The sequence below is a fragment of the Elaeis guineensis genome, chromosome 9 (assembly GCF_000442705.2).
Source record: "Elaeis guineensis isolate ETL-2024a chromosome 9, EG11, whole genome shotgun sequence".
NCBI classification, from domain to species: Eukaryota; Viridiplantae; Streptophyta; class Magnoliopsida; order Arecales; family Arecaceae; genus Elaeis; species Elaeis guineensis.
In genome coordinates this window covers 88,575,461-88,640,019 of record NC_026001.2, presented here as the reverse complement: position 1 = coordinate 88,640,019, position 64,559 = coordinate 88,575,461, and the positions used below count along the sequence as shown (strand labels likewise).

General features: G+C 39.3%; 1 pseudogene; it reads left to right on the top strand.

Moving 5' to 3' along the window:
• The first annotated feature begins 9,438 nt into the window (after positions 1-9,438).
• LOC105051173 (uncharacterized) lies at positions 9,439-27,495 on the top strand (annotated as a pseudogene).
• The last annotated feature ends 37,064 nt before the right edge of the window (positions 27,496-64,559 follow it).

Below are 64,559 nucleotides of genomic sequence, written 5' to 3'. Positions count from 1 at the left end.
AATTTTCCTCCCATTTCTTAAGCTGATGGCTTTTAGCCTTAGCTATCAATTTATACATTAATTACTTGGCATATACTCTTGGTGTATCAGTATGTATTATTGGTATGTCCACTTGTACTTTTGCTATTTGGTGTTTCACCTTGCATGATTGATGTACCAGCTTTTTGGCGGATGATAATGATCTATTTGAATAATGTGATGCAAATGATTATATCCTATGCTATCAACTCTTATTTTATTTAATATTATATAAATCATTGATATTTATTTTTGTATACTTTTTTATTTGTTTGTTTTGTATATAAGTAAAAAAGAATTTTATAGCTTTACGGTCCCAACCCCTTCCATCTAACTTTACGTATCTCACTCCATCTCGAGAGAAGTATGGGTTGGATATGGTTATATGGTTTCTAGCTATATCCAGCTAGGGTTGATGACCTATCATATCTATACAAACCTAATTATCATTATTATCATATTAAAAAAAGAAATAAATGCTGTATATGGCTACTTGCAAATATTTTATAATATTTATTTGTTTTTCAGCATTGTGGATCCGCATGACTTTGCCGCTGCTTATTGTCATTCTACCAATGTTTGCATATAAAGCATAGATATATCAAAAGATATGGGCAGGGCAACAGGATGATTTGGGTATCATATCATCAATCCCACTTGTAAGGTAATGCCTGATGTTCCTTTATCTCGCATCTTTTTATTATTAATATCATCAGGACCATAACCTGATGAAAAGATTGACTACTTTACCATCAAAATTATAATAAAGAATCCATCCACCATAAAGAAATAATGAGACCTACTTCCCCTCTCCCCCCAAAAAAAACGCCCATGATTTAATCTAACAAGTTTCTAAAGAAAGAATTGCTTTAATAAAGGCATGCCCACCCTTGATCCAAGCGCTCTAGATAATCTTGTCTACAACTTCAAACGATTTATACAGTGTAAAAGTTAAGCAGGAGCTCTAGCTTTTGTAAAGCATTCCTTAATCACAATATATACCATATCTCTCTCTCCGAGACTCTCCTACTTGATCAGACCACGACCACAATTTATGTGCTCTATGATCACATTTTACGTCAATTATTTTCTCATTATAGATATTAAAATGGAGAGAAAGTTTCTCTTCTATCAGATTAATTATTTGTTAAAATAGAAGATTGTAATATAAGATTCAAATGGTGCATGTACCTACCAGTAGGAGTCTCAAATAGTGCTAAGTCTATAGAATCGACCTCCTTTCAGTGGAAGCTGAGTCATTAAGCTAACTTTCTCCTTAACAATCGATCTAGAAACTATGGTGGACTGTTGATATTATGTGGAAAGCTATGGAGCTACGATGACTGGCGATGCGGAAGTGGGTCTCTACCACTCATGGTAAACGTGGCTTCCAACAATGCAACCTTGGCACGAACTTATTAATTCCAATGACTATATGTTGGTAATTTATTAGTTTCACTAACAATTGCCATATTATCTCTCCGGCAAGATGGATATCCATACCATTTAGCTGTTTTAATAATTGAAAAAGTGGTGATAGATGTGGTTGCCTTCGCTAAATAAATGATGTGCATGCGATCTGCCAGCCATTTGGTTCTCCTTCTTGCATGATCTATTGCTAATCGAACTATGGAATTTTAATTATTTCATGCCATATTGAGACGCTTTACCTTCTTTTCTCTCTGCTTAAACACAGGACATGGTAAAAAAAATTCGATGAAATGGCACGGTCCATTAGATAAATGGCCTTGTCCAGAACTATCTTGAAGGTTACTTTGTGGGCCGTTCGATTCTTTGCGGTAATATCAAACTTGAAAACATGTTCTACTGGAACCAAAAGAAAACATGTGCTATCCTAATTGCCCTGGATTTGGGCCATTGGTTGGAAGCTGCTATATCTCCTTTTTCTTTTTTTTTTCCCTTCTTCTTCTTCTTCTTCTCCTCCTTCCTTTCCTTTTTTTCCTAACACAAATTGATTTTACATTAACTAGAAGTATATAAATGCGATTCAATAATTTAATCCTGGCATAGATCGAATTCTTCAGGAGGTTGTCATTCATAATCAAAGCCATTGAATTAAGCTCAACTCGGTATGCGCCTTTCTTTTTTTTTTGTCTATTTATATATTATATATATCATTACATGCTCTTTTTTTTTTTTTTTTTGCTTCCGGTTTCTAATTTCTCCTCTCCCTTCTTTTTATTTATTTTTGAGGTCGTGAATTTTGATGGATTTAGATTTCATCCCCCACTCAAAAGAAAATAGAAAGGAAAGGAAAAGCGAACTCCCATCCACCCAAAAAGGAAAAAAAGGACTACAGAATTTCCAATTCCCTTGTTCTGAGAGCTTGAACCCCTATATTCCGTATCGAGGCCCTGCAACGTAGTGTACACTGGGCCGGGCCCGAACCAGGGCCGATTGGACCCCAGCAGCGCCAAAATCCATGTTGCCCTGGGGGTTGTACCTAAGAGCACCACCGGCATACGACACCCTAATTCACTAATTCACGGGGCCATAGCGGTATATAAACCAAAAAGATGTCGTGTGTTAGAGGGTGTAGACTGGAGTGTTTGTTGAAGGGGTTGCAAGCACTTCTTTGAATATTCCACGCTTGTAGAAGTCCGGTGGCTGCGTTTCATGAACCGAGAATATTCCAATTAACCTGTTAGGATATACCGACCGATCCTTATACACCGACTTATTCTCGGACCTGTCTGATCGATGTCCGATTCTACCGATCGACAACTCCGACGATGACCGCCGACAATGGCTGCCGACAATATCCAACCGAAGGTATGTCGGTCGAACAAACCCATACTGTTTCCGACCGACCAAGCGGCCGAGCCCAAATCACCGACTCACTGTCGGGGGTGGCAGCCGACGTCCGACTTTCGCAAGGTACCAGACCAGTCGACGGTGACTCCGGATCATCACCTGACGTCCCGATAGCTAAATACCGATATATAGTCAGCCAGCCCATCCAAACGCCGTACGATCGCTATGGACAGTTGTCCTGTCAAGGACATGCGGCATGGCCGTCTTGGGGTATTGTCCTGCCAAGGACATAGATTGATCCCAGTGACTTGACAGCCCACGACGATTTGACAGCCCCCGGCGATTTGACAACTCAGTTGTCTGCACCATTAATGATGGGACCATACCGCATTCCACTATAAAATGGGGTAAGGCAACAGTATTGAGAAGTTCTAAGTTCCAGGCAAGTTTTCTCAAGCTCTCAGAAGCGCCTCTAAACTCTTGAGCTCTCTTTCTCTCTCTCCCGCTGAGCCCCTGATTTTTCACTGTTGCCTAGTCTCCTCTCTGACTTGACCGTCGGAGGGTCCCCGCCGGATGCATCTCCGGTCTGTGAGGACTTTTCTTGCAGGTGCGCGACACCGACGATCGAACGACGGGGGATTGGCTGTGTTGGGATATACCAACCGACTCCTGTACGCCGACTTACCCTCGGATCTATCCGACCGATGTCCGACTCTACCGACCGACGACTCTACCGATCGATGACTCCGACGATGACCGCCAATAATGGCTGCCGACAATGTCCGACCGAAGGTACATCAGCTGAACAGATCCATACTGTTCCCGACCGGCCAAGCGGCTGAGCCCAAATCACCGACTCACTGTTGGGGGTAGCAGCCGACGTCAGACTTTCGCAAGGCACCAAACCAGCCGACGGTGTCTCCGGGTCATCACCCGACGTCCCGACAGCTGAATACCGACATATAGTCGGCCAACCCACCCAAACGCCATACGACCGCTATGGGCAGTTGTCCTGTCAAGGACATACTGCATGGCCGTCCTGGGCATTGTCCTGCCAAGGACATAGATTGATCCCAGTGACTTGACAGCCCACGACGATTTGACAGCCCCGCGATTTGACAACTCTTCAGTTGTCTGCACCATTAATGATGGGACCATACCGCATTCCACTATAAAATGGGTAAGGCAACAGTATTGGTAAGTTCTAAGTTCCGGGCAAGCTTTCTCAAGCTCTCAGAAGCATCTCTAAGCTCTTGAGCTCTCTTTCTCTCTCTCCCGCTGAGCCTCTGATTTTTCACTGTTGCCTAATCTCCTCTCTGACTTGACCATCGGAGGGTCTCCGTCGGAGGTATCTCCGATCTGTGAGGACTTTTCTTGCAGGTGTGCGACACCGGCGATCGGGAGACGGAGGGATTGGCCACAACAGATTTGGTGCGCCAGGTAGGGGTACTCGATAGAGGTAAGCCAGTGAGCTCCACAGGGCTTGAAAAATCTCTCGAAATGATGAAAATCAGAGCTCAGCGATCGAGAGCTACCGGATCGACGAGGCACTCTTCCTGCCAGGAAGAGGCCCCTCCTTCACCTTCATGACGGAGCCCAGCTCTCCGCATCCGATGGTAACTACGGAGGCGCAAATCACGACGATCGTGCGGCAAATGACCGTTCTGACGGACGCAGTCAAAAACCTCCAACAGCAACCGACTCAGTTGCCGCAACTATCGGCGGAACAACCGACGGCGCACCCTTTACCATCCAGAAGCAGCCACCGACGTCCGCATCAGCTTCCGTCTCCTCCTCAAGAGCAACCGTCTCAACACTCCAATCGAGAAGGAGTGAGGCGGCCATGGCGTGACACCCACCGATCTCGATATTCTTCTCCTTTTCAGTGGAGCGGATGAGGAAGGAGAAGCGGCCGCGACATCGTCCGCCTCACTCTCAAGTTCGTCGGGAGGTTCGACCCCTGGGGTCTCACAATACCGACGGTTGGACGACTACGAACGTAAGTTCGAAGAAATCGACCATCGACTTGCCCAACTCCAGGCGATGGTCAGAAGTCTTCAAACGACATCGACTTCCGGACCACCCAACCTTTCTTCCGATTTGTCCTCGATGAGCCGATCCCTAGTCGGTTCAAGCTGCCTCATGTGGAGCCTTAGGAATGATTGTGCCGACGAGCTATGTTCGGTGATTGACCGACACTCGGCCTAACGAACACGCCCGACCAAGGTTCGAAAGCGGATACTCAACCTACAATCGGTGCGCACCCATCGGATCCTACGCTATCTGTATGACGGTCGGGATGCCGGCCTGCGATCGAGGCTTGCGCTGTTCTTGGCACGGCGCACGCTACTGACTACTTCGATCGACTACGCTAGACCCTACCGAACGTCCTAACGAGGTGTGTCGGAGCTACAACCTATACACTCGGGGATGGCTCGACAAATCAGATACTTTGGACCACATGCAAGAAAAGTGGTGAAATGACTCACAAAATTAGGCCGAAGCCCGGTTAAAAATTGGAACGAAGCCCGATTACAAATATCAAAGATAAAACAGAAAAAAAAAATACAAAGATAACGGAGCAGACACTCCGACTATTCATCGGAGTCGACTTCTTGCATCAGGTACAGTCGGGAGCAACCCGCGTGCCCGCTCGGGTCGGGGAGGGATCGGGGGTTGGAGCCGCCTCACCTTCGGCAACTCATCCCATCGGCAGTGGGTCGGCCTCCTCCTCTGCGGCTTGGTCCTCCAACCTTGGAGGGATGATGCTGCTCAGGTTGAGTTCCGGGTGCAAACTCTAAATCGCATCCCGGGCATCCTCGTACCCCACCCGATAGGAGTAGAAGCCGCTCTCAGGAGCTCCTCCCGGTACTCGTCTGAGCTACGAAAGTCCTCCACCGCCCGGCTCAGCGCCTCCTTGGCCGACTCCGCCTTCGCTATGTCGGCGTCGGCTTGGGCGGAGGACAAGTTCTCCTCGGCCTTAGCCAGGTTCTCCAGGCTAACGCGAAGCTGTTCGCGCTCGGCCTCGAGCTCCCTGACACAGCCGTCCCGCTCGCGCCGCAGTCGGTGAACGGAGCGGGTCTTGCGCCAGACCTGCTCGCGAGCCGACTGAAGTTCGGCCTCCGAGGTGGCTAGGCCGTTGGTGAGTCGGGAGATCTCCTCCTCGAGCCTAGCCTCACGATCGACCGACAACTTCAGTTGATCGACCAACGTCGCCTTCTCAGCTTCGGCGGTCTCGGCCCTATTCTTCCAGGCCGCTTGGACATCACCGAACTTTCGATACCCGACCTCCAGCTCGGATATATTGTAGATCAGCTGCAAGTAACAGGCCGGTCGTCAGCAAAATGAAATGAAAAAAAAAACAATAATGATGAGGAAAGAAGGAGGGGAGCTCACCTGGATCATAGTCGGGTAAAAGAAAGAAAGCATGTCGGTCACCCCCGACTCTTCATGATCTCCCGATCAGCCGAGAGGATGGTCGCCTGACACAACATCCTGGCCAAATTGTGGTTGGCCAGGGTCGACGCTCCTTCGGGTAGCTGAACGTTGGATGATGCAGTGGGCCCGCCGACCTTTTGTCGTCGGCCGGTGCCATCGGAGCCTTCCCTCGTTTGATGGCCCAGGCCCGAAAGTCGGAGAGGGATAGGAAGCTAGAACTCGACTGAGTCCCTCCCGAGGGTGCGATGGGAGCCACCGCAGGTCATTCGGGCTCACGTGCTTCGGTCCGAACCTCTTCCGTGGGTGGGGGGGCCGATACTCCTTCGGCTGCCCCCTCAGCGCCCCTTCCTCGAACGGCGCTTCGGTGGCACTGCCGGTGCTGACAGTGCGATGACCGACTCATAGCCCGATGCACGTTCGGTGTCGGGCTGTGCTGCCACCGTTGCAATGTCGGTCGGCGATGATATCTGAGGCCTCTTGGGAGGCCGCGAGGGTCCGACCCCAGGCGCCGGTCTCTTGTCGCGCATGTTGCCGAATGTCGGTATCTGTCAGCCTCACTCTCGACGGCATGCCTGCAATTTCAACAAAGGATCAGCACAAATCCAAAAATAAATAAAAAGATAAAAAAACGACCGACAGACCGAACTGTACCTAGATGGAGAATCGAACTCAGACCGACTCGTACAGAGCTTGCTCGGTGACGAGCTCCCTCTGCTTCGGCACCGACACATCCTTCAGTCGGTGAAAATCCTCTCGATCTCCAGTCTCCACCCGACTGTTTTCTTTCGGCTGAGTCCGAGGGTCACCCCAGCGGAAGGAAACCCCCAGGTAGCGAAGAGGAAGCAAAGAAAAATTGGTTCTTCCACCCATGGATCGACGATGGAAGATCGGTGATGAATGAAAGACCCTTCCGGAGATTGAAGAACCACCACCCTCGGGCTTTCGGATAGGATCGGAGGATGAAGAACGTCCGAAAGAGAGAAATACGAGGAAAGGTCGGCAAAAGCGACACAACAGAGCAAAACTGATTATCAACCGAACTGAGTTCGGCACCAGTTGCGCCGAACAAAGCCCGTAGTAATCCAAGACGTTCCGGACGAACTCCGAAATCGAAAAATGAAGACCTGCCCGAAGGTCCTCGACATAGAAGGCCACCTGGCCCAGAGGCGGGTTGTTAACCCGACCCTCAGCCCTAGGGGCGAAGAGCTCGAACTGCTCCGAGATACTGTACTGCTCCCTGAGCCGTTCGACGTTTGCCCCTGAAAGTGAAGAAACCTCCACCTCCGGAGTCGACCGGGAATCATCAGTCGGGTTCCCCAATTGACTTCCTCGAGGAGAGGTTCTAGCCATAACGCTAGCCCCAGAAAAGAGAACAAAAAGAAAATGGCAGAGGAGAAAGGGTACAAAAAGACAAGAACGGGCAAAACTTCGAGAAGAGTTTTCAAAGGGAGAGCACGGAGACAACTACCTAGAATTGGGCAACAATTCGACAAGGCCTCAGCGCCAGGAATAGATTTGCAGCAAAAAGTGAAGTTTTGGATGTAAGTGACCACATATATATAAGGCCCTTCAACGGTCGAGATGAAAGCACGCCGAATGAGGGCTCCCGGATGCCGACACGTGGCAGTGCTTGGGCCCTTCCTCAGTCTGACGGTTCGACGCACCTGCCCTCAGATCGAGCCATGTCGCCTCCATCCATGTGAACAGTTCCGACCCAATAGTCCCCTGATACGTGACGGAAAAGCCGCGTCTCGGGATTCATTAACCGACGGCGGTTCATGTTTCCAAGGAGATGACGGTTCATGTTCCTGAGGAGACGGCGGTTCATGTTCTCAAGGAGACGGCAGTTCACGTTCCCAATGGGACGTCTGACACGAGATCATTCGTTGGTACGGTCGCCAGAGTCGGAGCATGATGTGATGGATAACCACTCCTTTCGTCCGAAGCCGTCGCCCACGTGGAAACGTTGGCCAACACGACATCCAACTCAGGAGTGAGGGGGCAACTGTTGGGATATACCGACCGACCCCTGTATGCCGACTTACCCTCGGACCTATTCGACCGACGCCTGACTCTACCAACCGATGACTCTACCGATCGACAACTCCGACGATGACCGCCGACAATACTGCCGACAATGTCCGACCGAAGGTATGTCGGTCGAACAGACCCATATTGTTTCCGACCGACCAAGCGGCCAAGCCCAAATCACCGACTCACTGTCGGGGGTGGCAGCCGACGTCCGACTTTCGCAAGGCACCAGACCAGCCGACGGTATCTCCGGGTCATCACCCGACGTCCTAGCAGCTGAATACCGACATATAGTTGGCCAGCCCACCCAAACGCCGTACGATCGCTATAGGCAGTTATCCTGTCAAGGACATGCGGCATGGCCGCCCTGGGACATTGTCCTGCCAAGAACATAGATTAATCCCAGTGACTTGACAGCTCACGACGATTTGACAGCCCCCGATAATTTGACAACTCCTCAGTTGTCTGCACCATTAATGATGGGACCATACTGCATTCCACTATAAAATGGGATAAGGCAACAGTATTGGGAAGTTTTAAGTTTCGAGCAAGCTTTTTCAAGCTCTCAGAAGCGCCTCTAAGCTTTTGAGCTCTTTTCTCTCTCTCGCTGAGCCTTTGATTTTCCACTGTTGCCTAGTCTCCTCTCTGACTTGATCGTCGGAGGATTTCCGTCGGAGACATCTTCGGTCCGTGAGGACTTTTCTTGCAGGTGCATGACACCGACGATCGAACGACAGAGGATTGGCCGCAACACAACCAAATATGCGACGTTTGTTTTAATTTTATTCACGTGGTACGTATGGTCAACACCGACGAGCTTAGAAAGGCCTGTAGAAAAAGGCTAGAGGTTACCAGTAAAAGTGTAATCTTGAGTTTGAATTGAAGTAGACAAATGGTGTGCCGATATTATATATATATATATATATATATTCTATCCAAAAAATTTTTTTTGAAAAAATTGATGTCCGACGAGGGTTACATACAAAAATGTGTCGTCGAGTTAACGCAATGTCGGCAACCTATCTGCCGACATAACGGATTTATGTATATTATTATTCTATAATAAACTTTTATGAGACTTCCCGGGGAAGTTAAAAAACGCGAAACTCACAGTTTTACGTATCACTCCCTGTACGATCTTAATATTGCAAATTAGTGTTCTTTCGTAGCACTCCCCCCTTGCCGCGACGTGATATTAGTATAAAAGTAAAAAGTTTGTTCGTAATTATACAGTAGGTAAGGGGGGTCATCTAAATAAAAAGAAAAATTCTGAAGGTTCGCTGGCGCAAAAGAACCCCCTTTTTCCTCATCGTTCACGTCCTTGATCTAGGGTTCTCTCTCTCCCTTTTGATTACCGTGTTCCTCCCAGCTTCGAAGGCGACAGCTCCCACCGATTTCCGAAGGTAACAACACCTTCCGAATTTTCTGGCATGAATTTTGTCCTTTTGCATCGCAATTCTCTTGTTCTTGAAGGTGATGATTTCTTGTTTTATATATGAATATCAGGAAGAAGTCTTCTTTTCCTCATGCTAATCCATGAAATTTTCCCTTTTTTATCCTGAAATTGTGCCATTTTACGGTGGTTTGATCCTATCCGCTGTTTGCTCTGGGGCAGAAAAGCTGAACTCTCGTGAAAATCTCTGGATTTTTCTTCCAAGATTCGCTTGTTTTGTGAATTCAGATCTCGATTGTTATATCATTATGTTATCGTTTTATGGTGGTGGGAGCTGAGTTAGGGCTTTTGTGGTTGTGGAAAGCGGCTCATCTGGTTGATGGGTATTCGTTACTTTATGTTTAGGGTCATTCTATTGTGTTACAAATCTGTCGTGAAAGAAACATAGCGCTGTGTAATGAAATGCCTCTAATTTTGGTTTCGTATCATGGGTATTCGTTACTTTGCTTCTTGCATAAGTATTTGTAGTTCTATAAGCCATACCCATTTGTTAATAAACGGTTTTCATAGTTTTGTTGACATTATGCAATATGGGGATTTATTTTCTTGCTGACTCGCTATCAGCTCCTCCACATGTTGCAGTGCTGATGCTTGTTTGGTGCAAAAGAATTCCTGGACTCTCATTGGCATAATTACTATTCATGACTTCCTGAGCTACCATTTGGATGACTGTGTATCAATGTGTTGCTTCATATCATACTTAACAAACTCAATAAGCTGGTTATACAAGCTGAGCATGTGTGTGGAGCGGTTGGTGAAGACTGTAGTGATTTTTCATGAATTGTTGAACCTGTTAGATATTTAACTATGAGTTTTATTTAAATTTCACATTATTAAAATTTTGTTCTATATTCAGAGATCCTTGATTTTCTAGATATCTAAACTGCAGGACATGCCAGCAAACAAACAAGTCTAATTCATAGGGGTAATTGGAGATTCAAAATTATTGGTTATTTAATGAGAATTTTCTATAATCCAAATACTGAATGTTGCATGCATTGTGTATAATGAAGCAAAATTTCTGTTCATGTTTGAAGTAAATGTTTGTTGATACACATGCATACAAGTGTATAATTTTGTTGGGGAGCTTTGTGCAAGTGCTAAATCATCCACTTGGCAATTGTGGCTGATGGCATAGATATAACTTCACTGGCATTTGTGTTATGTATGGATGTATTAGTCCCCATGTGCCATTTGGTGTAATACACTTGCAGCTATATGCATTCTTAAGAGATGAGTGACTTTTACATGCATCCATGTAAAAAATTTGTTTGGTATTGTTTGTTCCTAGGAAATGACAAACGATGATGGTTGGCCTTGAGTATTCATCTATTTGTGAGATGTGTTGACTTTTTCATGTTATTTCAACTGTACTAATTCTTTATGGATTGGTGGATTTTACATGTGTCATGTAAAAAATTGTCTACTGCTTTTTACTTATAAGAAAGGAAACTGTAGGGGATGGTCATAAATGTTTATCTGTTTATCAGATTATGTTTGTAAAAATGACATGTATTTGCTTTTTGTACATGTATGATGGTTAATAACACTTTTTAATCTACTTTTTATCATTTTATGGTTAATTATTTTCTCCCTTCATCTTATTTTAAGTTTCTCACAATCTTGCAAAATGCATTGTCTGTTACTTGTGGCTATAGTGGTGGGAATTACATATCTTGAGATTCTTGACCATGGTGACTGTGCTTGACTTCCTGCGAAAAGTCTCAATAAGTTTATTTTGGCAAAATTGAGTGCTTGACGCAGCTGAGTTAGAAGATCAAAGCTTATTAGCAAGAAAGTGAAGATCTTGGTGAAAGAGGATAAATTCTCAAGTGTATGTGCTGTAATTTTAGTCTAATTTGCTGTGTTTGCAATTTGATAAGGGTTTAGGTTTAATTTTATTTTATTTTTAATCTTGGTTATTTGGTTGATCAAGATTGAGATTAGACATTGTCTTGGTCCTTAGAGTCTTTATGATTCCATGTGTCAAGTTATATTTGCCAAGTCTATCAAAGGGCAGCCAACCATCATATGAAGAGAATGAGTGGGTTGCCACATAACTGTAGAATATTTTTGCATGATGGACAAAGAGAATCTCACCCTCCCCCTTGGGGTATATTTGTGCTAGATTTCCAACTTACATGAGAAAGTGGGCAATTCATAGGTTATTATTGGATTTCTTCCTGCATCCCCCTTCATATCCAGTGTTGTAACCTTTTTTGCGTGTGCATTACCTAAAATGCCCTTAAGGGCAAAAGGGCATTTAAAATCTTTTTTCGTATCCTTGAAACGCCCTTTGTTCTCCTTCCATTAAAATGGTTGGGGTTGTTTGGTTAATTGATGATGTAATTAGAAAATCTTTAAATTGCCAATAATGCATTTGTTGCTGCGGATCCCCGACTTGGGCCAAATTGGCTAGAGTGAGGTGGCGCACGGCTGAGATGACGGTGATCGGACCTGCAAAACAAGTTTCTAACTGGAATTGACTTCGGCAGAGACCTTCTGACACTCAAGTCAAGAATAGATAGTATATATGGAAAAGAGCACACAAGAGAGAAGAATTGCATACCTTGGGAGTCTCTTAGTGATCTCTATTTATAGAGGTGAGAGCTGTGGGAGAGAAGAGTTGGAGGTCGTTCCAACTCCTTTGGATGCACTATCCCGAAATCTTCGATCTGATTTCTTGGGATTGAGCGGTTGTAGCTACCTTATCTGGCTTGTAGCCAATTGCTTCTGGCGGTGGTGTGATTTAAAGGGATTGTATGGGGATTTTTTTGTCAATTTTTTCGAATATGACGATCAAAGCAAGAGTCAAAGGAGCGTGGCTTGGTGGCTTGCCACGTGTGCTGTTGGTGATAAGGATCAGCGGTAGATGCATGGGTCGGAGCCAATATGGGTGTCAGAATCTGAAATCTAGATTGGTGTCCGATGTCTGGAGATCGTTTTGATGATGAAAGCAATGGTCAATATGTATATCGGCAATCTAATATGTATGGAGATAGGATCGGCCGTGTCGATGCTGGGTCAGTGGCCTAAGCGCAGATTGAAATCTGACACGGAGACCGCAAACAACTGAGGTCGACAGTCGGGGTGCTAGTCAGTGGCCAATGTATGTGTTAGTGGCTGATCCATGGGTCAGTCACGACCAGAGCCTATCTGTGTCTTCGATTTGGGCACCAAAGTTCTACCATAAAAACACCCATTTGAGTTTGAAGCTTTTCTCTAAGAAGAAGAGTGCATGCCTTCTTTCCATTGCCTAGCCCTCTACCTCACCATTGCCTTCAACAATGTTGAGACTGTTGGTATGTTTTTTAACATTGAATGTTGTCGTCCATATTTGCTTTGCCCTTAACCAACCCTTCAACAAGGCCACTGCCAATCTAGATGTCGTCCAGCATTGCACTCCTTTGGGGCAGCAATCCTATTTGGATTGGGACTTGAAAATGAAGTTTGCTTCAGCACACTGTCGCTAGAGGGTTCTTTGAGTTTGTCAAAGAGCTTGTGTACTAAGGAGGGCATAAGACCCTGTTTGACTTGGCCATGAATGGTGGCCACACCTACTTTTATGATGCCCTCCAACTGGGCAATGTCTTGCACCAAGTAGCGTGTGGTGGCAAGGTGTCTTAGGCTACATGTCCTAACGGGCAGAGGTAAATCATAGAGACCAAACCAAGGGGATCGTGGTGTACTAGGTGCATTTTGTGGTTGGATCAAGGTAGTGAAGGCTCTGATTGCTGGCAATTCTCAGCTTCACTCTTGCCCTAACTTATCTCCCCAATTGCAGTCACCATCAATTCCGGTGGTAGACAAGGTAGGCACAGAGGTGACAATTAGGGCAACAAGTGGTGAAGGGTAGGATGGTTGTTGGAGATGGATTATGGTGGAGCTGAGATTTGGTAGAGGTATGATTGCAGTGGAGGATTAGGACAAAAGATACGCGGTGATCGGGGAAGTAGGACAGTAGGCCCCAGGGAAAGGGGTGGACTTCAAGAGGTGGTGGGGTTGTGGTGGAGAAGTACTAAGTATATATAATAAAGTATCCAGAACACTCTAAGGACGTATCAAAAACTTATATTGTAGTACTAAAATTCATCTTCCATGTGTCAATGGTGTGTGTCATTTTCTATTATGCAGTACTAAATTCTGATATCAATTCCTCCTGTGCAGTACCAGGGGCATGCAAGGATATAGAAAGAACATCGAATCTAGTATGAAAGACATCTAATGTAGTATAGAATGGTGAGTACCTACTTCCTAAAGTTATCCACAAGATATCGTAGGCAATAAGTATGGTGACATTCCGAAAATCAGTCCTCCACCGCTTTGATACATCCAGGTTGACGGTCAGAGTAAAAAGTGTATTGCTTGATCAATGAGCTATTCGGGTAGGAGAGGATACGTCGTAGCTTTCCACAAAACCACCATCAGCTCTCATCATTTTCTTGTTGGACGATGGCGAAGCCGATGATGAAAATACCATTATTCGCATCTTTTGCGATGGCACTCAGGAGGCATCCTTGGTACTTATGTTCGATGTGAGTGCCATCCATAAAGATCATAGGCCTGCATCCAGCATGAAATCCTATGATGCACGCTTCAAGATTGATGAAAATATGGAAGAATCTTCTTGTATCTTCAAAAATCTCATTGTCTGCGATGGTTTTCGAGTTCGCTAACTTGAGGGCTTTACAATAAGGCTCAAGTTTATCATACGATAGATGATCGGGACCATGAATATCACGCATGGTCGTTTCCTTTCCGTGCCACGGAGCAACATGTCATATTTTTCATAGATATCAGCCACAATTTCGATAAGCCGGTAGTGAGGCATAGATTGTAGCTTCTTCTTGACTTTCTCAGCAACCCAAGAAGATGTGACTTTAGGATGACTCCTAGTGCCGAGACCATTGTCACATGTGTGTATGAGGTTACACTTCCTAATGGAAAATGTCCCCTCTCTTTTCGATTTAGCAACATAGACATGCCAAGGGCAAGGTTCCATCAAACACTTAGCTATAATCTTCATAGAATCATTCTTCTTGAAGATATAGTCATGATTATGTGCAATGCAATAATCTTTAATAGCTGTCCTAAAGTGTTCAGTATTGCGAAAGTGTTGACCCTCTCTCCTTTAATCAACCCCCTTCGTGTAATTGTTGTCTCGACACCAGTGGCACTGTCATCGAGATCATCCATATTGTCATAATTCTCATTTTCAATTGGTGCCAACCTATAGAGAAAATGACGGAATAATGTTCGTGAGTATCACTTATGCTCATTCTTAGCATTCTAAAATAATTTGCTCTTTTTTGATCAAGAGGATTATAAAAGGTTCATGATAGATTTATAGTGTAGAAAGAGTCATCGTGGTATCAAAAGTAACTAACATAGTATAAAAAAGATAAATTGCAGTATCAAAAGCAAGTAATGTAGTATCACAAAGGGACATCGCAGTGTCAAAAGTGAATAATGTATAATTAACAGGGGCAATGCAGTATAGTTACTTAACTAAGAAAGTATATAAAGACGCCTGTGTAGTGTTAGAATCTTATAATATAGTACAATAAACGAGTAATCCAGTATAGAATTCTATTTCAGACGTAGTATGGATATTGACTTTATTAGTAGTAGTATGGAGATTGACTTTCTTAGTATTAGAAAAGGCTAAATCAATATGAAATACACACATCACGGTATAATTTTGTATTCTAAATCTTGTAAATAAAAGAGCTTTCTTAGTATCAAATGAATCAATTAAATACACTTCACATTTCTTATCTGGTATATATATATGTGATAGTGAAGTGTGGTGTCATATTACTGCAGTATAAATTATAATTTATAGTGTAGTACCATATGATGTAACATGAAACCATGGCATAGAAGGGCAGGTGGGAGTATCTTGATGTGCCTATCCCTGGATCCTCTCTAGCATCCTCTCTTGATCGGATTCTGTTCTCTAAAACCATATCGATGACCTCCTTCATTGCATAGTGGGTATGACATATGCTAGCCACGTTGCTATCCTCAATTAAGCTCACTTGCATCCTTGTGAAGGGCGTAAGGTACTTCACAATGATATTTTCGGGTGTTATATGGCTCCATCTGTGCGAGAGGATGTTGTAGATGTCCAAGAGCTTCATCAATTTGTTTACACCAAAGATATGACAAGTGGTGTTGTATTCGCAAATGGCGGAGAGTTCAGCATCCATACTTGCCTTAATGGCAGAAGATGAAGCTATTGGAGTTCGAGGCGTGGGCGTTGAGGGTCGATCAAGGAGCTTTGGGATTTAATGTGGGAGATTGGGATTGTCGTGGTGTAGACATTGGGGGCTGTGGAGAGAGTCACCATAGAAGTGATAGGAGGAGATCTTGAGAATGGAGCTTTGGTTGAAGCTGTGATAGAAGATGGGGATGAAAAGAGAGGGAGGGCAGGAGCATGGCCGCCGGCTGTCGACCTATAGAATAGAAAGGGGAGGGAAGGAGCACAGCCGCCAGCCTATGGAGTAGAAAGGAGGGAGGGTAAAAGCACAGCCGGCCTGTGGAGTAGAGAAGGGAGGGGGGTAAGAGTACAGTCCCTTCTTTTGGCGGGAAGAAGACAGTTGGGTAAAGGGAGGGAATTAGGGCTTGTGGTAGTTACCCATTAATAAGGGTATAAAAGTAATTTCTTTCTTGTGGATAGCTACGTTTATGTTATGTTTAAGATGGGGAGTTACTTTTCCATTAAACTCAAATGGAAAGTTTCTTTTAAGTTTAAACTCAACGAGGTATTTCTTGCTAAGTTTTTCAAAAAGAAAAACTGCATATCTATTTTTGGATTGCCACCACATGTAATCACCTCACGTATCACGTGTGCCACACATGAGTAGAGTCCTCTCCACACTCCTCTCACCTCCCTTTAAACCCTCTTCCGCTCCTTTTTGCCGATCGCTTCGAGCCCTTCTCTGTCGCCACCTCACTTCTGGACCGCCTCGCTATCGGTCTCTGCTGCCACTTCGGTTCTGCCCTTTTCGCCATCGTTTTGTCTTCTATTTTTTGGTTCGATTCCTCCTGCCACTTCTCTCTGGGGTTTTAGAATTGTCCTGAAAATTTGTCTGAGGATAAAATTGAAAATGTTAGAAGAGATGATTATTTTTATTTTCTTTTTAATATAAATTTCATCAAAAAATTAATCTTTTTTTTTAATCTTCTTTACCAATTTTTATCATGGAGATGTTAAACAATGTAATTCCTTGCTATCTTCAAACATGAATCGTTTATGGGTAATGCAGAAATTTTAATATATATCTATGTAAATCTACGGTTTCATTTCTTTTACTCATTGATTTATCTCTTATTTTCTTATAGGTATATTTTTGCGATAAAGATGATTTTGGCTGTCTGTTGGGTCCCGAAAGGGGCTTCGAAGACGGTTCCGGAGGTTGCCGAGCCACCTTCTCAAGAGGAGATTGACCAAATAATAGCCACAGGGGCCCTAGAAAGAAGGTAAATGTTCTCCCCATTTTTGTTGTGTGTTGTTTGAGTTTTAATGATATAGCTGTTGGCATTGAATTACTTTGTTGCACGGTGATGCTGTTCACATTAAATAATGATGTTAACCCTATTGTGCAGAGGAGACAGTGAGGGAGAGGAAGGTGAGGACATGGATATAGAAGTGGATGAAGTAGCCAGCAAGAGCTGCAGCAAGAGCTCTTGGCCAGGATCATATAAGCTCTGCCACTTTTCAAGACATAACTGATGGCCTTCAAGAACTTGACATGGATAATTATGATGAAGAGGATGATGGTACACTTTCCTCTCCTGTTTGTTTGGACTCTGGTAAAATTTGAACTATCAGCTTCTAGAATTCATGGTTCTTTCTCAGGCATCGAGTTATTTAGTACTGGCCTGGGTGATGTTTTCTATCCGAGTAATGACATGGACCCTTACCTGAAAAATAAGGATGTGAGTCTTCTTTCTCATATTATCATACTTATGTCATGTTGTATCATCTTTGCCTCATGTTTAAACAATTTTCTAAGTAGGATGATGATAATGATGATGAAGAAAGTGAAGACAACACCATAAAACCAACAGATGCGGTCATAATCTGTGCATGGAACGATGACGAAATGAGTCATCTTGAGGTATTCATTTTTTATGAGCACATGACTTTTTGTTTTTGCAATTGCAATGGTTGTTTAGTAGGTCTTATGAGATCCATAACGTGATAGTGGTTCATCTATTCAATTCTTGTTCCTTTTTTCGTTTATATTTTTATATTATCATCGATAGTTCCCTTTATATTTTTATATTATAGTTGCTTGAACTATTTCATCGATCTTTTATGTGCCAAACATCAATTTTCCTCTTTTGTAGTCGTGTAGCAAGTCTGTGAAATACCTTCTTAGTTTGCATGGTTTGATCAGGACATGGTGGTTCTTTTGGTTTGATGGGGGTCTAACAGAGGTTTCCCTTAACTTACGAAGTGCAATACATTCTCACCTATCAGACTTAACAAATGTGGGATCTTGATCTCCCATATGATAATGGAGAGAGAGTTTTGAGCAATCTCCTAAGTCAATTTGTTACATTTGTTAGCTAGTTTTTGTTTACATGCAAAAATAATAATGGAAATTGAATTTTAAGATTTTGTTTCAGAAAAGACAAATTAGGGTCTTTAAAAGTCCAATTCTACAGAATAGATTCCATAAGTTCCTGTAAATCTTGAATATTGTACATTTTAACATCTCTAATGTTAATAAGTGGAACTGAGATTATGTGGTCTGATCACAACAAGGACATCTAGAAAAACCAACAGGAGCATAAGGAGGTTGGCTGAAGTTGCTCACAACCCATTTGTGAGACCCAGACAAACTTGGATTTTGCCCTATTGAAAGTTATGAGTCCCAGCTAAGGTTATCAGTTCCAGTATCGGTGGCTATTCCGGTCGGCCGGCGGCACGGTCCAGTACGGTTCTGTACCGGATCGGATCGGGACGAACCGACAAAGGGAGGAAGAGTGTTCCGAGGAAGAGAAAAAGAGAGGAAGAGAAAGAGAGAGAGGGGTCCGTCGGAGAGGCCGCTGGAGGGCCTTCGGTTGGCTGCTGTGGCCGTCGGACAACGTTTACGCTGCCTGTGGCTCCAGGGATTGCCTCTATTTCACAGGAGTGAAGCTGGCAATGGGTTTGTCGGCCCATTGTTGGCTTCACTATTTCTAATTTTTTTTAAAAAATTGAAATAGTGAAGCCGGCAATTCGATTGTCGGCTTCACTGTTGCAGGCTTCACTGTTTTTTAATTTAAAAAAAAAAAATTTAAAAAGTAAAGCCGGCAAACTAAGTGCCGGCTTCATTGTTCTTCTTCTCCTTTTAAAAAAGGGCCGACGCTTGCCGCTTCCGCGACTCTGCTCGCGCCGCTTCCGCCGCTCGATGGCCATGGCGGCAACCTAAAGACCTCCGGCGGCCTCTCCCTCTCCTCTCTCGCTCTTTGCCATTGTTTCCCTCTCTTTCTTCTCTGGCACCGGCGTGTGCCATTTTCTCCACCGGAACTGTCCCGGTTCTCTGCCGGTCTAGTTTGGCACGTCTCGAACCGCTCAGTTCAGGACGATTCTGAGAACCATGGTCCCAGTCATAGCCTAGACACTCAAGAATGTTGAGTATGGTTCTTGCAAAATCAGACCTGCCACAGTCTTACTCTTATCGGCACAATTCTTACCTGAAAAACTATCATTGAAGATGTTTATGCAAGATGTCAAATCTCAATTCATATGTGGACCTAAATCAATATAACCTATTGAGTGAATGGGTGATACTTAATTTTTAACCCCAATTATCTGGATATGGTTGTACCCTGAAGGACACAAGTCTCCCAGAATGGAAGTCTAGTCACCTGATTTATCTGGATTCCTTTTCCCTAATCCTCTGTAGTGTCTCACCAACAATGCCTCTGTCTCTATACTAAGTCACAATTTGCAAAACATAATTCCAAGATCATGTCTTAATTCAGGGAGCCACTATTAGTTTTTTATATTTGCGACACTTGCAAATACAAAAGTATAACATTTCGCTTGAATCTGTAAAAAATATAATCTTCAGTAGACAAAATTATTCTGTCGGCTACATGGATGGCAACAGAATTGCTTGAGATTTTCTCTTTCATCTTTATCTAATCCTTCTTTAGTCTAGATAAGAAGTCCTGTGTTTTTAGATTCCTCATTTAAGCTAACTCTACATTGGTATGACAGGTTTATATTTTTGAGGAATTGGAGGATGGAGATTCAAATATGTATGTTCATCATGATATCATCCTTCCAGCTTTTCCTCTTTGCACAGCTTGGCTTGATTGTAACCTTAAAAGTGGTGATAAAGTTGCCTGGTCTTTCACCTGCTTTTTTAAATGTGATCACTCTCATAGTGGACTCAGCATGGAACTCTAATTAGATAATATCTGATCATATCCTTGGAACCTGATAATAGTTCTGTCCTTGGTCTTGACATTGGCGGGGAATTTTATAGCTGTAGGCTCAATGGAACCTGCTATTGAGATATGGGATGTTGACCTTGTATGTCTATTATAATCAGAATCTTGTTTCTGATGTCATTTTTTATAATACTTGGTATTTGTCAAGGTTTGTTGAACCGGTACCGCCGACCATATCGGCCGATCGGTGGTATGGTTTCATACTGTGCCGAACCGAGCGAATCAATGAAGGAAACGGGAGCTGAATCGGGAGAAGAAAAGAGAGAGAGAGAGGGAGAAAGAAAAGAAGGGAGGGGACGGGCCACGAATGGCGTTCGACTGGCCGCCGTGGCCGTCCGAAGGCGTAGTCCACACTGACGAGCCGCGGGCGTGAAATAAGGGCATAGGCTCCTGTTTCACAGGTTTTTTTAAAAAATCTGTGAACAGGTGAAGTTGGTAACCACTTGCCGACTTCGTTAATTTTTTTTAAAAAAAAATCATGAAGTGAGCAACTGGGTTGCTGACTTCACGTCTTTAAATCAAAAAAAAAACCCCATGGGCCCAGTTTTGTTTCGAAGGAGGCAGACTGGGGAGCCGTGGAGGCCCTCCTCTTGCTCGACTGCCCTCAGGCCTGTCGGCGTAGGCTCGCCAGCCACCAAGGGCCTCGTGATGGAGGCGGCGTCCGTTCGATAGGTCGCCCCTCTTTTGAGCGCTCTATCTCTCGCTCTCTTGAAAACTCTATCAGGCGATATGGGGCTCGAAAGCCCTCTGGCGGCCGCAGCGGGCCACCGCCGGCCTCCGGCGGCCGCAGCGGGCCACCGCCGGCCTCCGGCGGCTCCCGCCTCCCTCCCTCTCCTCCCCTCTCTCTCTTTCTCACTCTCCCTCTCTTTTCCTCCCGGTACTGTCGGTGTATCGAATTTACCGGCCGAATTATGTCAGTTCCCTGCCGGTCCGGTATGATACGGAATGTACCGGCCGGTTCGGCACGGTATGGAAAATCCTAACTATTTGTAAATAAATATTTTTGTTTTTGATCTTTGAAGATGAGGCAACATATATAACTTATAAATCGATACTGTACTTTATGTTTCGCGGATTGATGAGATGAAACCATTTATGGAATTGGGAGGTCTTTCAAAGAGAAAAAAAGAGGGAAGAAAGGTATGCCATAAGTTACTAATGAAAAGGAATATTTTCATCGCATCGTAATTTGATTAATAGTATTCATCTACTTCTAAATGTGCTTTCCTGCTATGTATTATTAATGTATAATGATAATCATTCTCCTCCAGCATCTTTTTTTGAGGATTACATATAATCTCGTGGTTTATCTGTATATTGATTGGCATCAACATGTTCACCAATGACGTTTTTTAGTAAGAAAAGGATAGCCATGTGGCTTCCTAGATTTTACTGGAACTATCCTTTGATACACTGTTTAAGTACACAGATATTTGGCGTGAACTTAACTTTTATGATTTTATCATTGACATCGAAACATTGGAAAATTGTATGTGAGCATGAAATATGAATGCGGATTTGTTGACGATGCACATAATGTGTAAAATTTTAGTAGTTTGGATGTCATTCTTTTTAAATTTTAGTAGTTTGGATGTCATTCTTTTTGCCTGTAACTGATTTTTTGTGGATTTTTACTGGCAATGAACTTGCATGGAGGCCCATTGGCATTATAGTTATTAACTGATTATTTGGATTTGCACCTGTAGACATCAACAAAGTACAGGAAGGGCAGTCATAGAGACTCTGTACTTGGTCTGGCATGGAACAAGGGGGTGAGGTAAGCACATATATTGTTGACAATGCAGATTCTTTGTTATTTGATGTATTATTCTTTACTATATTAATATTCATGCCTGTCTTGTGTTTTAGCCTTTTAGGAATGTCCTAGCTAATGCAAGTGCTGATAAGTGTGTCAAGGTCTGGGATGTTGTTACTGGGAAATGTGCTGTCACAGTTGAGTATCATACAGACAAGGCAACTTTTTTAAACCTTCCGTAATATAAAGAACAGTGAAATTTGGTGCATTTATTAAACTGTCAATATTTTGAATACTTTTAGCGATTTCCATTTCCTTGTGCTTTCCATCTTCTTGTGACCCTTTTTTTTCTGACAAATTTATTTTTTTTAATTTTTTTATGTTCACCTGTTCTGTAGAAAAAAATTCTGTCTAGAATCTTTTTTTTTTTTTTTTAAAGTTCACTTTAACCCTTAAGATCTTCCACCAATTTTATATATGCACATGATATGTTTTAACATGAGTTTAACGCTATTAAACCGATATAGGAAAATTTCTAATAGTTAGGTAGTTGAGATGTTCTCACAGATTCTTGAGATCCTTTAGGTTCTTTTCTACTTATCTATTAATCCTTTTGAAAATATGTCTGGGATTTTGAAACCAGGCTCTTTGAGTTTTAAAATATGGCCTAGCATCTTAGCCAGGCTCTTGAAACATGTAGGTGACAATAGTTACCCTGTGCGGCAGTTTGACTCATTGCAAATGTAAAATTATACATTTTATATGAAGGCTTATTTGATGCATACCTAAATGAGTTAAATTTCTCAATCCAAGTACTTAAAACATGTCTCATAAAATGTTTCTATATTATCTATTTGTATATCTAAATGGTTCCAACCGTTTATCATCAAACTTCCCTATATATTGATATGAAATTGATATTAAATTGTGGGGTATATGAATTTAATATAATTAAAATTTCTTACCCTAGTCCAAGTGGATCCAATTAACTATTAAGTGGCCTTGCATGATAGGCATCTCCAGCATTCTAGGACTGTGAATGTATTTGGTCAGATTTGAACTAAGAATGATCTCCATATTGCTCATGTTGACCTTAGTTGCAAGAACAAGGAGTGGGAGCTGGTGCAGGTCAAGGAAGCTGATATTTTTAAAACACTTTGAAGTCGCAAAGTATTTGAGAAATGAGGGTCATCTCATGTTTTGGGGAAGTTTCCAAAGTTGCTATGATACCTGATTGAAGTCTCTGGCTACTAAGATGTGGACAAGTATAGGCCAATCTTGATTTAAACAGGAACTTATTTATAAGGTTTTTCATTAAATACTGTTCAAAGTCTGATGAACAGTGGCTGAGAGGTCAGCAATTTTTCTAATAATTGGATCCAGAACTAGGCTCATTCAGCTGGTTATGAATCAAGTAGGTGCAGTTAAGTCCTTCAGTTTGGGACTTGATCAGCTGGGTCAATTTTGTTCTTGGACTTAGTTATCTTTCAACTGCTATATTATTATATCTATTATATTACTTGGTATTTCCTTATTGGTTTTGGTTACTGGTAGAATATATGCAAGATCCCAGCCTTGGCTGTTACTGACCAAAATATCTTTCTTGGTGTTGGCCATCCACAGATTGGTTGTTCTTCATGCTAGTTGGATTAATTGGACCATAAACCTTTTTTTTTTTCCTTGGAAAGATCTTTCTACATCTTCCTACCTTTCACTATATGGGACTAGTTTACCAATGTAATAAGTAGTTGTCAATCAGACTTTTTTCCATCGGCATACTCAAACTTATGATATTTATGAAACTTTTCAGAAGTACAACCTGATCAACTCTCTTGACACCTCTTGTAGGTTCAAGCAGTTACATGGAGCTGGCATTCACCAGAAGTACTTCTCAGTGGATCTTTTGATAAATCAGTTATTATGGTAATGGATCACTGTTTTTTTAGTACTTCATGCCAGACCATCATATGCATGGCCATATATATATATATATATATATATATATATATATATATCTTATATCGCAATGCACCTTGGTAGCAGCATAAACCACATGTGCTTGTGTTTCACCTAGTCTTAGCTGTCATTCCTCCAAAATTTTAGGCCATTGATGAGTTTTGCTGTCAACCCCTAAGGGCACTGTGATGATCTACCATATCCAAATGGTTCATGTGTTCCTACTAAAATTTGACCAAGACTGCTATATGTTGATCTTTGCTGAGATTGGTGTAGTTGTTTTTTTGCTTGGATACCACAGAAAGCCATGACATATTTGCAAGTACATTTTGTAGAGAAACCATATGTTTTTGTTTCCATTTTATGTTTTGGTGACATACTTGTTTTACCAATTTGCCCATTCATTGCATAGAACTTCACTTTCATAGTGCAAAAGTAAAATTCTGAAAATAATACAGATTGATTTTGTTGCATGTATGAGGCATCAGAGATGTTATGCATAAATGCTGTCTCAATATGTTTTCCATGGTAACAATAGTTCTCTGGATGAATCATTCTCATTAATGGTGAATTTGGATTAGAAAATAAAAACCATCTCTTGATATGATATTTGTCTACAAGACTTCAGAAATCATGTGTGCAATATGCTTTTTCAGCGCCTTTCAGGCTATCTTTTGGTTCTCTAAATGAGTCATCTTCCTAGACATCAATCTGGGTTGGAAAATGGGAGGCAATCCGTATATATGATGGTGATATAAAATTTTGTTATGCTTTTGTTAAGAATTGGTCATGTTAAATATGTGTAAATGACAGCTCCCTGCAAATTAACATGCTGACATTCTACCTGAGAAATTACTTGAGAAAAATTATAAAAATATTGTGTTATTGTTAACAAGTGGTCTAAACTATCCTACCAAAAAGTAAATGATCGAAACTGTCTCTCTCAATGCTGTACGATATTGCTTTAAACTAATCTTTTGTAATTTTCCACAGTGCAGATGGATATGAGGTCTAGTGAGCATGCTAGGAACAAGTGGTCTGTAACAGCTGATGTTGAGAGCTTGGCATGGGACCCACATAATGAACACTCATTTTGGTGAGTTTCTGTGGATGGTTTATCATATTATTGCTTTAGCTGTTTAGCCTATGGAAGTTTACCATAGGAAGGGTACATGTTTTGTTATAACTTGGTAAGGGAGATGTGGGGCACTCTGAAACAACAGTCCCACCTATTGGTCTAGGTTCTTATATGAAAAAAAAAATGAGTGGCATTAGGAAATCTCATCAGCACCACCGTCTGCTACTCTGTTTTGCTGTGTCTCAGTGATCCATGTGTGATAAAAACATTTTGTAGTTTGTGTTCAAGTTGCATCAATGGAAGATAACTGGTGAGAAACTCCTTGCAATGATCATGTCCGGTGAATATAGTAGCGAGGCCTTCAGAAGTAGAGAGCCTTAGATAGTGTTGAGGTGTGAGATAGAAGGGCAGACCCCAAAAGCCTGCATGGAAGTTGCGAAAAGGATTTGAATAATAATGGTCTGGAAACAAATATTGTCCATTTGTTCTTAATTAAAATGAAGGACAATGGAGGATTCCTTGTCCCAACATTAAATATTTGAGGTAGTGCCTATTGGCATTTTCCATATGATTATGGTCATGGAGATATTTTTGCTTATGTCTAAATCATTTGCTTGTTTTCTTCTTCATCTGGAGTCTAACATGGTTAATGTGGTTCAGGTCAGTCTCAAGAATGGTGCAGTCCAAGGTTTTGATATCCAGGCGACTGCATCTGATTCAAGTTCTGGCCCCAAGCCATGTTTCACCCTTCATGCACATGATAAAGCTGTTTCTTCAATCTCTTATATCCATCAGCTCCTAATGTATGTTCTTATATTCATCCTTCTCTATGGTTGGTAGAGAGCAAAAAGAACCAAGGCTTGATAGTGGAATACTTATTACTCGTTTTCTGTGCAGCTTCTGGCTACTGCTTCTACAGATAAAATGGTAGGAAGGGAAATCCTTATGCTTCCCCAGCTGATTGTGTGATATATTGCCAATTCTCACCTCTGCAAATATTGCAGGTGAAACTCTGGGACATATCAGATAACCAACCTTCTTGTGGTGCATCTACAAATCCAAAAGCTATAAGTCTTGCACAAAGTTTTATTTGTTTAGTACAACCAGTCAACTGCCTTCTATTCATATAGAATAAAGGAACTGAATTTATGCTTCTGAGGCTTTAAGGTCTGTATTTATATTAGCATGTACACATGCATTCCAATGGTGCTTGGATTTGTAAAATACGGCTATGTTTTCAGCTGATCCAGAGAAAATCCAACAGCAAAAGCTGAAACAAGCCTGACATGCCTTTATGTTATATCATAGATTTGCTTATGCGTGTACCCATTTACGTGGTTGATTGGAACTTTTAAGGATTAATATTTTGTGTACAAATGTGTTATTTATTGACATGAAACTAACATTTGGCTCACTTGCATTGCAACTTGACTGATTTATGGATGGCTCTGATTGCATCACTTGCAGTATATCTAATTGATAGGGGCATTTGATGTAGAAACGTGGTTGCCTGTTTTATCATCATTCTTTTATTTATGTAGATAGCAAGGGTCATGATCTGTGCAAAATACCTGATAGGGTAAATTGTTGAAATTTGAGGGACCGAATATTGCACTTGCATTGAGAGAGTCTTGCCCAAGAGAGGTTAAAGAAAAGATGGTTGCATTTTTAGGCTCTAGCATTAGAAAGAAAAAAATGGGAGGAGAAGACTGATGGAGAAGAACACTGATAGAGTGCTGTTATCTTTGTATGTTGGTGTAGCTAAATGAGTGTCAAGGAGTATTGTGCAGTTTTCATGATACATAAAATGTATCCATGTGCGTTTTGCATGTTGGTGCATGTGTGTGCAAGCAGATGCATTTTTGGGTGTGCACGTGTCTACTCATGCACTTGCACATGCGTGCCTGCATGCATCTGCACTCGCTTCCCTCGTTTAAAGCAACATTTTACTAACTGATTATCATCTCAATACACTGGTTTTTAACCTCAGTATAATCTTAAACACTTCATTAACAATGCACAGTTGTTTGTGTCTGACATTTGAGCATTCGGTGCAATATGTCCTTGATTCTCTTAATCCTAATCCACAAAAGGAAATTGCAGCACAAGGACATCAGGGTGCAAATAAAATTTCTCCTCTGATTGTTGTTGAGGTTCATTCTAATGTTCATGGCTTAGTTTGTAGTATGACACTTGTTGTACTTCGATGTTATCAGGGAGCTATTTTCTCTATATCCTTTTCAGAGGACAGCCCGATCTTGTTAGCCATTGGAGGTTCCAAGGGAAGATTGCAGGCAAGCATGAACCTCCCCAATCCATTTTAATGTTATCCCCATCCCTTATTTTTTACCCGAACTACTGTATTGTAAGTTTGGCAGGTATGGGACACCTTAAATGATCCAGGCGTTGTTCGTAGATCCGGCAGGTCTAGCAACCAAAAAACAGATCCGGCGCCAGCAGCTGAGCGTTAATCCTTCTGCTTTGCACTGTTGCATCTATGTTGTGGGTTGTGGACTTTGGGTTTGGAAATATGCAATTTTGACTGATGTTCTTGAAAATGGGTTTTGCAAATTTATTCCTATACGTATCTCAGTGATTTATTTGTTTCTTCTCTTTTGCTTCTTATCTAATCTTTTCTCCAATATTTTATTGATATATGGATTTTAATTCAGTGCAACCTGTGCCGGCTGTATGTAACTGCTGCTACTCTCTCTTTGTTCCATGAAAATACACAAATCTGAAGACAACAGAGCTAGAGCTGTAGTATTTTTGTCTCTTAATTTCTTCATGCAAGATCGATTAGGTTAACCAGAGACTTTCGCGTATTTGGCATATTTCTTCTTGTTAAGTGCGTGGTGTTCTTGGGTGGCCCATTTTCTTGTTAAGTAGGTTGGTTTATGGCTTGTTGCCATGCCACCGGTGCTTGAATGGTTGGCGGGCTTTTCAGCAACACGCTATGTTGATGGTTTCGTCATTGCAGAAGCCTATTCTATTTCAAGCTACAAGGTTTTCTCATGAATAATGTGTTCATTTCTCCATCCTTTTCCGCCCGGTTCGTCCAACTTCTCCAGCAGTTGATCCGCTAGGTCTATTTTTTGGCTTGACTTAAAATTAATTTTAAGCCTAGGTATTGAGTTCAAGCTCGGTTCATAGCTTCAAATAAGGCTTAAACCGAGCTTGTCTGCAACCGAGCCCGAGTCAAGCTCGAGCTATTAAGATTCTTTGCCACACCTAAATTGTAATCAAATTAATTTCCACATTTTGATATTGTGGAAAGATCTTGATACTGTGCACCAATGGCTCTAAGATCCAGCAACATCTCGATCTTGTGGAAAGATCTTCATATTGTGGACCCATGGATCTAAGATCCAGAAACTACGTATATATGTGTCCATGTATTTTCAAGTCTAATCGAGCCAAGCTTGATCTAACCGGGTTTATTTTTGGCTTGACATGAAGTTAATTTGGAGCCTAGATGGGTGGTCCGAGTTTTAGATTAAGATGAAGCTTAAACCAACAGCTATTTAGATTGTTTAGCATCCCTGGTGGCTGGTACACCACCAAAACAAACAAAAACCCGGACAATATGAGAGAAGAAAAGTACTGATATCAACATACCAAGAAGCTTGCAGTGGTACTTTAGATGTCATCAGAAGACCCAAAGACTCAACCCTGTCAATAAGTTGACATCCCACGAGGATTGCTCATCTTCTAGAGGAAGATAAACAAGGACCCAATTATGTTCCCCCATATCAACAGAGTTGGTGTTAATTCAGCATCAACTTGTGAATAGAGAGACTGGATTATTCTCTGCAAAGGGATTTTGAGGACTTGAAAAGCCAAATGCAAGAATGGAAGATTTCAATTGCCAAGTAGCATTTTGTAAACTATTTATATCATCAGATGGCAGCAAGTGAATGGTTTTGAAGTTTACAATTCTGTCAAACTCGAATATTTGCTACCTCTCCAACATTGATAAATACATTCCTCGCAAAGAGGAACAAGATGGTGGGAGTTCATCTACAGCCGACTTCAGGTACTTGGTCAGTTCTTCTATTTGATGTCTCATCATATACAATTCTTCAGCATGATTTCTGGTTGACCAATCCTCAATTTGCCTGCTTGTAGATGTAGAAGAAAGGACAATATCAGAAACATGAGAACATATGGAAGGACCAGGAAATATGATACGTAGACAATTTTCATCCTTTTCTGGCAAACAAAACTATGTACAAGTCTTTCTGCAAATTTTTTCTCTACCTTATCTCAAGAGGCACATCAAATTTCTGTTTATGGAAACTACAGTGCAAATAAAAACATATAAATTACCCTTAATAAGTTAGAACCACAGGAAACTACACTGGCACCTTTCACTGCAAATTCAACAGCCTGGATCTATCAAACAACCAAAGTAACAGAGAAAAGGTAATGCTTTAGATATGGAATAACTCCCAGCCTCCCACACCTCCCTCCCACGCACCCACAGTGATACATGAGGAAACAATAGAATTGGTCCAATTAGCAAAGTAATGCAGGAAGACAATCCACATTCTGAAAGAAGATCAATCATTCTTTCGTGTTAAAGATACGACATGAATCCATATGCATAATAACGTAGTCTCTCCACCAAACAAATGAAAGAAATACAATAGGCTGCAAGGGAAAAAGTCATTTGTTTGCAAATGGCATATATTAAACACCTACTGATCTTTCCAGTGAAACTTTTCGCATGCTTTGGTTTCATGTTAGGAATTATTCTGTCATTATTGATGAGTAATTAAGAAATCTCACCCAAAAAGGATAAAGATTCCCCGGTTGTAGTGCATTCATGGGAGTAGGTCACCTGGCATGCGATTGAATTAGGTTAAAAAAAGCATTTGATGAATGGCATTGATGCCGTTAATCAGTGAACAGACCTAGCTGCAACGAAAATTGGCTAATTATAATCCTGGGAAATACAAATAATAAGATGATAGGATAGTGCTCAATGAGTCGACTCAAGAATCTGCAGCTGAGGATTTTTTTTTTTGATATGAAAAGGAGACTATTGTGCTTTAAATGACAACTAATCTACCACATTAAACGTCTAGCTCAATAAAACATGGAAAGGCACTAAGAAACTAAGGTTGTGTTTGATAGCTGGCACTGCAAACATGGGTTATTAACGAAGATCGTTCGCCATCACTAATAATCAAAATCTTGTCGCTGATACTATTAGCGATAGCATCCCGTCGCTAAAAATTTATCGAAAATAAGCTCATCGCTAATTATCATTATTAGCGACGACAATAATTCGTTGCTAATATAGATAATTAGCGATGGTATTAGCGACAACTAAGCCATCGCTAATATTTTTTATTTTAATTTTTTTAATTAAAAATTATTAGTGATGGCAATCACGTTTCTAATATCGTTGCTAATAGTTTTTTATTTTAATTTTTTTTAATTAAAAACTATTAGCCATCGCTAATGCTGTGGCAATTCCATCTCAAATATTGTCGCTAACAGTTTTTTATTTTAATTTTTTTCTTAATTAAAAACTATTAGCGACGGCTTTGCACGTCGCTAATGCCATCGCTAATGATCTTTTATTTTTTTTAAAAAAATTTATAATTAAATTTTTTTAAATATATTTTAATCACAGTAACAATCAATTATATTTTCTAAAATATATTATAAATAAAATAATAATTATTTACCACAATCATAAATATAAAATTAATTATATTATATTAAAAATATAAATTATATAATTTTAAAAATTTATATTGTTTTACAAATATCAAAATTACATACATATTAAAAAAAATCATGTGAGATCCTCCTCATCGTCTTCCTCCTCCTCCTCCTGTACGTCCTCTCTAGCAGTTGGTGAATGAGAGCCAGATGTCCCAGCATCCTATAACAAAAAAAAAAATATTATTAAAAAATTTTGATACAAAAATGTATATATCGATATGGAGGTGTATATTTTGATATATTACTTCGATTCTCGAACAGATTATTTTTACACATTTCATTCGATGATACAGAGCTATAGACACTCCTAGCCTATTGATTGGATGGTTAGATCGAATTTTTATCTCTAAATCTCATTTTCTGACTTAAGCCTAAACATGCGAAGCTTCTAAATATAAAAATTTAAAATAAGTAAAAAAAAATTATTAATAGACTTACCTGCTATGATGGCATGGTAATGAGCCCAACTGATCATACAGATGTAGTCTCGATGAATCTCAACGACCATATCACGGACAGCATATGGAAGCTCTGAGATCGTTGGCTCCAAAGTCTCTGCACGACCTCCTCCACATGTACATCACCCCATATCTAGATCATTGAGGCCTGAAAGGAGGACGTCGAAGAGTATCGAGCTACTGGAGGGTTGAATCTATAGCCAAATCCTATAACTCGGCTCCTACTCACCCCTCTAGTGGCCCTCAGCTATCCCTCAAGATCAAAAAAGGACTCAAAGGATGGGTCCTCACCATGCCGCGATACGAGATACTCCACATAATTCGTCTATATAGTTTAGAAATTCATTAGTCCATATATGTCAATATATATAAAAACTTAATAAATAATATTTTAAATTATTGCTGTGATTTGTCGCGATCTAGGATCTAAGTAATCACCAATCCTCCTAGATTGGTGTGTGGCCTCTTATATCTGTAGCTACCCTGGTGCACGATCTAGCTGCCATATTTACAATAAATAAATAATAAAATTAAATTAATTAAAATATATATTTGATCAATTTAATATAAAATTAATTTAAGTGTAGAATTTTTATCAATCTATTGGCCACAATATATATGCCAATGAAGCCGTCGGTATGCTTGATCGAATTTTGCTGGGCGATTCAATTCTGTCGTGCCCTCTGCCATCCATCGGAGTACTCCTCAATGCTCCATCGATCACAGAGGACCTCCCATATGTCCATCTGCATCCAGTGATCTGTGTAAGACTTTCAGTCCAATGATGACTCAAAACTGAAATACTCTATGTTGGACTACCTAAGCCTGTACAGCATATCTCGGAGCTTACGTGTGGCCACCCCTCAAAGGTTTGACAGCCAGCCTCCTCATTCTGAGGAGTCTCGAATCGATAGTACTCCTGCAAGTAGAAATAAGTATGTATTAATAAATAGAATACAAACCTACTATAAATTTAAAAATTAAACACCTTTGACTTACCAGACATATCTCCTAGATTGCATCACGAGCCCCGACGGTCAACTGGAGAACTCATTCATCGATCCTAGTATCAATTATTAGATGGTCCCAATAACCACACGAGACACCCCAGGCTCTCTAAATATGCTATAAAATTAATTTTGAATAATAAATGTTAGACTCTAAAATGGCTAAATTTAAAAATATTCAGTAAAGATATAGTACTTACGAGCGATTCTAAATATGGACAAGCTCTCTATGCTCCGATCGAGTCAGAGGTACCATGATCTGGATGGATCCTCTACCATACCGCTGACTCTAAGAGTTGGACGCTGCTCTGTATGACTGTGGGGTCACTGATGACCTCACATCATCCGAATCTGAGAGTATCAAGATATTATAAAGAATGTTATATTAGATAATAAAGAATAAAATAATCTTAAAGAGAATATTTAAACTATTAGAGTTTGCCACGTAGTATGTGTGGCATAGAACTATGCGAGCTGGCTGTATGAGAGTTCTCTCCTTTAGAGCTCTCTCCTCAGCTGTAATGGCTCCAACCTCTAGAAGACATGATCTATAATCTTTGAAAATAAAGATAAATAGATTCATATTTTAATTATATAAATTATAATATGGTAATGCAAGATTTAAAATTATACAAGACAAGTATTTAAAATGATTCAAGGTAATGCAAGAAATAAAATAATACCAGTGTTAGATGTATGCCCTAGAAGTCAGATTAGCTGACACATGTATATATTCTGAGGCATATTTTATAATTAAAATTTTAAAATAAATAAATTTAGGATATTTTTTCATTTATATTATGTGTAGTTTTGTGTCTATGAATCATTCAAGGAGTTGATCAGACAATGATATGTATTCTCAAGATTGAGAATTTGAGGCATGTATCATTTGGGTCAATTTCTAAATGCTTTTGATCGATGGATCATCATAGAGATGGTGAATGATCCAGATAGATTGATGCACGGATTGCTTTCCTTCTTGGATAGATGAGTCTCAAGTCTAGAATATGGAGATACTGGAGTGAGAATGCAAGTGCTTGATAGAGATCAAGGGTACTGAGCGTAACCAGTATGAGAAGTCATTTGGATCGCTATCCACTTGTCAATGACTTACTCGATGTTGTAGTTGTGTAGATAGTTCTCTGACCTACGGTGTCTCAACTTTTCACAATGGAGTTGCTGTGGTTTGACTGCACAATCACTTGATTACTTAGCCATTCAAAATTGTAAGATATATGTTGGCTATAGTAGGTTCATTGTACGAATAGAATGTGCACCAAGATGAAATCTATCGACCCTGGTAGATAGGAAGAGGTTCTATATAGTTCATGAGACTGAATCTATAAATTCATGGTAAATTCATGACCATGATAGGTGAATGATGAAAAAAAATTTTATAAGGTTTTACATGGACTCGATCGATTAAATCTGACATATGATGGAGGAATAGGTTTGACGAGTTATTCTTGACCTGTGTCTTGTCAGGACTCACGACAGAAAAATCAAACTACACGATAACTGCACCTGGAGGTTTATTTTCAGTTCTATTGGATTACCGCTACATACTGCTAGGTGTCACTAGTGGATTATGGAATCAATAATAATTATTTGGTAATCAATAATTTCAATTGGTTGAGTTAGAAAGAGTTTCAATCCATTGAAAGGAGTTTCGATGATATTGATGATGGAGATTATAATATATCTCACTACCAAATAGAATTGAATATATGGAGACATACAAATAAGAGATTTGGTCTATGATTAATCAATTGAGCTTGTAAAGTCTTAATTGGGTTAGGATTTGATGAAATCCTATTGAGTTTAGGAATATTATGCTAGCATATAGTTAAATCCAATTCCTCATATGACTTGAATTTGTGTTCCTTATTGGATAAAGACTTGATCAAGTCAAAGCAAGCTAGTGGGCACCAAGAGTTGGAAACTCAAACCCCAAATTAGATTTGGAATTCTTATTGGATAAGGATCTAATTAAAAGCAACCAATTAAAATTGGATCTCCATGTAAGATTTGGATTTGATCCAAGTTGTGGCCAAGTTGGTGCCACCCAGGTAGATAAGGATGAGAGGGGCCACACCCCACTTTGATTGGGTCAAAGGGATTCAAGTTTAAATTAGATTTAGTTTAAGTCTAATAGAGGCAAGGATATGGTCAAAAGAGAAAAAAGAGAAGTCTCAATGCAACTGGACTTTGACAAGATCAAAGCCCTAGGGTTCATGCCTATTTAAAGACCCCCTTACCAAGGGGCAAAGGCATCTTAAGTTCCATGCCCCTGGCTCTTGTAAGCTCCTTCTCTCTCCTCTTCCACATCCTCCTTCCCTCCCTAGAGTTTCCACCCCAAGGGTTGGGCGTCCAACCTTTTTCTATGCCCAAGGAGTTGGATGCTGCTCTTCAGGCTTCAAGGGTTGAATCCTGAGTTTCTACGTGAAGGAAGAAGATCAAGAAGAGATCCAAATTGATATAAAAGGTTGTTGGTCCATCTTGGAGGAGGATTAATATAAAAGGAGCATCCTAGATCAATCCTGAGTGGATACCCATAGAGATCAGACGCATGTGCGGCTCTGCAAGAACCTCACTGGATTACCACAACAATCAGATTACGGTGAAAAGTTACCCGCACAAGGTGAAATCTCTAATCTGATTTTTAAATTTTAGAATCTTAATTTCAGCATGTGAATGCTCTTAGCTAAGTATAAATTAGATTATATATTTTATATGCATGCTTGAATTAAAAAGAGTTTTAAATTTAGATCAGTTTTATTTCCACTGCAATTTAATTTCTGCATACAGTCAGACTTTCTTCAAGTGGTATCAGAGACATGGATTAGTTTCACATGCATGTTATTAAGATCTGAAAATCAGATCTTTAGATCTAAAAATCAGATTTAGTAATTAGATTAGATCTAATTTAAATACATATGATGTATTAGATCTAACCCTAATTGAAAAGGTATTTTCATGTTTAGATTTAATCTTTGATGAATATATGTGATATATTTGATCATATTTAGATCTGATTTCATACTTATGTATGAGATACATAGATTGTTAGTTTAGATCTGAAAGTAGTTTCGACATTTAAACTACCTCATGTTCATAACATACTTAATTAAAGATCTGAAATTATGAATTAAAGATCTAAAATTAAGTATTAAGGATCAGAAATTAAGATTAAAATCTAAAATCAAGAATTTAAGATTTTAATCTTAAACATAAAACATGAGGGTTTGGGCTTGGAAAGTTCAATTAGGTCTAATAATTGATTACTTTTGGATAATTGATTAGTACATAGTAGGGCTAAATCGAGATGAATGGTTGACCCAACCCAACCAAGAGTTGATTAGATTAGGTCAAGAGTGCTCAAGATTAATCCAATAGTTGTAGATTGATTACATCGATTAATAGCTACATGTTGGATTGATTAACTCAAAGATCTGATTTGGTTCAGTGGCTCGAGCCTAAGTTACACAAGCTAATCTATTCGAAATTGATTGACTTATTGATATCTAAAGAAAGTGGTTTTGCTTGACCTAAAGAGAGGGGGTTATTTAATTAGTTCTGTTCATTGATCTAACCAATTTTTTGATGTCTAAGGAAAGCAACGGGGGAACCCCACTAATCTTAAACTTTTTTTATCAATTTGGTTGATTAGTCTTGATGTGGTTGCTTGGTGATTCGAGCTAGCCTACACGCTTAGGATTAATCATAACAATTATGACTAATTAGGATTAAAGAGACCTAAATTAAAACTCTTCTCGTTAATATTAAGTTATAGGGTCTTCCATCGTTGTAGAGTGTCGTGTCCTCTCCGATATTGACTGCTCTTGGTTCGACATAGTGGTTCAGTTGCATTAGAGAAAAAGCAACCAATCTATTAGTATGAGATGCTACAGAGTGGAGATGGGATTGGATCCAATAACTGTCAGTGAGGGTCCCAATGATGGTTTCACTCGCGCTCAATGGTGGGTCTGATTTAACTAGAGAATGTGATCAATAATTGTAAGATGAGGTTTCAGGACTTAGAGATCAGGTCTACTGTACTTTGCTTGAGAAGCATTAGACAAGAGTTGTTCACCTATTGGTGGATATATTTGTCAATAACTATCAGATGAGATAGCATGTCAATTGGTGGGACCGCAATACCTATTAGGAACCCTAACTCGTGAAGAGGTTCTCGTTTCTCCATCTGAGGAGTATAGGAATTCGTAGAAATAGTGGGAGGTAGTTTATTTTTAAAATAAAATCTCTAATATAAATTAATTATTAATTATAAAAGTCTAACTAGAATCTTCATCTCTTTGTAGAAAAATTATCTGCCTCTAAGTGACTTGCCCACTTCTTTGAGTACAATCAATTGTTAGATTCCAATTTTAAGGATTGGCTTAGGAACTTGAAAAGTATTTTGAGTTTCGAGTAATTAGGTTGTATCTTAGACCAAGAAATTATGTTAAGAAATCTTGAAGAGTTCAAGAGATGCACCTTTAGAAGATATATCGGATCTGCACGTGATTGAGACTAATCTTACAATTTCTTCTACAACCAGTTGGGTTATAAATTCTGGTTCTAGTATACACTTGTGTACTTCAATGCAGAGTCTTAAAGAATATAAAATATTGAGGCTGCAAAAAATAACTCTATGAGTAGATAATGGAGCAAGAGTTGCTGCTGTAGCCGTAGGGATCTATCCTCTTCAACTACCATCTAATTTTTGTCTAGAATTAAGAGACTGTTATTGTGTACCTACTACTAGTAGAAATTTAATTTTTGTTTCAAGCTTAGCACAAGATGACTATGAATCAGTTTCAATAAGGATCATTGTACCATTTATTTTAGAAATAAAATGGTTGGACATGGTCATTTTAATTAATAGTATCTATTATTTGCATGTCGATACAGATAAATCAGTTAACCTATTCGAGCAAATAGTGAGTGCCATGGGTCTAAGAGATCTAGAGATGAGATTAACCTAAAATACATGTGGCACCTTAGGCTAGGTCATATTGAAGAGAAAAGGATTAACAGACTGATGAAAGAAGGTTTTTTAGACTCATTCTCAGATGAGTCATATCCGGTCTGTGAGTTATACCTTTAAGTAAAAAGGATCAAGCTACTCTTTATAGGATATAGGGAAAAGACCATTGAGGTACTTGCTCTGGTACATATAGATGTGTACGGTCTATTTGATGTATCAGTCAGAGGAGGTTATCTCTATTTTATCATTTTTATTGATAATTTTTTATGGACGAGTATGCATTTCTTATGAGATACAAATTTGAAACCTTTGAAAGATTCAAAGAATTTAATTCTAAGGTAGAGAAGCAAACTAAAAAATCACTTAAGGTACTTCAATCAGATCGAGAAGAAGAATATCTAAGTGAAAATTTTTTTGGTTATCTCAGAAAAAATTGCATAATCTCTCAGTGGACTCTGTCTGGAGTGCTTCAGCTCAACTAAATTTTAAAATGAAGAAATCGACCTTATTAGATATGGTTCGATCCATGATGAGCTTCACTAATCTCTCTCTATTTCTTTGGAGACATGCCTTGTTAACAGCTAATTACTTAATTAATTGGATTCCTTCTAAATCTATTTCTACCACACCATATGAGATATGATATGGTAAGAAGCTAAATTTTGGTCACTTCAAAATTTGAGAATGTCTGGTCCATGTCAAATGACAACAGATGAACAAGTTAGAGAGTAGATCTATAAAGCTCATTTCATAAGGTACCCAAAAGAGTCTTTGGGATGCTATTTTTACCTTTCAGAGGATCATAATGTGATTGTAAGCTGGTATACCATATTCTTGAAAAAAAGATTTATCCAAAATGGAGGTAGTGAGAGAAAAATTTAGCTCGAAGAGAGTGTCTCTGAAGAGTAGCGAGTCATAGAACCTAAGGAACCCATTCCACCTCGTAGATCCACTAGGATCTTACATCCTTCTGAAAGTACATCGATATATAGACAGAGGATGCAGAGAAAATATTTCTCATAGATGATATGGATCATGTTGATGATTCTAAAATTTATGACGAGGTGATGTCAGACATCGACTTCGAGAAATGGTTGAAGCGATGAGATCAGAGATTGACTCGATGCACACCAACCAAGTCTGTACCTTAGTAGATCCATCAGAAGAATAGTTCCTATTGGATGCAAATGGATCTTTAAGAGAAAGATCGATTCAGATGAAAAGGTGGAGACTTTTAAAGCTAGGTTTGTGGCTAAAGGTTATAGTTAGCATGAAGGCTTTGACTATCAGAGGACCTTCTTGCCAGTTGGCATGCTAAAGTCCATTCAAATATTACTTACTATTGCAGTGGCTCATGACTATGAGATTTGGTAGATAGATGTGCAAACTACTTTCCTAAATAGATATCTTGAGGAAGATATCTATACGGAGCAGTCTTTGGGTTTCACGTTCAGTGATGGAGATCACAAGGTCTACAATCTACAAAGATCCATTTATAGACTAAAGCAAGCATTCAGAGTTGGAATAATCATTTTAATGATACGATCAAATTATTTGGTTTCATCAAGAATGAGGAGGAGCTATGTATTTTCAAGAAGGTGGTGGAGGGCTGTTACATTCGTCGTATTGTACGTGGATGACATCCTCCTAATTGAGAATGATATTCCTATGATGACTTCTATTAAGTTATGATTATTTAAAAAATTTTTTATGAAATACCATGGAGAAGTGTCCTATATTCTGAGAATAAAGATTTATAAAGATAGATCTAAAAGGATGCTTGATCTTTCACAGTAGCTGTACATAGAGAAAGTGCTGAAGCAGTTTGGCATGAAAACTCCAAGAGGTTCTATTGCCCTTCAGGCATGAGATTTAGTGTATAAGCAAAATCTCTTATACTTCTATTATAGGGAGCCTCATATATGCTATACTATATACTCGACTTGATATTTTCTTACTGTGAGTATCACGAGCAGATATCAATCAAATCCAGAGGAGAACACTGAATTGCTGTGAAGAATATCCTTAAATACTTGAGAACTAAGGATCTATTCTTGATCTTTGGAGGAGGAGACTTGCGGGTACAGGGATACACTGATTCAGACTTCATATCTAATATTGATGATAGAAAGTCTACATCAAATTTTATGTTTCTGTGTAATGATGTTGTGGTTAGCTGAAAGAGTTTCAAGCAACCGATTATTATAGATTCTATCATGGAGGCAAGTATATTGCCGCATCAGAGGCTACTAAAGAAGGATTCTGGTTCAAAAAGTTTGTTGTGGAGCTGGGTGTGATGCCATCATATGTCATTTCACTCTTCTGTGATAATAATGGTGCCATAGCATTCATTAAGGAATCAAGATCTTACCAGAAGTTCAGGCACATCAAGCAATGATTCCATTTGATTCATAAATACCTTGAGAAGAAGTTCATTGAGATGCAGAGAGTCGACTCCACAGACAATATAGCTGACCTGCTAATCAACTCGCTAAGCCAACAGAAGACTGAAGCTCATTTTAAGAAGATGGAGCTTAAGTTTGTAGCTAATTAGCTTTAAGTCAAGTGGAAGATTGTTAGATGTTACCGTAGAAGTCAGATTGGCTGACACATATATACTTTCTGGGATATAATTTTATAATTAATTTTTTAAATTAATAAAATTAGATTATTTTTTCATTCATATTATGTATATTTTTGTGTCTATGAATCATTCGAGAAGTTGACCTGATAATGACATGTATTCTCAAGAGTTGAGAATTTGAGGCATGTATCATTTGGGGTCAATTTCTAAATGCTTCTGATCAATGAATCATCATAGGGATGGTGAATGATCTAGATAGATTGATGCACGAGTCTTGAGTCTACAATATGGAGACACTGGAGTGAGAGTGCAAATGCTTGATAGAGATCAAGGATACTGAGTGTGATCAATATGAGAAGTTACTTAAATAGCTACCAACTCATCAATGATTTATTCGATGTTGTAGTAGTATAGATAGTTCTCCGACTTGTGGTACCTCGACTATTCATAGTAGGGTTGCTATAGCTTGACTGCATAATTACTCGATTATCTAGTCATTCGAAATCTTATGGTGTATGTTGCTATAATAGATCCATTATAGAAATAGAATATACATCAAGATGAAATCTGTCGATCCTGATAGGCAGGAAGGTCCTATGCAATTTATGAGACTGAGTCCTAAAATCCATGATCATGGTAGGTGAATGATGGAAAAAAAATTTATAAGATTTACATGGACTTGAGTCAATTGAATCCAGCATATGATGGACGAATGGATTTGATGAGTTATCCTTGACCTACATCTTGTCAGAACTCACGACAGAAGAACTGAACTACATGATAAGTGCACCTAGAGGTTCATTTTCAATTCTACTGGATTATCACTACATACTGTTAGGTATCACTGATGGATTATGAGATCAATAAAAATTATTTTGATAATCAATAATTCTTAATTGGTTAAGTTAGAAAGAGTTTCAGTCCATTAAAAAAGAGTTTCAATGATATTGATGATGGAGATCATAATATATCTCATTATCAGACAGAATTAAATCTATAGGACCACACAAACAAAGAATTTGGTCAAGATTGATCAATTGGGCTTGTAAAGTGCCAATTGAGTTGAGATTTGGTAAAATCCTGTTGGGTTTAGGAATACTATGTTAACACATGGTAAACCATTTAGTCATATGACTTGGATTTGTGTTCCCTATTGGATAAGAACTTGATCAAGTCAAAGCAAGCTAGTAGGCACCAAAAGTTGGAAACCCAAACTCCAAATTGGATTTGGAATCCTTATTGGATAAGGATCTAATTAAAAGCAATCAATTAAAATTGGATCTCCTTGTAGGACTTGGATTTGATCCAAGTTGCAGTCAAGTTGGCGCCACCCATATGGATAAGGATGAGAGGGGCCATGCTCTACTTTGATTGGGTCAAAGGGACTCAAGTCCAAATTAGTTTTAGTTTAGAGTCCAATAGAGGCAAGGATATGGTCAAAAGAAAAGTCCCAATGCAACTAGACTTTGATAGGATCAAAGTCCTAGGGTTCATACCTATTTAAAGACCCCCTTACCAAGGGGCCAAGGCATCTCAAGTTCCACACCCCTAGCCTCTTCTAAGCCCCCTCTCTCTCCTCTTCCACATCCTCCCTCCCTTCGTAGAGTTTCTACACCCAAGGGTTGGGCATCCAACCTTCTTCCATGCCCAAGGAGTTGGGTGCTGCTCTTCGGGCTTCAAGGGTTGAATCTTGAGTTTCTACGTGAAGAAAAAAGACCAAGAAAAGATCCAAATTGAGATAAAAGCTTGCTGGTCCATCTTGAAAAAGAAGGATCAACAAAAGAAGAGCAACCTAGATCGATCCCGAGTGGATATCCGTAGAGATTGGATGCATGTGCGGCTCTGCAGGAATCTTACCAGATTACTACGGCAATCGGTTTGCAGTGAAAAGCTACCCACGTAAGGTGAAATCTCTAATTTGATTTTTAAATTTTAAAATCTTAATTTTAGCATGTGAATGCTCCTGGCTAAGTGTAGATTAGATATATATTTTGTATGCATGCTTGATTTAAAAAGGATTTTAAATCTAGATCAGTTTTTTTTTCGCTACAATCTGATTTCTGCATGCATATCCTGGAAGTCGGACTTCCTTCAATCAGAAAGTCGGGAGAATGAGAGCAGTCGGAGGTGGTGTTCCTAAGGTTGACTACTTCCTTCGCAAAGAGAGGTGGGGTCGACTCCTTTCTTTCTAGGGTTGACTACTCATCTTCCTCTTTAGATGTTTGGTATCCTTCGGATTCTTCTTCTGATTCTTCCTCTTCCTCCTTTTCTTCAACTTCTTCCTCTCCTTCCTCTTCTTCACCTTCTTGGATAGGATGCTACTTAAAAACAAACTCAGTATGATCTACCTCCTCATATTGGCCATCATATAGAAGAATTTCTAGAGCATTCAACTCTGCATCTATTAAATACTGATGAACTCCTAATGTTTCATCCTCCTAAAAAAATTTTGGTAAATGGGGCTCTTCTTTTTCTTCTTCTTCAAGCTTGTAATGAACAGCTTGAGATTTAATCTTACATACAGTCCATCAAACTTTCCTTCCTATCTCCCTTGATAGAAAAGGAGTAGCTTGTTGAGCTAGCACAAAGGGGTCTTTGACATATGCTTTTGATCCATGCTTGATTTCAATAAGTCTATGCGTGGATCAATCTTCATATAACTATTGATATCAAATCATTGGTATTTAAATAGAATGACACTATTACCTCCAAGATATGTCAACTTGATCACTTCTTCGAGGATTTCATAGAAGTCACTCTTCACCTCTGCCCACCAGCTGTCCTTTATACACACATTATTGTTTATTGTACTCTTATGATATCTATATTACTGCATGTGAATTTGAAACCATTTACATTATAGCTATTATAACGTGTTACGTACTTTGTTGGCCTGTAAGCTAATGGTCTTAGCTTTTTAGGTATGGATTCACCCCCTTGCGTGACCTGTATATTATAAAAAGAATAAATTGAGAGAAATTAAAATAAATAAAATAACAATGGTTACTTACCAGTTGATAGAATCAATTTGCAAAGTTCTGTGAGCGCTGAGTAAAAATTTTTTTCTCACTTATCATCGGGTTGTCTTGTCTCAGCATCTCATCGTATTGCCTATACATGCATAAAATAAGTATAGGATGATAAGTGATTAAAGAGTTGAGATTGTGATGGATACTTACTCAACATATGGATCGACTTCCATACAGTTTAGAAAAATATATGTCTCTACCCATCGAATTTCTGTATCAGTTAATATCCGGTGAACCTCATGCCCAAATTCACGAGTGGGATAGAAAAATATTGAGATATCCGCCTCTAATCCCTCACTACCATCATTATTTCGATCCACTTGAGTCAGCTTTGTCTGCATACTAGGATTAAAATAGTGTCAGCTGAAATTAAAATTTTTTCAATTATATAAGCCTCCACAATAGAACCTTCGCCTCTGACCTTATTTTTTACTTTCTTCTTAAGATTGTGCATGTATCTTTCAAATGGATACATCTACCTGTACTGCACTGGTTCCTTCATCCTAGCTTCATATGCTAGATGAATCATGAGATGCTCCATGGAGTCAAAGAAATTAGGAGAAAATATCTTCTCCAACTTACATATAGTCTCTACACTACTAGTCTCAAGATTGGAGATATGGTCAATGGATAGTTTGGTAATACAAATATCTCTGATAAAAAAACTAAGCTCGATCAAATAACTCCATATAGAGTTAGAAAGGAGATCATGCCAAGCTAATAGAAGTAATCATTGCATGAAGACATGGCAGTCATGGCTCTTTAGCCAATAGAACCTGTAATCTTTGACATTGATGCACCGAGCTAGATTATTTGCATAACCATTTAAAAATTTAAGATTTTTACACCATTCATATGCATCCTTCAACTGCTCCCTCATTAAGGTATAAGATGCTTTTAATTTCAAAAATTTCTCAGATGACACCTCAACCAGCTTTAATAGAGGATGCTTTTGGGTTGTCCTTCGTCTTACCCTTGACATCTATAACAGTGTAAAAAATATTATCGATTATATTCTTCTCAATGTGTATGACATCAATGTTATGACTGATCAAATTGATGGATCAATACGGTAATTTTCAGAAGATACTGCGCTTCACCTAGTTATAAGTTCTACCAAACCTTCAAAGTTTCTACTTGTCAAATAGTATGCCTAACTGGACTTCATCCATTTGGGATACCCTCTAAAATACTTCCATATCACTGAGGTGTGGGGGTACACAGTTCTTCTCTATCTTATTCCTCCTAAAATTGTCCTGCTGCTTTCAAAAAAGATGATGCTTGAAAAGAAATTGACGATGACAATCAAACTAGTAGGGCTTACGACCATGCTCAAGTTGAAATGATTTTGTATTCTCATACAATAAGGACATGCTAGCTTTCTATGAGTGCTCTATCCCAACAGCATCCCATAAGTAGAAAAATTGCTAATAGTCACATCAATGCAGTTTTCATTACAAAATTCTGCTTCTTCGATACATCAAATGTACGTATGCCATCGGACCATAAAATTTTAGCTCATCAACAAGAAGCCTTAGATATACATTAATACTTCTACTAGGATATCATGGTCCAAGAATGACTAATGTTAGAAAGATGTTATGTTCTTTCATTTATATCCCAAGCGACAGATGGTATAGAGTAATAAAAACTGGCCAACATGAATAAAGGCCCACTGTATGACTGAACAATGTAAACCTATCCGTAGACAGATCCAGTCGAGTATTATATGATTCTTGAGCAAATAAAGGATGGCAAGTATCAAATTTCTTTCATGTCTTGCTATCTGACAGATGATTCATCATATCGGAGTACTTGTGAATCCTTTCTTTGTGCCATCTTATCTGCTCGATAGTACTCTTGGACAAGTAGAGTCTCTGAAGCATAGAAGTGAGAGAAAGGTATCAAAGAATCTTATATAGTATGTCCTTCTAATTTCTACCCTCTTGCCTCGATTTAAATTGGCTTTCACTGCATACGTCACATGAGCTCTTCAGTTGGTCCTTCTTATAGAAAAGCATGCAATCATTACGGCATACATCTATCTTCTCGTATCCCATGCCTAACTCTTTCATCATTTTTTTTGAAGCGTAGAAGCTCCCAACAAGCTTCTCATTCTTCGGTAGCATATTCTTTATTATTATTACCATTCTATCATAACAATTGACCGTCATATTAAACTAGACCTTCAAGTTCAACAACTTGGATACAGCTGATAATACAGTATGTAATTCACATCATGACTACAGTGGTTCATCAGTATCTTTCAGCATACAATAGAAATCGCTGCTGTCAGCTTTTGGATCATCTTCTATATTTCAATCAAATTTAGGACCAGTTGTATCTATAACCATGTCTATCATTCTATTTATGTTTCTGTTCTGCTGACTTCTAATCCTTACACTTGTCTCCCACATCTCTCCATGCAGATACCAATACTTGTAGTTGGGCATAAATCTACTTTTATATAAATGGACAATTATTGTATCCCTATCAAGCATTTTTTTATTGACATATCTCTTACAAAGATAACGAGCCTATCCTTAAATTAAGAGTGCCACATTCCCAAAAGCATAATCATAGAAGTACTTGACATTCTCTTTATATTTAGCAAAAATCATCCGATCGACCAACTCAACGTCTATCCAACTATGGTTCATGGCACACTATATAAGGATTCTGCATATATAAATATAAGCAAAATACTTATCAATTTTTTATTATTTAAAATAGTCTACATAATAAATATATCCTATCATCAACTAATAGGTCATATCCCATTCAGAAATTATATTAATTCTATAGATCAATTATAGTAATCAAATGATATGCAATAGAGGATAAAAAAAATTTCGACAATATTTTTTCTTAGTTCTCCCCACACGGCTGAAGATGTGAGGAGAACTAAAGAAAGATATTGTCCGAAATTTTTTCGAACCCTCAATATATCATTTAATTACTGTAATTATCTATAGAATTAATTATAATTTTCAAACTATCCAAACTGGATAGTCAATTGATCAATGTATATAATTCTTCTATCCATATAAAAATATATAAATATATGATATCGTAGAATATGTACATTAATCAAAAGATAGGTCCATGATTCTATGCAATGCAAAATTTTTAAAAACAGATGACTAAGTAGAAAAAAAAATAAAAAGTAGAGCAAAACAAGAGTAAAAAGAGATTCAGAAGATGCAATATCTGTTCTAATAAGGATCATTAATTAAAAATTAGCCATCTAAAATCTTTATCATAGTTAGGGCTGGAACTGGCCCTACCCCTACTCGAGCCCGGCCTAAAAATTTTTTTCAGACTTTAGGTCCAGCTTAGGCTCATGATTTTAGAAGAAATGAGGCCTAGGCTCGGCTCTGATCCAGGTCCGAGCCTGGCTCGAACCTATTTGAGTGGGCTCGAACCATGAGGTGGCTGCAAAGTAAAAAAGCAGCAAACTATGAGTAAAATTTTTTTTAAAAATTAAAATAAAAATATAAAAATAGTACTTAAATCAGAGACCAGCAAAGTAAACAAGGAAAAGAGGAAAAGAAGAAGGCTCAGATCTGCCATTGAAAAATGAGGCATTGCAAGTTCCTCTGCATCTTTAACCATGAGGTGGCTACAAGCAGTTGTCTGTGATGTAACAGACCGTCCAAGCTTACCCTGTAACTACAACAACAAGAACAGAAATGTATCACCTCCATCTCTCTCTAGACTCTTTAGGCGCATCTCGCATAGGCAGTCATCATAGCTTCTTTATGAATAGAGCACTGCTGGTTTTAGGTTGGATGCGGACCGACAGTATTGGACCCACTCTTGGGCCGAGCTCGGATCGGGCTTGGATCGGACCAAAGATATACCCTAGTCCAAATCCAAATGGATCCTGTAATTAGATCCAAGCCTGGTCTTAACTATTTTAAGCTTAGTCTGAAGCCTGACCCGAGTTTGGACCAGCCTGAAGCTCCTCGGGCCAGTCCGAGCCTAGTTCCATCCTAATCATAGTTAAATAAAATAAATAAATAATTAATTAAATTAATATCTAATTAATTAATTAATTATCTAATTAAAATTATTTAATATATTAAAATAAAAAATTTTAGCGATGGCTTTGCCGCTGTCGCCGCTGCCGTTGCTAATGCTCACCAAAAGCATGTAAGGATGCGGTGGTGGAACGATGGTGCAAGAATGGGGACGACGATCCGATGTGGGGACGGCGAATCCAACAAGGGGAGAGCGGATCCGGCAAGGGGGCGACGGATTGGCAAGGGAGGCAGCGCTGCAGCATGAAGGCAGTGCTGTGCGGCAGGAGAAGAAGGGAGGAGGGGGAGGTCGGGGAAGAAGGGGGGAGGAAGAACAGAGAAGGCTAGTTGGGGACTTGGGGAGGTGGGCCTGGGGCTCGGGGAGGCACCGGAGGCTTGGAGAGACCATTAGGGGCTCGGGGAAGCCGGATCCGATGGTTCGGTGGGGGAAAATGGAGATCGAAGATGGGGTAAAGAGGAGGGCAGCGGGGGGAGAAGAGAGAGGCAGAAGGGGATCCGATACGATAAGGAGAGGGACGGGGAAGCAAAAGGAAGGTCGAGCGGCAGGATGCCGGCTGTGGAAGGCAGTCGGGAAGAAGGGGGGAGATTGGGGATGTGAGCTCCAAGAAGAAAAGGGGAGGCTGGGCAGTGCGAGGCTCGAGGGAGGAGGTCGAGGACTCCGACGGTGCGGTGTGGACTGGGACACTGGGAGAGGGGGAGAGGGGTGGGGGGTTCAGTCAATCACTGGTGGGGGAGGGGGAGATGAAAATAGAGGGGGGAAAATGGGGGTTTTAGCATGGGGAAGCCAAAAATCGAGGGCATAAGGGGGGAGGGGGAATCGAGCTATTAGTGACGGTTAAAGCCGTCATTAATACTACCATCACTAATGAGTATTAGTGATGGCATACACAGGGGGAGGGGGAATCGAGCTATTAGTGATGGCTAAAGCCATCATTAATACTACCGTCGCTAATGAGTATTAACGATGGCATATGCCATCGTTAATACTATATTTTCATCGCTAATAAGTTTAATAATTTTTTTTACGATGGCTTATCTTTTGGTTATCATTGGTGGTCAGTCAAAGCTATTATTAGCGACGACAATATTGTCGTTGCTAAAATTTTTTTCTTATAGTATGGCAATCTATCCAGATTATTGATAATTTAATATGATAATTTGGATTACTATATTTGGTATGTTTTTGGATGGTAATCCAAATTACTTTGGCAAATCAGATTATCTCATGGGAGGCAATCTGGATTGCCTTGAGAAGAGGTGACTATCTAGATTACCACTTCTTTGACAATGTTGCAATAAAAATTTTGATAAAATTATCCTCAAAAAAATCATATAAAATCTATTGCCCAACCCTCCTGCTCCCCCCACCCCCCTTCGCATGCACCCCTGACCCATGTTTCCTCCATCTTCCTTTTTCTACCCATGGCTTTTTCGCCCTTATCTCCCACCACCATCCCGTGGTTCCTCCATGTCCGTCCCCACCACTCCTATGGTTCCACATGTGCCCACCCTCCATATTCTTCGACCTGCCATTTCTCCGTGCCACCACCACATCCACATTACTCCTGTTACTGCTCATTACTTCCCATAAGGAAAAAATTCTTTAGTCTGCTATTTCTTCGCACCACCACCACAACCACTTCACTCCCGTTACTTCTCATTACTTCTCATTAGGAAAAAAGAAGAGCACCAGGATAAAATTATTAGTGATATTTTAAAAATTTGATTTCACACTATCAGTAATTTTATTGTCATACCAAACATGTCAATCAAGATTTTAGTAATTTACTACAACATTACTTATGTGTACTAAATACAGTAATCAACATTACTGGCAATCCAACAGTGATAATCTATCCTGAAAATAATTCATATTACCTTTCAAGATTGCCTGACGATGCACCAAACACAACCTAAGGAGTCTATCTCTTACTAAGACTAGTATGGAGATTGTCAATCACAAGATGTAAATTTTGGATTTTAATTATTTTAATTAACTTGGTATTTCATTTTTCGTTTTCATTGTCTACCTTGCTTTGACTATTTCAAATTTTGGGGATTTCCATACTTGTCATTTCTATTGAGATATTTTGTTTTGGCGTGGCCTGGTATGGCGTCTTGGTATTCAGTGTAATGTAGGCATGATTAATTCCTATATTTTTTTTTAAATAAATCTTTCTTCATGACATACTTCACCTTGCCCGTATGCCCTAGCATACAACAAGCTTATATAATTATACTTCTCCATTCCCTTGCTCGGCGCACATTCACAAATTAAAAAAAATGGGGATAAAAAAGGAGCAAAGAAATGCAAGAGACATAAAAAAATCTATCCGGAACTGGCAAAGTAATTGATATTTTTATGATGCCTGCATGTAATTAGAAGTGCGGACACGTTTGATTGAGAGTTTGGTCTCCTGCTGGTGGATAGCGTGAGCATGTAAACACAAGATGGCAAATTTTTTGTTCACCGCAGGTGATGTAGAAAATTGATGTGGAGTATACTGTCTTATTCAATTGGTTCATGTAGTCATCACTTTTCAATACGCATTTAATGCTTACAAATTGATTTTTTCATTTAAAAATTTTACATGACCATAATACCTCTTTTCTTTGATAAAATTATGGTATCTAGAAAGTCATAATTTTTATTCATAAGATATCATAATATAATATCTTAGGCCATATTATGATATTCTGGACTATAATATGCCACAGAATGTCATAATTTTTTTTAAAAGATCAAAATATTTTTGTCATATAAAATTTTTAAATTAAAAAATCAATCCTTAGACATTAAATTGTATTGGAAAATGGTAACTAATAAATCAATCGGATAAGATAGTGTGCTCTATATCAAATTTTCTACTCCACTCGTGGTGCACAAAGAATTTCTTATCACAAGATATATCGATGACCCATAAGCATAGGCCTGCACACACAAATAGTCTCATGTGATATATCCTGCAGCCATTATCATTTTTTTTATCATTTTTGCCCTCTGTCTGCAAGCGCTTTTTTTTTTTTTTTTACAAGGACCATACTTATATCCTTCGCATCCATCCACCATCAATCATCCACTACTCGCTTTGAGATCTGTGCAGGCATGAATGATTCAAAACACTTCGGGAGCTGTGTGTGGGTGATCCAACAATAGATCGGCGTGAAGGACGGTGAATCCTTCTTTCGCGCCAAGGATATAAGTACCATGCTATCGGCATTCATTTCGAGAAGATGGATGGCTAATGAACAATGGATGGTTGCTTTAATAAAACTCATCAGCAATAGTACATTAATCAAGACATAGTTAATCAAGACATGGTTGGTTTAATGAACAATGGATGGGTAATTGTTCATTCTCTGCAGGTGATGTCATGCATTGAAGTCAACTACTTTGTCATTAATCCAGATAAAATATGCCACTCCATTGCTATGATGCTCCTTGCTTGTCTCTGCTGGCTGCCTTTCCGTCTTATATATCAGGGATTGTGTTGGGTCTTGCCCAATTTCAATGCAGGGGAGAAACTCAAGCGGCACATATTCCAGATACAGCCATATATGACCGTCACTCATGGCAAGCTGACTAAATTACTTACAACATCTGGTTCTCTAAGACAGATTCATTTTTACGTGCTTCATTTACACATTCTGATAATGTTCCAGGAACTGTCCATTTTCCAGTCCGGCTTACGCATATCAGTGCACAATATTTTCTGTCTATTATTTCTTTCTTGATGGTTACAAACTTAGTGGTGCAGTCTCATTTGGGTGCTTAATGGCCATATACCATTTGCCTAACTTGGATCTCAATAGCTCAGCTGCTACCAAATTTCTACTTAACTTTAAATCAGGTCGGTCTTAAACTATGCATTCTTTTCCAGGGACAATCTGAAATTGCAGGGAAGGAGGCAAGCCACCCAATTCTGGTATGCTTGGGAGAAATGCAGGTCATTTTCAGACGTACATGGTTCTCAGTATCTGCTGCACGAACATATGGGGGCTGCCGTGGACTTTTACTATTAAGGTTTGTAGCGCGGACTCTTTGCTGTGCACTTCTTGCCATCCTTTATTTTCAGCTATATGGTGTTGGTAATTCCCAGTCTTGGTATTTGTATTTCATTCTCCTTGCCTCTTATGTACTAGTGTGTAATAGCAAGTTATTGTCGGGCATTCCAGTATGCATCCTTTTAATTTTAGCTTTTTGGGTCATGTATTGCAAACAGGCTGCTGTTTGCTAGTCAATATAACTATGCTTCTCCTTTTACCAAAAAAAAATCAAGACATAGTTATGTAACAAAAAAAAAAAAAAAAAACTACATTTCATATAGGACCTCTCTTTCGATCGAACCCTAGCGGTTCAATCTTCTCAGCTTGCCTCTTCTTAGGTCACCCCCAACCCGCTTCCACATCACGTATCATGTGTGCCACATGTGAGTAGAGCCCTCTCCATAATCTTGTCCGATTAAGGCTGGAACTAGGCTCAAACTGGCCCGACTTTAGGTCGAACTTCGAACTAGGTCCAAAACTGTTCAGACTAGATTTGGACCTAATTATAGAGTCTGTTTGCCTTTTGGACCGATCTTAGGTACATATTTGGCCTGACCTAAGTCCAAGTTCAAGTCTAATCAATAGTTCGAAAAGCCCGATTAATAGTCCGATCAAGTCTGATTCTAAGTGGGTTTAGTTCGATCAATAGCTCGAGCACGATCCTAATCAATTAGCCAGTTAGCTAAGTACTTCTGTTTGTGACTTCATCTTGAACTCGAAGGGCCTTAAAATCCTTCTTCTTATCTGTAGGTCTATCCAATTGTTGATTAAAGCCCTCTTCCTTCCATCTTCTGATCTTCCCCCATTGCTGCCTTCACCCTAGCCCTTGCTGAGGTCGGAAAGCCTTTCATGGTTGCCACCCTCGACAAAGACACTAAGCTTCTCAATGAGAGTGGGTTCCTCTCCTGATTTTATCGAAATACTAGCCGGATCAAGGTTCTTGTGCCTGAGATCGCTTCTCTAATGGAATTGGTGGTGGCACCTGAGGACAAATTGGGAAAAGGGTAATATGCCTTGTGTCAATTGTTATCGATCTAGAGGAGCCACTATTGATTCTAAGCTTCTTCGAGGATTTGGAGGCATCAAGGTAGATTTTAGTGAGGGTTTTGATATACGAGACTCGGTGGGTGGGGCCCGAGTGCATGGAAGTTTTGATGAAGTTGAAGTTGAAGTTGAAGGGATGGATGCAATGGTGTTCATGAGCTCCACAGAGGTGGAGGGGCTGATGAAGGGGTTAGAGACAGCAGGATGGCTAGGTGGATAATTCAGACCTGGTTCGGACTTATCGTGGATCATGTTCGGATCTGAATTTTTTAAAAGATTTTCAGACCTAAATCTAATAGGAAATCCGAAAAATTATTTCGGACTAGGCTTAGATTGGGATGTGGTCCAACCCATTTCCAGCCCCACCGTCCCCTCTCCTTTAGGACTGGAATTGGGCTTGGGCTAGCTCGAGGCCCATCGGGCTGGACCAACTTTGGGTCGGGCTTTGGGCTCAGCTTGAAATAGTTCAGACTAGGTTTGGGTCTGAATATATAGCCCGTTTGTCTTACTGACTGGGCTTGGGCTTATCTTTGGCCCGACCCGGGCCTGAGCCCGAATTTCAGCTCAATCATGGGTCCGAATTCTGACCCAAGCTTGGTTTCTTATTTAAATTGATTTAGTTTGATTAAGTGGCCAACTAGCACTAGCTAACTGGTTTAATCAACTTGCCAAACTTTAAGACCCCATTTGGCTAAGTTTTTAAAATGCCAGAAAGTACTTTCGGGCTCTCAGAAAGTACTTTCTGGGTCAGATTTCAAACTAGTTCCGAAATTATTCAGACTGGATTTGAACCTAATTATAGAGTCCATTTGCCTGGACCAATCTTAGGTAGATATTTGGCCTTACCCAAGTCCAAATTCAAGTCCAATCAATAGCTCAAAAAGTTTGATTAATAGTTCGATCAAGCCCGATTCTAAGTGGGTTTAGTTCGATCAATAGCCCGAGCACGATCCTAGTCAATTAGCCAGTTAGCTAAGTACTTATGTTTGTGACTTCATCTTGAACTCGAAGGGCCTTAAAATCCCTCTTCCTATCTGTTGGTCTGTCCAATTGTTGATTAAAGCCCTCTTCTTTCCATCTTCTGATCTTCCCCCATTGCTGCCTTCACCCTAGCCCTTGCTGAGGCCGGAAAGCCTTTCATGGTTGCCACCCTCGACAAAGACACTAAGCTTCTCCATGAGAGTGGGTTCCTCTCCTGATTTTATCGAAATACTAGTCGGATCAAGATTCTTGTGCCTGAGATCGCTTCTCTAATGGATTTGGTGGTGGCACCTGAGGACAAATTGGGAGGAGGATAATATGCCTTGTGTCAATTGTTGTCGATCTAGAGGAGCCACTATTGATTCTAAGCTTCTTCGAGGATTTGGAGGCATCAAGGTGGATTTTAGTGAGGGTTCTGATATACGAGACTCGGTGGGTGGGGCCCGAGTGCATGGAAGTTTTGATGAAGTTAAAGTTGAAGGGATGGATGCAATGGTGTTCATGAGCTCCACAGAGGTGGAGGGGCTGATGAAGGGGTTAGAGACAGCAGGGTGGCTAGGTGGGTAATTCAGACCTGGTTCGGACTTATCGTGGATCATGTTCGGATCCAAATTTTTTAAAAGATTTTCAGACCTAAATCTAATAGGAAATCCAAAAAATTATTTTGGACTAGGCTTAGATTGGGATGTGGTCCAACCTATTTCCAGCCCCACCATCCCCTCCCCTTTAGGGCTAGAATTGGGCTTGGGCCAGCGCGAGGCCCATCGGGCTGGACCAACTTTGGGTTGGGCTTTGGGCTCAGCTTGAAATAGTTCAGGCTAGGTTTGGGTCTGAATATATAGCCCATTTGTCTTACAGACTGGGCTTGGGCTTATCTTTGGCCCGGCCCGGGCTTGAGCCCGAATTTCAGCTCAATCATGGGTCCGAATTTTGACCCGAGCTTGATTTCTTATTTAAATTGATTTTGTTTGATTAAGTGGCCAACTAGCACTAGCTAACTGGTTTAATCAACTTGCCAAACTTTAAGACCCCATTTGGCTAAGTTTTTAGAATGCCAGAAAGTACTTTCGGGCTCTCAGAAAGTACTTTCTAGGTTAGATTTCAAACTAGTTCCGAAATTATTTAGACTGGATTTGAACCTAATTATAGAGTCCATTTGCCTTTTGGACCAATCTTAGGTAGATATTTGGCCTTACCCAAGTCCACATTCAAGTCCAATCAATAGCTCAAAAAGTTTGATTAATAGTCCGATCAAGTCCGATTCTAAGTGGGTTTAGTTCGATGAATAGCCCAAGCATGATCCAAGTCAATTAGCCAGTTAGCTAAGTACTTCTATTTGTGACTTTGTCTCGAACTCAAAGGGCCTTAAAATCCCTCTTCCTATCTGTTCGTCTGTCCAATTGTTGATTAAATCCCTCTTCCTCCCATCTTCTGATGTTCCCCCATTGTTGCCTTCGCCCTAGCCCTCGTCGAGGTCGGGAAGCCCTTCATGGTTACCATTCTCGACATAGACACTAAGCTTCTCCACGAGAGTGGGGTCCTCTCCTGACTTTATCGAAATACTAGCCAGATTAAGATTCTTGTGCCTAAGATCGCTTCTCCAATGGATTTGGTGGTGGCACTGGAGGACGGATTGGGAGGAGGGTAATGTGCCTTGTGCCAATTATCGTCGATCTAGAGGAGCCACTAGTGATTCTAAGCTTCTTCGAGGATCTGGAGGCATCAAGATGGATTTTAGTGAGAGTTCTGACATACGAGACTCGATGGGTGGGCCCCAAGTGCATGGAAGTTTTGATGAAGTTGAAGATGAAGGGGTGGATGCAATAGTGTTCATGAGCTCCACAGAGATGGAGGGGCTTGAAAGGAATATGCTCTACAAGCCAATCGACTTATGTATATAAATTTTTTTTTATAATCTTTCAGACTTATGTAAATGATATTTTATATTAATAAAAAATATTTTTTTTCATCATGTGCTGTATCTTATATTTTTTAATTGAGATCATGATGAATACCATAGATTAGGACAATGATTTTAGGGTTATGATGAGATCATACCTATGAGATCTAAAATCCTAAAATTTTGATCTAGAATATTACTAGTTAGAGGAATATTAAGTCGGAGATCGATGTTTCGAAAGAACTAGCACATCCTATGTATGCTCGGTAGAGAGGATAGCTGATCTCATAAGCTACTTGTGTGAGACACTAATACAAGGGTGTAGATGCTCATTAGAAAATAAGTTCACTGAATTGATCCAACATGAGAAACATCTTATGAAATTTTAATGTCAAGAGATGCTTCTCTAGTGGGGGTTGTGCATGTGGTCCTTAGATCTGAGACCACCATGGTACCTTATGCATATGAAACCATAGTTTTGGTTCATACTCATTCATGACTTAGTCATGTACGGGGTATTCTAGATATAGTAGATTATATATGAAGGTTACGAGTAGGTCAACATGGAATCGATCACTCCAATTAAAAAAGAGATCGCATCCTACTTGTTCCGATCGAGAGATAATTCAAGAAGACTTTGATCAAAGTAGAATGAAAATTAATTTTTTTTTAATATTTTATTAATCAAATCATCATCTTATAATTGAGAGAAATATGAATATAAAATTAGATTTGACTTGGTTCCATATCCATAATCATATTCGGGATGCTGGATGATCGAAGGATTGAATGCACGGTAACTTACCACTGAAGAGTATTTTTGGTATTTCAATCAAAAAATTTTATATCTTTTGGACAGGCATGATATGTTGCTAGACATCAATCATGTCTTATGGATTTTTATAAATTAAAGAGTTTAATTCATGGGTCAATTAGAAAGGGTTCTTTGACAACTTAGATATGCATCGGTTTGACCTAATTCGGTTAGATGGACTCTAATCAATTCGGATCAACATAAATTCAGACCTACTGCTGGTTAGATATAAAACTCAAAGGGTCACATACATTAAGAAATCAGTCAAGGATTTTATTTGATTTAATCATGGGATATTAGATCCGGATTGGGTGCCTAATTGACAAGCTAGCACTTGTTGGCTAACCCAAGCTCCTAACCTAATCTATTTGGGTTTGAAACCTTGCCAATAAGTCAACCAAAATTAAGTGAGACTTAATTTGGTTAGTGCCTATTTTAATCAATCTTAATTGATTTTTTTTTCATAATTTTAACATCATTTATCAAGAGTCCCAAGTTGGTAGGACTCTTGGTGTAAGGCGTCACATTATTTGGCGCAAGAATTATACATGTACAAGAAGTCCTTCTCCAAAGAGATTTTACTCTAAATTTCTATGTCATTTTAATCCTTATTTGATGAGGTTTAATGCCTAATTTTATGAGATTTTAATGAGATTAAAATCTATGGCATATGAGGCATGAAAATTAGGTCATGCATTTGGATTTTAGCACATGAAGACTTGTAACGTGTGAGAGGATTAGAGTCCTTCTCATGGAAGGATCTAATCCTAATTTTTGACACCAACTAATCTCTTTCCTTTGTCTTGTTGCACACCATTTTTGAAGAATTTTAATGGGATTAAAATACCTAAATGGTGTGGAGATAAAGTGGATAAGGTTTGGCACATGATTCTTGGTGCACAGTATTTTATCTTGGCGTGTAGAAGGGCTAAGAGTCCTTCTGCACGTTAATCACCTTTTTGGGATAAGGATTAGAGGGCTAAGATTTAATCCCCACCTTTGATTGAGTGATTTGACTAAGTCAAAATACATTTGGAGGGCCAAGATGGGATCTTGGTGGCGTCAATTCTAGAAGGTTGAAAATTTCTTCGTAACTTTTCACATATCAATTCTCTCCTGAGGTTTTAAATTAAATCCAAGACCTTAATCAAATTATGGCATGGGATTTGGATGGCTAGGATCAAGTTTGACCTGGTCAAACAATCATAAGGAAGTCCAATTATTGAAAAGAAGTCATACGATGCTTAAATGTCGTATGAATTCATAATGCATAACAACAGTCCTTTTGATTAAAGGACGTATTTGATACGTTAATAATCAGATTTAAGATTTTTACAAATAGACATATTAGCATCTATTTGTACGTTATAAATACCTCCTCTTTGGTTTGGATAAAAATCAATCAGAAGTCTGATAAAGTTTCTTCCTTCCCTTGTTAAGACAAGATCTTGTAGTTTTAAGACAAGGGGTCTTCTTTAAGACAAGGTCTTAGACTTCAAGACAAGGTCTTAGACTTCAAGACAAAGAGTCTTTCATAAGGACAAGGGTTTAGGAAGATTCTTTTGAAAGGCTAAGAGAGGGGTTTAGGCCATTTAAGAGAGAATTGGTGAAGGAGTGCTGGAAATTGATCCTAGCAAGGCAAGATAGTTCTTGGGAGGAGAATTTGATAAGGCAAGGTTCTGCCAGAGCATTTCCTTGATCTTGATTTTGTATGGATCACGTGTTGGAGGGCGAACATTTGGGCACCTCGTGAAAAAGAAAGGATACCGGCTTCTTTTATTCTTCACCGACCAAATGTTTCATTTCTAAACCTCACTTATAGTATATATGTTTAATTGAATATACCAAGGTGTAGCGAAAATTTTGTGCAGGGGTAAAATGATAATTTTAAATTTTTTTCAAAATTACTATTTTATAGCAGAATTATTAATTAATCTCATTAATTAATACTAATTAATCCTACACTAGAATCTAAATATGATACAACAGCATGCATTTAAATTTAAATTCAAATTTGAATCAGTAAACCTTTTACAGTACTGTGTTCAGAACACATCACCTTTTGCGGGTAGTCGATCACCGCAATCTGATCACCGTCGGAGGGTTCTGATCGTCACATCATAGCCACACAAATGTCTGACCTCTGCGGATCGTCCACACGAAGCTTCCATCTGATCAGCTCCTCACGAATGCTAGTTCGTGATTTCACTCTTTTGATGGCAGATGTTGATCGAACTCCTTCGATCAATGTGTGCCGACTCTTCGGATGCTCTGGATCATTTGCACGATTGCTTGAGAGGCTGATGGATCTCTTCCTGAAATTTGGTGGACTCACGACACTCGTGGCACACCAATCTCACTTCCCAAACCCTAGGTAGAAACCCTAGGGTACACACTAGAAACCCTGCACTCAATTTTCTTTCTTTTCTTTCTTTTTCTCTCGAAAGGTTTTGGACCTTCACCTTGTGCACAAACTTTCCTCACACCCCAAAGTTTCTCTCCTAAAATTTCTACACACGTCCCACCTTTCTTCTCTTTTTAAAACAACATCGAACGTGTCTTATCCGCGTGAGAGGATAAAGATAAGTGGTTGCACATTTGAATTCAAATCAAATTTGAATTCAAATGCAAAACCAACTCATCCCTATCCACTTGTGCGTGAGAAGAGAAGGGGCGTGAGTTGATTTTGCATAGAGAGTTTACACGAGAAACATTTTCTCATGTAAAATATAGGGCGCACAAGATAAGACCATGGCGCATGGATTAGTTGGTTGCTCATTCAAATTCAAACTTTCTTTTGAATTTGAATGGCCAACCAACTTATTTTTATCCAGATATTTGGTGCACAAGGGTGGGCGTGGGATGGCTTCTGTGTGGAGAAAATGCATGAGAAGTTGCTTCTCGTGAATTTAAATATGCACAGAAGAAGTGAGGTGGCGCAGGGAGAAAAGTCAAGGTGGTTTGAACTTAATTGAGCCAACCTAATCTAAATAGGTTAAGCACAATTAGAATAAATTAAATTCAACTTAATTAGGCTTAATTAGGCTCAATAAAATCCTAATCAAATCAGGAATTAACTAAACCTAACCCCTGATCAAATCAGGGACTAAACCACCTTAGCGATTAGGTCAACATTTAACCTAATCGGGTCAATCCAAACTGAATCCAATTCAATTGGACTTGATCCAAAAATAATTACTCAATCAAATTGAGTTAATTAGTGATCAAATCACTAATTAAACCTTTCATAAATATTGAGTCCAAATCTGATGGGCAATCAGGCATCAGAGACCATCGATATGAAACCCTGATCAAAGAGTTCAAATTTCAAATTCAAAATTTAAAATTCAAAATTTTGACCCCGGTATCCAAAATATGTGGAACTCATGATCAGAGAATCCTAATTCTCAATCATAGAGTCTCAGACACATAAGACTCATAATCAGCCATCTGATCAGAAAGGAACCACTAATGTGTGTGACCCCGCAGGTTCGAACCTAAGCCGGTAGCACAGGAACCAATTCATGTACTAATCGAAGTGACCATCTAGCAATGGTACCCGACGACCGGATAGTTCGAATAATCGCAATCGCAACATTCAGAACCTATGTGAATATGGTTACCATATAATTCATCCCTTTTGACCCCTGTGTTTAGGACGACTCAGGGTTAAACTGTCAACCCTGATGATATCATCCGAATCGTGCTCAACTCAATTAGTCCTGTGAGTCCTCACTAGGACTACCCTGGCCAAGGTTTTGCTAAATTGAAACATGACTGTACACAGCTCCTAAACTGGAGTGGTCAATCCCATCTTGACATACGCACCGACAAGTCAAGTACTTGACTACACCCAGCAGCCTTCCGTCATTGAATTAGAAATTCAGGTAGTCTAGTGCCTAAGTGCAGTGAGTTGCTTGCAAGTCACCATGACGGTCTCAGGTCGGAGGGACATTTATACCCATATCCCATCGGAGCAAATCTTGACAGCAGAAATAGCTCCGGAGTTGATCACGTTCAGTGCAGATGTACCATTACATCTCACCTGTATGCCATACCAGTGTCTCCACACTCTTTGGTTATGAGGACAACCAACCCATATGGCACACAACGACCTATGCTCGATAAACGTTGTCATCCTTGGTAACAACGTATCATTTGGTCACGAACATGTTTAAGGACTAAGTGACAAATTCTCCTTTGTCGAGTCTAAATAGTCCTAAGGACTTCACCACAACACAGGAGTTCATTAGAAGATGAAACATTTGTGATGAAAAAATACCAAAATAATTTTTATTTATTTATAATTCATGTACTAATACAAAAGGAGCACAACCGTCAACAGGCTGACGATTGGCTTTGAGACACTATTCCCAACACAAGGGAGATCCTAGGATTTTGGATTTTAGATTTATCGGATTTCATAAAAATTTTGAAATTCAGTCTTCTGTTGTGTGACCCAAAACCAAATAGTGGTATCAAAGCCTTCTTTGGTCGATTCAATCAGATGTGATATTTATTGATGATCAGATTTTGTTATTCATCATTCTGTAAGGTTGCCTTGGCATAGTGGTGGATGTCCGCTATGTGGTAGATGGTTGTCCTAAAATGATGAAATAACAAATATTATGTTTTATACATAATATTTTATGATTCATTGACCATGTGCTATATTCATGAGATGGTTATGTAGAACATATATGATATGTTAAAATTGAACTCTTAGTAGCCTAGTACTCAAATAGTTATAATCTGATTGTTTGAAGCATGTAGTTTATCATCTTTGTTATATGCTATATGCTTCTTTATTAGAATGTGCATGAGACCAGTCCAAGCCCTCGTAAAAAAAATATATTAAGTCTGTAGTAATAACAATAATTAAGCTTGTCGATTCTTGAAATGATTAATTCTTGGGTGTCTAGGAGTATTTCAAGTACGGTGGTTATTTAATTGATTCTGTTCGCTGGCCTGACCAACTTTGTTGGTGTCTAGAAAAGCAACGGAGGGACTCCCATCAAACTTATTTTTACACTTTTCTGGCCAATTGTGTTAATTTGAATCTTGAATTTGGATTGCTTAATGTTAAAAAAAAAAATACTACTAAGGGACCTTTCTTTATGCTATGTCAATATTATATCAAGAACTATAGCAGGTTTGTTGTGTAACTACAAAGCTTGCTGTAGGGACTGATATAATGTAGCCCTGATGCATACAAGATGCTTATGGCAATTTTGGATATACTGCTTTGTTGTGTTATCACAAAAGTAATTATATTCAATTTTGACTGTATAGAAATGAAGGATCATACTTAACTAGAACATTATAGTTTGTTGTGCAACCATAAGACTATTAATATTTTAGAGACCAGGATAGAGTTGAGAATTGCATGAGTTGCAATTGGAAAGAGTTTTCTACCTATGAACTCGTTAGGGTTTGTTGTGTAACCACAAGGCTCTTATGAGGAATTAAGATCTCAACCCCACTTGGATAACTCTACAGTATCCCGTTCATCATAGTGAGGGCTATAGTGTCCGACAAAATAGTGGGAGACACAATTAGATACAAGATCTTATTTAATTATGCATGTCATCGTAAGTCGGTCGCTTATGTTACGTTCTTTATTTATTGTAGATTAAAAATGGCATCTTTATTATCACTGAGAGGCATCTTGGATGCCAATAAGTTGATCGATCCAAATTATGTTGACTGATTGAAGAATTTAAAAATTATACTCACATAAGAGAAGATCTCCTACATCTTTGACACCCCAGACTCAGGGCCGTTAGGAGATGATGCTACTGAGGATGAAGTAGCCACATACAAGATGTGGCAAAATGATTCCCTTACTGTTAAATGCATCATACTTGCTTCTATGAGTAATAATCTACAAAGACAGTATGAGAGCTTGGATACTCACTCCATACTCCTCAATCTAAAGGAGTTGGATAGATAGCAGAGTAGAACTGCAAGATATGAGATATTCAAGCAACTATTCCATGCTCGAATGACAGAAGGATCATCTGTGAAAGACCATGTACTTAAAGTCATTGACTTGATCATCAGATTGGGTCAATTAGGTTTTATGATGGATGGGGAGTGGAGTCAGGATTTGATCCTGCAATCACTTCCAGAATCATTTTTTCAGTTTGTGGTCAATTTTCATATGAACAAATTGAGTGCTTCATTATCTAAGCTATTAAATATGCTCAAAACAGCAGAGAGTTATATTAAAAAGGGTAAGACTCCAGTTCTTCTTATGGGTAAGATCTCTAAGAAAAAATCAGGTATGAAGGGTTCAAAAAAGAAGTTAAACCCTAAAGGTGGTGTCATGAAAAGGAAGAAGGGGAAGAAAGCTTCTGAGAAGGGTACCTATTTTTACTGTAGCAAGACAGGACACTGAAAAAAATTGCAAGATTTATCTTGCATCTGTAAAAACTGGTGCAAGCAATTTTTTAAAAGGTATGTATGAGATACATACAATTCTATCATTAAGTTTTTCTAATTCAAACTCTTGGGTATTAGATACCACCTGCGGTTCTCATATATGCAAGTCATTGCAGGGACTGCAGAATCTTAGAGTTTTGAAGGAGGGTGACTTCGAGCTCTACGGTGCTGGAGGAGAGTTTATTCAAGCAGAAGCTATGGGGACTTATATGTTGAAGTTACCTTCTGGGAAGATCTTAGAGTTGGTGAATTCTTATTATATGCCTAAGATCATTAGAAATATTATTTCTGTATCGTTGTTATTACAACGAGATTTTGAAATAAATGGAAATGGCACTAGATGCTCTATTTCTTTTTCTAATGAGCATATCTGTGATGGCATTGTTAATAATGGTCTTCTGATTCTTTCTTTTAATGATAATATTTTTCATGTTGATGAAAATAAGAAACGTAAGAAAGAATATATAAATAATATTTTACTTTGGCATTGCCGACTTGGTCACATTTGTGAGACAAGAATTAATAAGTTATACAAAGAAGAATTCTTTGAACCTTATGATTATGAATCATTAGGGACTTATGAATCTTGTCTTATGAGAAAAATGACTAAAACTCCATTTAGTGGACATGGAGAAAAGACAAATGAGTTATTAGACTTATACATACAAATGTATGTGGTCCTATGACAACTGAAGCTAAAGGAGGATACTCTTATTTTATAACATTCACTGATGATTTATCTAGATTTAGATATGTGTATCTTATGAAACACAAATTCGAAGCTTTTGATAAATTTAAAGTGTATTAAAGTATGGTTGAGAAATAAACTGGAAAGTATATTAAAATCTTTCGATCAGATCGAGAAGGAGAATATCTTTTTGATGAATTCTTGAACCATCTTAAGAAAAAAAAATTCTCTCTGAATGGACCCCTCCTTATACACCACAGTTGAATGGTGTAGCTGAAAGAAAAAATCATACTTTATTAGATATGGTGCGATCTATGATGTGTTTTACAGATTTACCTATTTTCTTCTAGAGGTATGCCCTAGAAACTGTCATATATATTTTAAATAGGGTACCTTCAAAATCTGTGCCTAACACTCCATATGAGTTATGGAGAGGTAAGAAGCCCAATCTTAAGTATCTTAAGATATGGGACTGTCCAGCATATATCAAAAAAAATTTTGAACATAAGCTAAGTGCTAGGACAGATAAATATCTATTTGTAGGATATCCTAAAGAAAGTATGGGATACCTCTTTTACCATCCTACTGAATAAAAGATATTTATCAGTAGATATGCTACTTTCATGAAAAGGAGTTTATCTTAGGAAGAAGCGGTGGGAAAAATATTGAACTTGAAGAAGTTCAAAGTGAAGTACAAAATATTCCTCAACCAGAAGTACCTAGTGATAAGGCACAACCACAAGTTACACCTTCTCTCTATAGGTCAGATAGAGTGTGAAATGCACTTTTAAGGTATGGATTTGTTATTGAGAGTAATGAAGCCCACATCATGAAAAATGATGAACCTCTGACCTATACTGAAGCTGTCATGAGTAGGAACTCAAACAAATGGCAAGAGGCTATGAAATCCAAAATGGATTCCATGTATACCAACCAAGTATAGACTTTGATGGATCCACCAGAGGGTGTTACCCCTATCGGGTATAAATGGATCTATAAGAAAAAGATTGGAGCAGATGGCCAAGTAGAAACCTACAAAGCCAGATTGGTGGCTAAGGATTTCAAGCAAAAATAGAGCATCGATTATGATGAAATATTTTTACTTGTTGCCATGCTCAAATCAATTAGGATTATGTTTGCTATAGCTGCATACCATGATTATGAAATCTGACAAATAGATGTAAGACCATCTTTCTTAATAGTTATCTTGAGGAAGAGGTCTATATATCCCAACCAGAAGGATTTGTCTCAAGTGGGAGACCAAATCAAGTATGTAAGCTTAAAAAATCTATTTATAGATTAAAACAGGCGTTGAGGAGCTGGAACATCCGTTTTGATATAACAGTCAGAGAATATGGCTTCACCAAAAATATGGATGAACCTTGTGTATATAAGAAGACTAGTGAAAGTGCCATTGTCTTCTTAGTTTTGTATATGGATGACATACTTCTCATTGGGAATGATATCCCAATGTTACAATCGGTCAAGTTATGGCTATCATCTAAGTTTTCTATGAAAGATTTGGGTGAAGCATCCTTTATACTTGATATAAAGATCTATAGGGATAGATCTAAAAGGATACTAGGCTTATCCTAGTCAAGGTACATAGATCTTATACTGAAAAGGTTCAGCATAGATGGGAATAAGAGAGGTTACTTACCCATGAGTCAAGGCATACATCTCTCTAAGAAAATATCTCCTAAGACACCTGAAGAGAGAAAAAGAATGAGTTCTGTTCCCTATGCTTCGGCAGTAGGATCAATCATGTATGCAATGCTATGTACCAGGCCTGATGTTGCATGTACCTTAGGCATTGCTAGTCATTTTC